General features: G+C 46.8%; 2 pseudogenes; both read left to right on the forward strand.

Moving 5' to 3' along the window:
• The first annotated feature begins 38963 nt into the window (after positions 1-38963).
• LOC138998968 (annexin A2-like) lies at positions 38964-46927 on the forward strand (annotated as a pseudogene).
• A 13047-nt stretch (positions 46928-59974) lies between these two features.
• Positions 59975-61125, forward strand: LOC138998969 (keratin, type I cytoskeletal 19 pseudogene; annotated as a pseudogene).
• The last annotated feature ends 10964 nt before the right edge of the window (positions 61126-72089 follow it).

The following is a 72089-nucleotide window of genomic DNA, read 5'->3' on the forward strand; positions in this document are numbered from 1 at the left end:
TCCCCAGATGAGGCAAATAAGGGGTGAATTAGATGCTCTGCATTGTACCACCTCACTTACACTAGATTAAATAGATTCCAGGGACTATTTCTTAATGACCTAAGTCACTCATGGAGCAGAGGACATGAACAGGGCTGGGTAGTCAGGAGGCCAGGAGACCAAGTTATACACAGATCTCGCTGGAAAGCAGAATCCTGCCTGCAGGAGTGAGGGCTGGCCCACAAACTGTTAAATGACCAAGGCAGTGCTACTGGGAAGATGCAAAAACAAGGAGACAGGGAAGTCAGATTGTTTCATCATCCTAAGGTCAGATGAAGCACTTAGGAAACCTCCAACAGTGTGATATATATATATATACTAGAGGCCTGGTGCACAAAATTTGTGCACTCGGGGGGTTGGGGGGGTCCCTCAGCCCAGCCTGTGCCCTCTCTCAGTCTGGGACCCCTCAGGGGATGTCCACCTGCTGGATTAGGTGCACTCCCCAGGGGATTGGGCCTAAGCTGGCAATCAGACATCCCTCTGGAAGCCCAGGAGCCCTCGGGGGATGTCCACTTGCCAGCAGGGACCAGGCCTAAGCTGCAGTTGGACATCCTTAGCACTGCTGAGGAGGCGGGAGAGGATCCTGCAACCACTGCTGTGCTGGCAGCCATCAGCCTGGCTTGTGGCTGAGCAGAGCTCACCCAGTGGGAGTGCACGAACCACCAGGGGGCAGTTCTTGCATTGAGCATCTGCCCCCTAGTGGTCGGTGTCTGCCATAGTGACCAGTCATTCCCAGTCGTTCTGCTGTTAGGATCAATTTGCATATTACCCTTTTATTATATGCCTGGTGCATGGGTGGGGGCTGGCTGGTTTGCCCTGAAGGGTGTCCCAGATCAGGGTGGGGGTCCCGCTGGGATGCCTGGCCAGACTGGGTCAGTGGCTGATGGCTCTTTGCGGGATGGCCACAGCCCATTCAGGGTGGGGGTCCCTGGTGGGGTGCCTGGCCAGGCTGAGTAAGGGGCTGATGGCTGTTTGCAGGCTGGTCAAGCCCCCCAGCAGGGACCCTCATCCCTTGAGGGTGTAGCCAGCCTGGGTGAGGGGCTGATGGCTGGTTGCAGGCTGACAAGCCCCCTAGCGGGGACCCTCATTCCATGAGGGTGTGGCAAGCCTGGGTGAGGGGCTGATGGCTGTTTGCAGGCTGGCCACAGGTCCTTCAGGGTGGGGGTCCCCACTGGGGTTCCTGGCCAGCCTAGGTGAGAGGCTGATGACTATTTACAGGCTGGCCACAGCCCCTTCAGGGTGGGATTCCTCTTGGGTGCTTGGCCAGCCTGGGTGAGGGGCTGATGGCTGTTTGAAGGCTGGCCACAACCCTCAGCCACCCAAGCTCCCAGTGGAGGCTGGCTGGAAGCAGGTATCTGGGATTTATTTATCTTCTATAATTGAAACTTTGTTGCCTTTAACGGAGGCCACAGCAGGCCAGGGCTGGTGGGAAGCTTGGCTTCCTCCATCACCAGGGCAACCAAGCCTCATTCTTGCTCCAGCTCCGTGGCTACCGGCCACCATCTTGGTTGGGTTAATTTGCATATAGTCGCTCTGACTGGCTGGTGCGCGTGGCTTGGGGTGCAGCGAAGGTATGGTCAATTTTCATGTTTCTCTTTTATTAGATTAGATAATCCAAAATATATTTTTCACTTCTTGTCTTGCCTTTTTATTCTCTTAACTAGAAGCCCATTGCACGAAGATTTGCGCAATAGGCCTTCCTTCACCTGACTGCCGGCACCAGTTTTCTCCAGCACCCAGGACCCAGGCCTTTGGTCTGGCTGCAAAAGAGAAGTCAAGCCTCTTCAGTCTTCACTCTTCACTCTTCAGTCTTCTCTCCAGCCAGAGCCTTCGGTCTTCCCTCTGTGCCTGCGTATGCAAATTAACTGCCATCTTTGTTGTGTTAATTTGCATAGTTGCTCTGATTGGCTGGTGGGCATAGCGGAGTGAAACCAACTTGCATGTGTCTCTTTTATTAGTGTAGATAGTGACTATTGATGAATATATTTTGATTGTCACATATTAAAATTTATCATATATCCTTTATGAACAATACTATTTGTGTGCCATGTTAGAAAACTTAACCTACCATAATGTTGTAACAATAATTTTCTGTTTTCCTCTAAAAGTGTTTTAAATTCTGTTCACACTCAGATCTATAATGTATTGAGAAATAGTCTGTACAATGTGTTTTGAGTTGATTTGTTGTGAAGAAGGGAATCAAGATGCACTTTTTTCCCATAAAGACATTCAATCAAGGCACCACTTTTTATTGAAAATGTTGTCCATTCCATCCACAGAGTAACTTTTTATGGCATAAATCAAGTGACTGTGTATGTGGGTCTGGACTCTCTTTTCTCTTCAATGTTCCATCTGTTTGCTTTTCCATAAAGACCTCACAACCATGCCCTGGCCAGTGCTGCTCAGTGTTTGAGCATCATCCCAGGCACTGAGCATCTCCAGCTCGATTCCAGATTGCCTGAGTGTGAGCTTGATCCCCAGTAGGGTGCATGCAGGAGGCAGCAGCCAACAGATGTTTCTCTCTCTCGTTCTCTCTCTAAAAATCAATAAAAGCATATAAAAATGTCCAACTATTATGATTTCTATAGCTTTATATAATAGGTCTTCCTATCTAGTACTGAAAGTTTACCAGCTTTGTTATTTTTCAAGAGTATCTTTTCTCTGTGGAGTTTTTTCAGTTGCAGTTGACATTAAATATTATATTAGTTTCGGCTGTATACCATGGTGGTTACACATTAATTGAACTTAGGAAGTGATCCCCTGATAAGACTAGTTCATATCCAACTGGCATCATACATATTACTGACTATATTTACTATTCTGTACTTTATAACCCCATGACTGTCCTGCAACTGCCAATGTATACTTCTTAATCCCTTCACCTAAATTGTTTTGTGTTTCCTATTAAATTTTAAAATTAGCATGTCAGTTCACACACACGTATATATACATAGACACACACACACACACACACACACACACACACACTCCTGGGACATCGATTAAGATTTATTGAATCCATAAATTAACTTGGATAAAATCAACACCTTCCTAATACTAAACCTTCCTACTCATGAACATGGCATTCCTCATTATTTGAAAGTTTTATCTAATTCTCTCAAGAAAGTTTTGGAATTTTAAGTACAGATGTTGTACACATTGTTAGATTTACTTGTTCGATTTTTTGTTGCTGTTATAAGTTATATTGCTTTAAAATTACTTTCTATTGTGTGATACTGTTATATGAAAACAGAATAAATTTTTGTATGTAGGTCATGTGTGCAGTGACTTTACTGAATACACTTATTAATTCTAATAATCTGTAATTTTATTCTTTTTTAAAACAGACCATGATTATATTTAATACACGACTTTGGTATACAATAAAGTATAACACCACTGTAAAATAATAACAATAAACATGGTATTTAATTTGCAATGCAAGAGAAATGATTAACATCTTTAGTCATAAACAAGCTCTTAGAAACCAATAACAAAGACACTATAATGCAAGGAAACTGGAAACTATAAAATGAAAAAATACAAATGATGACTAAGCATTAAGCATATATGATGATTGTGCTGAGCAGTGACGAAGAATAATTTCTCTGCAATATCACACTGAACGGAATAAAGACACTGACCCCTAATGTTCTTCACTTGTTGTGTATTTGAAGTCTCATGAAACATTGATGAGTATCAACAATTAGGGGGAAAATTGAATCAAAATATAAATTTGGAATATCCTTAGCCCAAACAATTACAATTCATTGAAATTTTTTCAACATATTAGTTGAACCAATTCAAAAGGAGTGATATAAAAACATGTCTAATGCAGACAAAATATGTAGCCAGTATAAGCTCCCTAAAACACCACTGGCCTTTTATTTTATCAGCACAACCCCAAAGGGTGTGCACAAAATCTACTGGTAGTAGATGATAGCATGTGAGCACAGTCAATAAGACTGTGATAAGTATATATGCAGCCTGGTGTGCACCTGAAATTGAGGGAACACTGAGTTTTGTGAAACTAACACAAAATAATATTGAATGTAAACCAGTAGTAATTGTAAAGTAAAAAGAGACATAACACTGGGAGATGGGCATTAAAATTAAAAGGAAAGCAAACGTATATAAAGTAACAACTATATAATTAACAGATGTCTATGTTGTCTAAAATCTAAGAAATATTATTTTTAATGAGTACATTTTAAATCTGCCCCACGGTAAGTAAAACAGAAATGTATGGGAATCCTGCAGGAAGACCTGGCAATGGCACGTCTGTCCTAGGCTACTTGGTGTTAACTTCTCCAGCACCCCGTCTCCTGGGACTCAGTCCAGCAGCAGCAATGGAAACAGTCAGCATGCTGCTCACAGTCCTCTCCATTCCCCCCTTTAGGTCGCCTTGGAACATGAGCTTCCTCAGTCCTGTGTTCAAATCAGCAGGGAGCGTTCATGGCAATGCACAAAGGAGGCCTGTCCACACCTTCCTGAGGACGGTCCTTGGGTGTGTAACATGGTGGCAGGAGCAGTGGCGTGTGTTCCTGTTCAGCCATCACAATCACACTGCCAAGAGGTGGTAATTTTTTTCAGTATTTTACATGCACAGTCACGTTATTTGCTAATTGTGATGCTATCATTTATTCCTACCCAGTCTTTTCTCTTTGTCTGACTTTATTGCAATGGTATTGTCTTCCAAGTCAATGTTAGGAGAGTGTGAGCAGACGTCCTTGTCTCCTTCTTGACCCCAAGGGGAAAAGCTTTCAAGAATCATCCTTAAATGTGCTGTTTACTGTGGGCTTTTAAAGGTGGTCATCAGAATACGATTTTGTTTCTGTTTTCCACTAACTGGTACTGACTGTTATCAAGTCAGGTTTTTGTATTTGGTCATGTGTTTGCTGAGTATTTTTCATATGCAAATAATCTCTTTAGCATCGTGCTATTGTAAAGGTGACGCATCTAACACTATGCAATGCTATCTGTAAAAATATTAGGAGTATGCCAGTTTTATTGCCCTTTCTAAAATAGATCTAAAACATTCTTAACATGTCAATTCTGCTTAGATACCTGACAAAGCATATATCCCTGCTCATGGAAGTTCTGAGCAGCTGAGTTCCAGAGCCGGGCTTCCAGCTGACATGCATGTCATTACCTTTAGGGAAACAGGCTGAACCTCCTGCCAAACCCCACTGACAAGTGTGACCCTTACGGTGGCTCAGTGACCTCTCCTCCCTGCACGGCCACGGCCGCCTGGATTGTCTTCTATCCTCTCCGACAGCCAGCTCATCTCGGAAATGCCAACAAATGAGGTCATTGGGAGGAACCTAAGAAGAATGTTTTTCTAAGCTTTACCACAGAATATGTTCTAAAGCGTTTGATGCCCTTGAAGGAGGATTGTTAGATTATGTGTTAAACTGTCTTCCTTTCAGTCGGCTGTTTCTGCGAAGTTCTTACAATGCCGCAGTCTGTTTACAGCATGCCGAAGGACTACTTACAAAACCATTTCCGAGGCCAACAGAACCAGTTTTCTAGGTGGGTGATTTCCTCTTATGCTGGAAAGGAAGAGACTCGTGAAGCAGGTATGTACTGAAATATCATTTTTCTACAACTCACAGATTCAATGCTGTGGGAGATAAGTATGATACAATGGAAAGCATAAAGACAAACATTTTTAGAAACACTTTATTAGCTTTTTAGCTCTACACAAGCTATTTAACTTCTCTAAATCTTAGTTACCACAGTCATAAAATAGCCCTTTAAAAAATCTGTTCTTCCCACACGAATAACCCTATTCTGTGGATGAGAAACACTGCGATTCAGTAAGAAAGTGCGTTTTCTAAGACACAGTAATAGAAGGCAAATCCACGTTATGGAACTTGCCTGTGCTCAGAGATCTAAGAGAGAAATGAGTTAGGACCGAGGTGTACGGAGCTTGGAGAGATCGTGTCTGGTTGGTGGGATCGGGGAGCCTCAATGAGAGAACCACATTGGAGCTGAGCCCTGACATGTGATTTGGGTTGTAAATTATGTGTCTGTCTACACTGCAAACACAGATAATTTGTGAATTGAAGAAATTCTTACGTCTTCCCCCCCATTGAGGGGTGGAAACAGAGGTGGGTGGCATCATATCCTGGTCCTATAGCTGGAGCCCATCCTCTGAGTGTGATCCTGTCTGCGCATGTCTGTGCATTTAAGTCACCGCAGGATTCCCGTGAGGGTAGAGTCATTTCAAACTCCCGGTCAATCCTGGGTAAGCAAACTGTGCCTTAGTGTCTTCTTGTTTTACAAAAACGGGGAAAGAATCTTTTCAATCTGTGTTTGTAAGATCGGAAACATTCCCCCTCCTGTGTGGGAGGGAAGACCTCAGCAGTTGTCGGGGAAGGGTCTTATTCCCTCCCCTGACTGGGTGGCACTTCTCTTTCTCCTCCAGGCCTCTCCTCCTCCTCCTCCCCCCTCTTCTTCCCTCTTCCCCTCCTCTTCCTCCCCCCTCCTCCTACTCCCCCTCCTCCTCTTCCTCCTACCCCTCCTCCTCCTCCTCCTCCTCCCCCTCCTCCTCTTCCTCCCCCCTCCTTCTACACCCCCTCCTCCTCTTCCTCCCCCCCTCCTCCTACTCCCCCTCCTCCTCTTCCTCCCCCCTCCTCCTACTCCCCCTCCTCCTCTTCCTCCCCCCTCCTCCTACTCCCCCTCCTCCTCTTCCTCCCCCCTCCTCCTACTCCCCCTCCTCCTCTTCCTCCCCCCTCCTCCTACTCCCCCCTCCTCCTCTTCCTCCTACTCCTCCTCCTCCTCCTCCTCCTCCTCCTCCTCCCCAGCTCTGTCCTTTTCTTCTCTCCTCCTCTTGCTTCTCCACATCTTTGCTCATCCAAGTGGTGGTTATCAGCTCCTGCCCTGCCAAGCGGCCTGGCCGAGCCAGAGGTGAGCCAGGGGTCTTCCTGTTTGTGTCACTGGGGAATTGTCCTAACTGCACATTACCCTATTTCCTGTTATTCATGGGAAACCCCGCAAAATCCAGCCCAGGGAGACCCAGAACAGCCCCCTGGGCATGTCCATGAGATCCCAGACCCCTGCAGTGCCTGCCTGAAAGCAGTTAAGAGCCCTCCTGCTGATGACCTGGGAGTAAAATGAATGGTGGGCCCAGAGACTTCTAGGCCAGTGATGGCGAACCTAGGACACGTGTGTCAGAGGTGACATGCAAACTCATTTTTTTGGTTGGTTTTTCTTTGTTAAATGGCATTTAAATATATAAAATAAATATCAAAAATATAATTCTTTGTTTTACTATGGTTGCAAATATCAAAACATTTCTATGTGACACGGCACCAGAGTTAAGTTAGGGTTTTTCAAAATGCTGACACACCGAGCTCAAAAGGTTCGCCACCACTGTTCTAGGCTGAGACCAAGTTTCAGGTCCAAGCAATTGCGAGTACAGTGGCACCTGCTATAATGAAATCTTTTTCTAAGCACCCAGAAACCTAGCATCGACCTTGGCAGGGACGCAGCGAGGATGTTGGGTGGCACCTGGGAAAGGGGTGGATAGAGGCAACGTGCTGGGGAGAACTGACCATGTACTGTAGCTACTCAAGGCGGTGCCACCCAAAGCTGATCTGTGTGTGAAACACGCTGGCAGCAGTGACCACCTGGTCAGATCCACACGGGGTGGACCTGCAGGCTCGGCAAAGAAGGGAAAGTCCCGCGTGTTAAACAGTCACCGAGGAATCCTGCTTCCACTTAAAGGCCACAGATCTACTCAGACTCCAGTTCAATTGTATTCCCAGTTTGACCTGTAAAATGGGAATAAAAATGGTATCTACTTACATGAGGGTTTTGCAAGGAAAAAATGGCATCGCGTCTTTAAGGTGCTCAGCATTCGCACTTGGCACATTCCGTTAAATCAGTGCTGACTATTGGTTACATTTGTTTAGAAACACAGCCATGGCGCTAGGACTTGAGAATTCCCTACAGAAGTGAAAGTGAACGCAGCTTCCCCAGTGACCTTCGAGGTCGCATCCTGCTGCTTTCTGTTCCTAGTCCCCAGGAGATCTGCCTTTGCCTATTGGGTGTATGTGTGTGTGTGTGTGTGTGTGTGTCCTCCCACACCAGGCCCCATCCCAGACAGAGGAGGTGGGAGGAGGGGAGGAATGATCATGGAGGGAGGGGAGGCTGTGGTTATGAATCCAGTTGGGTCGAGGGAAGGGGGGTCTGTATTATCTGAACCTGTTCCCTCATGTTAGACCCAAGAATTTCTACCAAGAAGAGAGGATGTGGTGTCCCTCCATCACCTAAGGAATATGAAGTTCAGCTCCTGCTGGAGGGTGGGGCCATGTCTGGGCTTAGCCGTGTGTCCAGAGAATTGCATGTCTTTGGAACTGGGTTTTAGTTTGTTGCTGGTTTGTTTGTTTTGGGGAGGGGGGGTGTAGAGAACACAGGGATTCCAGTTCTGTGGGTGCTGCAGTTTTGTCAGCAGCAGCAGGAGCCCTGCATGAGCTCTGGTGCTCTGAGTGACTGAGTCCATGTATTCTCCCAAATTCTCCCGTTCGACTTCGCCAGGGCTGGCTCCTGCCTGAACCCTGGCCGCTGTACTAACTGTTGGGAACTTAGTCCAAGTTCCTCCTCTCTCCTCTGCTCACAGTAACAGGTGTCGGGTCTGAGCCCTCTGCCTGGGGCTGGACCTCCTTGGACCCTGGATCTTAGACGGAAAAGCCATGAGAGGCTGTGGGTGTATAAGGATGAGTCTTTATTGCAGAAGCCAGTGGCCACACAGCCACCAGACAAGACAGTCCTTCTCAGCAAAGTCCACACAGGCAGCAGCCGGACACGGGCTGGTGAACATGTATCTTTTCCATAAAACAGCATCAGTCTCTGTACCCACAGCCATTATCTGAGCAGCCGCACGCTGCCCCCTAGACTCACCGCCTCACATCATAGCGGTATCTGAGCTCTCCGCTCAGCAGCTTCTCCTTCCTCTCCTGCCCAGCTGCTCTCTCCAGCAGACTTCTTCACCCACTCCAGCCTCTCCAGCCAGCCAGCTGGTCAGTAACCTACTTTTACACTATTTAGACAAAGAAGGCTTCCCGCCAGCAGTTACATCGATCATATTGGCTACTGAAGGGCATAGTCTACCGGGTGTCCTTGCACCCGCTCATGGTATCTTGGCCCGGTTAGGATTCCCAGGATGAGTCCTTGGACATCCCGTTTAGGCACATGCCCAGAGCGGCCTTTGGCCATTCTGGTGTATTGATAACAAGGCCTTTGTGATGCCATTGGCCTTGACTATCCAGGTCCCACAAGTTGTTTCTTTGCTTTGGAGAGAACAAATTCTATGGGCTTGGGCTTGGTTAGGGAGCTAATGATGTCTCATTTTAAACAAAAATGATGGAACTAACAAATAACTAGAAAGAGCTCATACAGCCTTTCACTAAAATGCTGATCATTGAGGTTGGCCCTGACTGTCGGCACAGTCATTGCTGGGTGCAGCCCTTCTCTCCCTGCCCCTCTCCTCCCTAAAGCCTTCTAGCCAGACTCCTTGCCCTTTGCTTTGTTCTTTTGGTCTGTGGTGTTGTGAGTTGTCCTATGAATTTCCATCTTGGGTAGCAAGTACCTGTGTGCCTCCAGGTTTGGACAAACCTTCCCCATCTATATGGAAGGTCTGATTTAGAGGTTGCAGTCTGATAGAACTAAACGTATTCCATACCAATTTGGCTAAAAGCTAGCAGTAGTTGGTAGAGCACTTCTGGAAGGTGTGACATCAATATTTGTTAATCCTCACTGGAGGATATTTTTCCATTGATTTTTTAGAGAGACTGAGGGAGAGAGGAGAGGGAGAAGATTGTGAGAAAGAGAGAGAGGGGGAAACATTGATGTGAGAGAGACACATGGATTCATTGGCTCCCACACAGGCCCCCACTGGAGCCAGGGACTGAACCTGCAACCCAGGTACGTGCTCTTGACTGGGAATCGAACCCAATCCTGGAGCCAAGCTCTAACCATGGAGCTATACCTGCCAGGGAAGTTCATATATTTTGATGCCAACCTTAAACATAAAAAACTAAGGTTTAGCATCCAAATGATCCAGAAAAGTATCATCTGAGAGAGATGACATTTGACTAGCAAATGTACATAGCCATAGGAAGAGGGATCGAGTTCTGTACGATATTTATGCATTAAAAATCTCTGTAAAATTTATAGTGAGCCTCTTGTGAACATTTCATGATCGAATAAATGAGTGGAATTTTGCAACCTGGAATAGCACTTAGAAAGCTGGTGTGTAGAGTTGTATGTTTGTTTGTTCCCCTCACATCCCGCTTGGTTCAGGGTTCAGGATTTGGAAGAGGGCCGCACGCAAATGAAAGAGACAAGACAAGAAATAATAATTTGGAAATATTGGGGGGCCAGGCGGGCAAGTCCAACTCAAGGGGAAGGACTTCCACTGGTGCTCAGGCCTCACCAACCTTTTATTGGTTTGGGATCCATCCATAGCCCTTAGGCAGGCAATTTCCAGGAACAAGCAGACTAGCCCATCAGCAAGGATTTACATAATAAATGGGGAAGTTGCTTCAGCTATCATTGTCTGAACTAACAGTGGGTGCACAGCCCTGACCTTTGCCAGGGCTACAAGGGTCACCAGCCTTCCTGGTTCCTTGTCCACACCTCTCTGCTAGTGAAGACAATAGGTGGCTTCCCACAGCTGGTTGAGACAGGTCCAGGTTTAATAGAATAGGACAGTGATTTCTAACCTTGTTCATCTCACACCGCACATAAATTAAGTATGAAAGTTCTGTGGCACAACAAAATATATGTATTTTTTTCAGATCAGACAAAAAAAATAAGTATAATTTTGATTCATTCACACCAGATGGCTATTGAGTTGGCTGCTGTCATTGTATTTATTTGACAATCTAAGGGAAAAGAGGTCAGTGCCCTGGCTAAATAGTCAGGTGCTGGGTGTTTTAGGAATTCTTGGGCACCACCAGGGGTGCCTGCTGTGGACACTGGTTGACAACCTCTGTAATCGGAGGTGTGCTATGGAAGGGAACCCCAGGAAAGGGAACAGCATGTTTGGGGTAACAAAATGGTCTGAAGGTGTGAGGCTGGGGTCCCAGGTGAGTCAGGGGGTGGTTTATGGCTGCGCTTCTCAAGCTTTTCACACCTTGTGGTGATGGAACATGTTTGTTTGGTTTTGTTCTCTGAAATTTCTAATCTGCAGAGAATAGTCCTAATATATATAAAAAGGCAGGGGCCGTCACAACCAAAACAACCGGATGGATGGCCGAACAGCAGACTGTGTGGGGTGACCAGGCCGGCAGGGGGGTCAGTGAGGGACGACCATATGACTGAACAGCAGGCTGCGTGGGGCGACCAGGCCGGCAGGGGCGTCAGTGACGGACGACCATATGACCGAACAGCAGGCTGCATGGGGCGACCAGACCAGCAGGGGGGTCAGTGAGGGACGACCATATGACCGAACAGCAGGCTGCGTGGGGCGACCAGACCAGCAGGGGGGTCAGTGACGGACGACCAAATGACTGAACAGCAGGCTGCGTGGGGCGACCAGGCCAGCAGGGGGGTCAGTGACGGACGACCATATGACCGAACAGCAGGCTGCGTGGGGTGACCAGGCCAGCAGGGGGGTCAGTGGGGGACGACCATATGACTGAACAGCAGGCTGCCTGGGGCGACCAGGCCGGCAGGGGGGTCAGTGGGGGACGACCATATGACTGAACAGCAGGCTGCGTGTGGCGACCAGGCCAGCAGGGGGGTCAGTGAGGGACAACCAAACAACTGAACAGCAGGCTGCATGGGGCGACCAGGCCAGCAAGGGGGTCAGTGAGGGACGACCAAATGACTGAACAGCAGGCTGCGTGGGGCGACCAGGCCAGCAGGGGGGGTCAGTGAGGGACGACCAAAGGACCGAACAGCAGGCTGCGTGGGGCGACCAGACCAGCAGGGGGGTCAGTGGGGGACGACCAAATGACCAAACAGCAGGCTGCGTGGGGCGACCAGGCCAGCAGGGGGGGTCAGTGAGGGATGACCATATGACTGAACAGCAGACTGCGTGGGGCGACCAGGCTGGGGGCGGGGGGGGGGGGGGGCAGCTGGGGTGACCAAGAAGCAGTGGAAAGGGTGAGTTGTGGGCAACAAGGATAGCAGGGGGGCCAGTTGGGTGTGACCAGGCCAGTTTGGGGCCAGTTGGTGACGACCATGCCACCAGGGGGGAAGTTACGGGCAACCAGGCCCGTTGGGGGCGGGGGGGCAGTAAGGGGTGACAAGGCTGGCGACAGACGCTGGGGATAGTTGTGGGTGACCAGACTGTTGGGGTGGGGGCAGTTGGGGGAGACCAGGCCGGCAACATGGGCAGATAGGGGCAATCAGGCAGGCAGGCAGGTGAGCAGTTAGGAGCCAGCGGTCCCAGATTGTGATAGGGATGTCCAACTGCTGGTTTAGGATAAATCCAGGATTGGGCCTAAACGGATTGGGCCTAAACCGGCAGTTGGACAACCCCAGAGGGATTCTGTATTGGAGAGGGTGCATACTGGGCTGAGGGGACCTCCCCACATGCATGAATTTTGTACACTGGGCCTCTAGTCTATACATATGAAAGGCTAATTTGCTAAGTGTCCCTCCTGCCATCCGACCATTCGTTATATGCTCTCTGACCACCAGGAGACAGACACACAATGTAGGAGCTGCCATGATGTGCACTGGTCAGCACCACGGACCCGGCACTGACAAACCAACACTCAGCTTCCCCAAGTGGGACACAGGCCTCACAACCACCCCAGAGCGACACCCCACCAAATCGCAGCCAATGCTGCCAAAACCCCATGGCACAAAATGTGACCCATAGGCAAGCCCAGCCAGGAAACAGTTGCTGTGGGCTCCAGGTAATGACATCACGTAGCAACACCCAGCTTCCTCTCCTAGCGACTACCCTTGTTGGAGTTTCTTTAGCCCAGGAATATGACTTGCTTTATAGCCAGGTGCAAACATTTCACACTTTAACCAAATGCCTGTGAAGCGTTTTCCTGTGCCTCATTTCATTTGATCCTCACAGACATCCTGGAATAGGTAGATAGGAGACTTGGTAGAATCCTATTCTCTTTTCATTAGCCAGAAAATGGAGATTTAGAAAGCTTAGAAACTTGACCCGACTGAAAAATAGTAAGAAATGAAGAACCTGGAAAATGACTTCAGATTTTCTCACTGCACAGAATATAGTCAAACACTGATGCAGTTAAATATTTTAACCCTTGTTCTCCCTGCATGATCTACAATAATAATCAGCTTCCTGTCGATATTTACTGCTGTGTCGCTGACAATTACCTGAAAGAGAAATTGGGGTGCTTCACTGGGCTGGAAAAAGTTTAGCAAAATCAGAAAGCAGGTCTAACTAAACAAGTTTATTCTATATCTATAAAAGGCTAAGTTGACTTGCACATGTGCAATACGTATAGAGCTCTCTGGAGCCAATTAAATGCATGTGTTTCTATCTGTCATTGTCTATCATGAATTTGGTTGAAACTGCTATTATAGATAAAGGGGAAGTAGCAAAGATAAAGGGGAAGTAACAATATTAAAATATTTCTCCTAATTAATTTCCTTTCAATATGCACGAATTCATGCACTAGGCCACTAGTACTTTTATAAAATCCAACAACAATGATTTACTAGAAAAATAATCATGTTATATAACGGTCTATAAGTGCTAATTTTCTATTTCTTTTTTCTTCATAAATTGGATTTATTGGGATGACATTGGTTTGCAAAACCATACAGCATTCATGTGTACAATTCAATGAAACATCACCTGCTCACTGCACCTTGAGTCATCGCCCCAAGCAACCTCTATTTCCATCCTCCAGATTCCTGCAGCCACTGTAGAAAATAGCATGGAGTTTCCTCAAAAAGGTAAAAATTGAACTGGCTTTTGATCCAGCATTTCCACTTCTAGGCATAGATCCTAAGAACCCTGAAACACTAATTCAAAAGAATATGTGCACCCTATGTTCATTGCAGTGTTATTTACAACTAGACGCCCGGTGCACAAAATCGGTAAATGGAGGGACCCCCTCAGCCCAGCCTGCACCCACTCCAATCCAGGACCCCTTGGGGGATGTCTGACTGTGAGTTTAGACCCAATCCCAGGGATCGGGCCTAAACTGGCAGTCGGATATCCCTCTCACAAACTAGGACTGCTGATTCCTAACTGCTTACCTGACTGCCTGCCTGATCACCCCTAAATGCCCCCCTGCCAACCTGATCAGCTCTAACTGCCTCTGCCTGCCAGCCTAATCACCCCTAACTGGCCCCCCACCAGCCAGGAAGCCCCCAACTGCCTCTCCTCTGGCCTGGTCACCCCTTACAGCACACCCCGCCAGCCTGGTTGCCCCTTACTGTACCCCCTGCTAGGCTGATTGCCTTCACCTATAACCCGTCCCCCCCCAACCCCCTGAGAGCCTGGTTGCCCCTCATGGCCACCCCCGCCAGCCTGGTCACCCCACGCAGCCTGCTGTTCAGTCGTTTGGTCTTCCCTCACTAACACCCCTGCCAGCCTGGTCGTCCCATGCAGCCTGCTGATCGGTCATTACTATTACTGTGATGGCGTTCTGGACAATTTGCATATTCCTCTATTGTTAGGATAGATGGCCAAGATCTGGAAGCAGCCCAAGTGCCCATCAATAGAAGAGTGGATAAAGACACTGTAGTGCTGTACATTTACACAATGGAATACTATGTGGCCATTAAAAAGAAAGAAATCTTACTTTTGTGCAGCATGGATGGCCCTGGAGAGTATACACTGCAATAAAGTCAGATAAAGGAAAAAAGACTCGATAGGAATAAATGATAACATCACAATTTGCAAATAACATGACTGTGCATGTAAAATATTGAAAAAAATTACCACCTCCTGGCTGTGTGATTGTGATGACTGAACAGGAACACACGCCACTGCTCCTGCCACCATCTTACAAACCCAAGGACCGTCATCAGAAAGGTGTGGAGAGGCCTCCTTTGTGCGTTGCCACAGACGCTCCCTGCTGATTTGGATACAGGACTGAGGAAGCTCATGTTCCAAGGCGACCTAAAGGGGGGAATGGAGAGGACTGTGAGCAACATGCTGACTGTTTCCATTGCTGCTGCTGGACTGAGTCCCAGGAGACGGGATGTTGGTGACAGTAACACCGAGAAGCCTAGGACGGACGTGCCATTGCCAGGCCTTCCTGCAGGGTCCCCATATATTTCTGATTTTACTTACTGTGGGGTAGATTTAAAATGTACTCATTAAAAATAATCTTTCTTAGATTTTAGACAACATAGACATCTGTTAAGGATATAGTTGTTACTTTATGTCTCTTTATTTTCCTTTTAATTTGAATACTCCCCCCATCCCTCATGTTATGTCTCATTTTATTTTTCAATTAGTTTACATTCAATATCATTTAGTGTTAGTTTCAGGTGTACTGCAAAGTGTTCCCTCCATTTCAGGTGCACACCAGGCACATTTATACTTATCACAGTCTTATTGACTGTGCTCCCCATACTATCATCTACTACCAGTAGATTTTGTTCACACCCTTTGGGGTTGTGCTGATAAAATAAAAGGCCAGTGGTGTTTTAGGGAGCTTATACTGGCTACATATTTTGTCTGCATTAGACATGTTTTTATATCACTCCTTTTGAATTGGTTCAACTAATATGTTGAAAAAATTTCAATGAATTGGAATTGCTTGGGCAAAGGATATTCCAAATTTATATTTTGATTCAAAACCATCTTTCCCCCTAATTGTTGATACTCATCAATTTTATGAGACTTCAAACTACACAACACTGTTCAACTGAAGAACATTAGGGGTCAGTGTCTTTATTCCGTTCAGTTTGAAGCACTGACTCCATCACACCAGAGGGAACAGGGCCCCAGAGGGAAGAATGGGTGAGCGAACCCAGGGAACGCCTTGAGGATGTCTTTTGAAGGCAGCATTCACTATAATAGGGCTCTTGACCACTGACCACTGTTGGTCTGGCTGAAGGACAACTAATTCAATCCAGGAGGGATGAAAATATTTGGGTGTATTCAGCAAAAAATGTTCTTAATATCTCTTACTCCTGCCTTTCAGGAGGAACCTATGTAGAACAGGCCTTTATATAGTGCCTAGTAGGAGTTGGGACACGTATTGCTAATATATGGATCATAGACAAAAATGACAGATAAGCTGTTCTTTAGTGTGCAATGTGTCAATCATCAAGTGTGAAAAGTGAGAGATTGTTCCTTTCTTCTTTTGGAACAGCTGGTTTTTGTAATATTGTAACAACTCATATGCATCCAAATCTGGAAGGACGTTTCTACAAATAGCTTACCAAGGCAACTAACATTCCCGACTCCATCAATAATTGCTTTGTAATCCAAATTTTCCTCTATTCCAACCTGTTAAAGAAGAATGACATTTTAAAAATGGGATAAAATATTCAATTAACTGTTCAGTGAAATGTAAAGATTAGGGATTTCCATTTTAATCATTTAAATGTAATGCCCTCCAAATGGTCACTTATTACATTTTTAAATTTCCCACCAAGAAAAGTACATTTTAATGTCACGATTCACAGTCACTGCTTTGTCATTATGACGCTCGGCAGATGCACTGGGCAGATGGGTGCATGCAGAAGGGCCAGCAAACAAATGCAAGAGTCCCTTCCTGCTTCCCAGCCAAGAGCTTGTTCTCTTTGAAAACGACCACCAGTGACCACTCTACTTGTGAGCTCTTCTATTTGTTCCAAAGCTTGTTTTGATATTTCACATCAATACTTCCTGTGACTAAAGAAGAATTAAGTTGGTGTTTAATCTGTTTGTAATGATTACCTCAAGTGGAATGGGTAAAGCTCTTATCTTCCCTTTTCCTTTAACCGCTTCCTTAAACCTTGAACATTGGTCCACATCAGAGCAGTAGATTTGCATCTATCAATGTAACAATGTTGGTTTTATTACATACAAAGGCTGTGCAAAAGTTGGCAAAGACAATAAAGTAATTTACCAGTTCAATCAATTCTATCTGAAGAAATCTTCAAATTGTACAATTCTATATACTGCACATTTTAAGAATATTTTATCAATTACATGTATACACAACTGCATTTACTATCATTTATCATCCTTCAATGACGAAGGAAACACGTTAGACACACCTAGAACAGAAATGACCACTTTGAGATTACCAGGTGACACTGAAGTCATTATAATTTACTAAAGTAATTATCAAATGTAATAAATGATTAAATGTTCTTTCAACTATTTTGCTGATATTTCAAATATAGTTTCATTCTATTTGACTTGACATGCCTCTCTCTGAGATACTGTTTTTGGACATTGTCTTGAACTCTATTAATAGTGAAACTTTCAAGGACTTTGCTTCTGTCTAAAAGATACCAAGACTTTTCAGTTCCTTATGTTGTCCCGTCTCTAGCTTGTTCATTTCTACTTTGCTCTGTGTATCTTTTGATAACAGCTTTTATTCTCACTTATACTTGGTGCTCCTCACATGGTGCTTGGAAATGAAATGGCTCAGCTAGTTTGGGAGTAACTAGTATAATCAAGGGAAGAGCAGACAGCCTCTGAGAAGACTGTGCAGTCAGGGCTGTGATCCGAGGAACAACGGGTGTGAAGCAGAGGATGGCATCAGTGGCTCCTGCCTTGGGTGAGCAGCAAAGCCTCTCCAAGAAGATGTCTAAGCTGAGCCCCAAAGGATGAGCAGCTTAAAGCTCACAGGTGAAAAGGAGAAGAGCCCAGTGTGTGTTCAAGTCAGAGGTCCGTCTTGGAAAGGCCAATGGGCAAGCAAATATGAGAAATGTAGGCAACGGGAAGGAGTGTGTGTTGTGATTTCAGCTGAGCATATGTGACAGTGAGGAGAGATGCAGCTGGAGAAGCAGGCAGGGACCATACCAGGAAGGACAGGGAGGCAGCCCCTGCCTGCAGTTTGGTCTCCATAGCAATGGCAAGTCTTGATGCATTTCAGCTAAAGGGTATAGAGGGGGGCGGGAGGAGGGAGGAGCGGGTGACATGGAAGAGATGAAGACTAGAGAGGAGGAGACCAGTTCAGAAACATTCAATAAGCCACGTAAGACACAAAGGTGGTTTGAATTTCCCTCTGACCTCCCACACCATCTAGGGACAGCCTGGGAAACATGACTGTGGAAGGCGGAAGGCCAGAAAAAAGGAGCAAGTGGATGAAGGGTGCCCCTCAGGACCCTGCTCCCACAATGGCTTGGAGAGAGTTTACACAGACAGACAACAGACAGACAATGGCACTGAGAGAAGACTGAGGGCCTTTTGAATAAGGAAATATACGAGGTTTAGTGCAGATTCTCTACCATTTATTTAGCTGGTTCAGGGCTTATGTTGTTGTCAGAGTTTTTCTTGATATTCATCTTTGTTCTAAATTACTGATATTGTGAGAGAGCTAAACTCTCAGAAGTGAGAATGTTATGGGCTTAATGAACTGATGTTTATTTCCTTGACAAACAAAACTTGATTAATGTGTTTTCTTTCAGAATACATAGCATATTTAAAAAAGAAATTATAAGTTATAAATATGAATGTGCTCACTCACATTAAAAAAATTTGAGTCCTTTAAGAGGACTCTTTTTATTATCAATCTCTATTTTGGATCATAGAAGAATAGTTTCATTATAGGTGATTTAGAAAATATGGGAATTTTAAAGGGGAAAGTCTCCTGTATGCCATCACAAAGAGAGAAATCACAATGTTTTCTTGATTGCCCTCAATTATTTTTATATTAGTAATAATGCATTCTCTCATTTGATCCTCATACTAACTTCATAAGCAGATGCTAATAATAATATGTCAATTTTACAGGAAAATATAAAAACTTAGGTAGGTTAAATAATTTGTACAATGTCATGTCTTTAACTCACAACTAAATGGCAGTCAGTACTCAAACCAGGTTCATTTGACTCAATTCTGTACTCTCAGCCTCTAATGAGTTTTATAAAGTTGAAATTATGATACCATGTATACTATTTCATACTTTTTAAACCATTCATATCGTTAAAAAAATTAAAAAGCATTAATGTCTAATGTTGGACCATTTTATGTAAATCATTCAAAAACATTATCTTTACAAGATATGTAATATTTCATAATGTATCTAATCATTTCCTTTTGTTTGAACTTAATATTAGTGTAAATGAATCTTTCCACATTTTTTTGAGCATGTCTTTAATTATGTTTTAGACTAAATTGCTACAAATTAAAATGGTGAGAACTGAGAATGAAATATTTAAAGTTCTTGATAAAAACAAGCAAACTGTTTCCCAGAAAGTCTACAACTCAACTCTCTCCAGACATCTTTGAAAGTGTTTATTTCATCCCACACTCATCATTTATTATATTTATTTTGAATAGTTTGAATAGTTTGAAGTTGAAATTTTCTTCATTTTATTTTTTATTTCTTTCATTCGCTAGTATATTGATTAAATTCCTGCCCCCCTTTTACCCTACGGGGATATGGAAAAAATTCATTCATTCATTTTCTCATCAACGTTTCTTGATCATCTGTAGTGTGGCATTCTCAGTTACCAGTAAGTGGAAAATGAAATTTGGGTGCAACTGAGCTTAGTCACGTGAGAAAGGCAGATATTAAAAAGTAAACAAAATATAACTGTATAAATTACAACACATTATAACAAATAGAATAAAATTATGTGCTAAATAAAAGCTCAGTGATTTATAAAATGAAGTCTTAACCATTGACTTATCTTAAAAGGAGTTTTGTCCTTCTAAACAAAGTTCTGTGCCGGGAGCCGGTCCATCCTTGCTGTTTCAAGGGACCTGGCATATATGGCATACTGTTCTTAATATGTTTGCTCCCCTTCTTGGCGCCATGTGTTTTAACCAAGGTCACCTCTCTGAGAAAGGTTGTTTCCCCAGGTGGGGATTTTTTTCTGAGGTTAGGGAGGGGATACAACCCCTTAATTAAGTGCCAGGCGGGTAGTTAAGCTACATAATCTTTACTCCCTGGAATGGAGATAAGAAACTCCCTAACCTTTGTAATAGAAATTGACAGGATTAAAATCGGCTGGTATAAATACGGATGTAACAAGACAATAATCATCAGATCCACATCAGATCCACATCAGACCCCCATCAGATCCTCATCAGATCCCCATCAGATCCACATCAGCTCCTCTTCAGCTCCTCATCAGCTCCTCATCAGCTCATCATCAGATCCTAACTAGAACCTAGCCAGAGAACATGGCAAAAGATCCTGGACAGAACCTGGCTACAGAACTTCACTGGAGAACCTAGACAGAACATGGCAAAAGAACCTGGATAGAACCTGGCTAAAGAACCTGGTGACTGAACCTGGCTGGAGAACCTAGAGATCCTGGCTAGGCTGCTGATCAACTGAACGCTGTCTCCATGTCATTCCTTCTTCGCCGACTCCGTCCACACCTTTGGGGACCCCTGGACCTGCTGGGGTTGGACCCCAGCAGTTCTGATCCATTAGATGATGAAGTTCATTTTCTCTAGGGACAGGTTTTCCTGTTGCTTTGAACTCCATTTCTGAAACTCCTGCACCGAGACGGTAGTCATTAGTTAAATTAATTTCCACTGAAAACCCACGCAGTCAATAAAATTGCATCTAGATTTCTAAAACTCAGAAGTACAGATTTCAACTAAATTTCCTTTTCTTAAAGGTACATTAAGAAAATCATTTATTGGATAAATTTTTAAAAATAAGTTGCCATTTTGGAAGCTGACATTGTGGCTGCACAATATACGTAATGTACCTTCCTGCCACAAATGTGAAGTGACCCGGAGACCTTAGATACTGGGGCCATCACAGCAGAAGACAGCCGGCCAGCACCCCTGCCCTGTCCTCTGGTCCCCCCAGAGTTCTGCTTCCCGAAGGCCTGTGATGCCAGTGAGGGGACAGCGTGGAGGAGAAGGACCCAGTGGAGAGAAGAAAAGCCTCCTCCTGGGAGTGCTCCCACCTCCTCACTCCCAGCTCATCTCTATCAGGTGTCTGCTCCCGCCCCCTCCTCATCCCTCCACCCTTCACCCCAGGCTCCATGAGCTCAGAACCTCTGCCCCAGGCTGCAGCAAGGCAGGCGGAAACCCATTCTGAGGGGCTTTAGCCCTCTCATGTTTGGACCCTGAGAGACAACTTTCAGAATCTTAAATTCTCTTCATTTGAGTTCCAAGGCAGGTTTATCTGTATTTCAAGCGTCATCTGGAGATTAATGATTGCCTTGAGAGCCTAATGCAAGATTTTAATCTCTCTCAATCAGACTTACATGGGTTTTGTTGCACGAGGCAGAAACCACTGTGGGCATTAGAGGCTGAAAACAACATACTGGCCAGACCGCTAGAGGTAGAAACATCCACTAATAATAAAATAATAACAACCTCAACAACACACTAATAATACGGTCAACATTTACCTGTCCCTTACAATGTGGCATGCATTACTCTAAGAGATTTCCATGGTGGAAACATTCGGTCCTCACACAGTCCTGGGAAGGAGACGTCACGACACCTACTGTTCAGATGAGGAGACTGAGTCACAGAGAGTAACCTGCTCGAGGCCGCACTGCACTGCATCAGGCAGCAGTGAGCTCAGAGGGGAGCCTCTGCAGGCCAAGTGCTGACCTCCCTCCACTGAGAACTGCCCGGAGGACATGGCTCGCTGCCTGGTAATAGCCTACAAAGCCAGGACAACAAATGTCAAGATTGGGACAATCTACTTGTATGAATCTAATGAAGACATTATAATGTAATAAATGTCCTAAGTTTTCATTCAATGCATTTTTATTGGGGATTTAATACGTATCAGGCAGTGATGTACAAAAATTCCTACCCTAATGGAATTTAAACCAAAATATTACATTCAAATAATTGTGTTACCCAATATGGAAAATAGAGAAATATTCACTAATAATAAACCACCTCAACATAGCTACTATTATAATTTTGAATATGTTTTCTAATCTTTTCCCCATGAGTATATTTGTTTTTACCTAACTTATTGATATACATATAATATCCTTGAAAATATATTAGAAAAACAAAGCTGTTCATTTTTAAACACTATTTTATTTATCATTTATTAGATTTTTTATGGTATTATATATTGCATGTTTTTTTAAACATAGTCTCAAGGCAAAACACTTGGAGATTGCTTTATAAGGATTCTACATATACAGTAACTTTAAACTTTTATATTCAAGGGCTAGTACTCTCTTTTCTTAAAATTTAATTATAGTCCATTGCTTTTTTTTATATCCAATTACTGAATACAGACAAGATCAAAGTATTATTCAAGAAAAGCAAATCCTGATTGAATAAGTGATTAACAAGTGATGGAATGATTAGATTACATTAACTATGCATGATATATTTATCACATCTTCTAGTGGAGGTATCATTATTGTTATATCATTCCGAACATGACGTTACAACTTTAATCATTTAATTTTTTGTACACATTTTTAAAATGTTGTCTAAACTTCCAATTTTCTATATTCTATTTGCTTGCCTTTGCATCGAGTTTCTGTCCAGTTTATAGTACAAATAAATAACAAATGAAACTAATCAAACAACACTTTATTCCCAACAAACCTATTAAAGTCCCAAACCAAATGCACACACTTTACCTGTTTTCCAACCAGTGTCATGAATGAACGCGTTTTCCAAAGCTGTTTGATTCCAGCTCTGGGATGTAAGTTTCTTCTGATTCACATTTACTTGTGTGAGATCTTCATCAATGTTGATAGGTGATTGTTGGGGATATTACAAGCTGTATATTTCTTTCTCCATTTTTATTTATTTAGTGTTCCCCCAGAAAAGGAAAGAGTAAGGAGTTAGTGTCATAAATTACCTCGAAAAAGCTTATTTTTATATTATAGTTAATCTATTACATTAAAATATTTTCAATATTAGGAAAAATTAAGACATCTTTGAACCAATTTACAGAACAGCTATGGATAGAATTGTGTTCTGGGTTTTACTATGAGACACTATAAAAAGAGGCCTATTGAACTGAAACCAAAATGCAGGTTCAGCCGCCTGCCCCAGTGACAGCCAGACTCCTGAGACAAGTACTGGTGCAAAAGGAAAGAGGTTTATTCAGGTGCCATGAGTTGGGAAAATGGTGCACTTCTGTCTCAAAGACGATCCCCCCTTCCTCCTCAAGGCTGGGGGTCTATAAGGATAGAGAGAGGAGGGCTTTTTTCTATCCAGTTATCTTTCTAGCTTTTGGTGCCCTGGAGCCCTCTCCATTCATCTTTCTAGTCATCCTCCATGTTCAGTGTAAGAATCTCCACCTGCCATTTTGACTGGTGGGGGAGACTCCCTCATGCTCCCTGGCTGTACAGTCACAGAGCAACCATATCAATTGCAGAGGTCAGCACAGCTTTCCTTAGCTATCACACTCATCTAAATCAACAGAAAATCCATCTTAGCCCGCCCAGCTTCCAGATGGCAGGTGTGCAGGTGATAGTGCAGATTCCTACAGATCTTCTCTCCTCCCTGCCATTAAAGGATGTGGTTTCATTTCCAGCTGCTCAGAGTCTTATTCATAAAAACATAATCACCAGCACATCCTTGAACTATCCCTTTCATCCCCCTCACCCCACTTTATATGGTCATAACACCTACCAGGTTTGATTGGTAAGAAAAGTAAAACAAGGCTTTCTATAAAGATTATGGCTTAGAGTGAAGTGAATGCCCGCTCACTTCTTCCACAGAATGAACAGTCCTCTAACCAACACTATCTCTCATAACCTTATGTCACTGGACCTTATGTAGATAGCACCCTGGTATCAAATATTTGGTAATCATATCAGAAAACCACATATGAAATTGATCAAGCGGCAGAAACCATGAAGATGTCCGCCCACCCCCTGACAAGCCACCCCTTCAAAAAAGGAAGAAAAGGCTTTAGGTAACTCTGTGATTCATGTCATGACCTTTAAATTTGTGTGATTCCAAATGAGTCCGCTTGAAGAGTGATTGAACAGTCAGGGTTCAGACTGAAGGCAATGCAGGCTGAGGAACTGCAGGACGTTTCTGTAGTTTCTGCTGGTAAGTAACATCACTGAAAGGCAGGAAACTACCTGTGGAACGACGAGAGAGAAGCAGAGGAGATTTCTTTTACTTAATGGCTGCAGGCTGGCTATCAGCGAGCATATAGCCAATACAGAACAAAAAAGCCCTGGCAGTGACTCCTTGGTCTGAGGACAGGAAACTGTCATAGCAGAGCTCTGAAAGTGCCTTAGAGTCCCTGTGAACGCCCTGTGCTCATCACCTTTCCTCTCCTCCCATAACTGAGCAGCCAAGCTCCCACAGCAAGGAAGCAATGGCACAATAGGTCATGCGGGTTTCTGACAGGAACACCGCCATCGCGCATGCCCCCAGGATTCCTGCCCACACACTTTTCATTGATTTGGGGCCTGACTCTTGGCTCTGTTTCCTACTTCTGATAAAAGGACCAGACATTCAGAGGTGAAGCCTGAGACACAGGTATCACCCATATCTTCCTACTTGTGATGGGACTTGTGATACCATTTCTCCAATATTGTTTCATTGCTTTGGTTAAAGAGCATGCTGCCTATAAGACCAAAGACTCTGGTTTAATGCCTGTACAGAACCGGCAGTTCCTCCTTTCTATACAGACTTGTGACGGGATTGTTTTTTAAATCAGATCTCCTCCGTGCGTGCTACTGCTCACATGCAAGGACTGAGAAAAAGATATGGGCCAGGCCGGTGGCATGGCTCAGTCGATGAACCAGGAGGTAACAGTTCAGTTCTCGGTCAGGGCACATGCCCAGGTTGGGGGCTCAATTCCTGGTGGGGGCGTGCAGGAGGCAACCAATCAATGATTCTCTCTCATCATTGATGTTTCTACTTCTCTCTCCCTCTCCCTTCTTCTATGAAATCAATAAAAAATATATTTAAAAAAGAAAAAGCTCTGGGAAGATACCATAAATCTATTGCTTCAGCTGGGAAGTTTATACTTTGTATTATCTCTGATCCCATCAAAACTTGATTCCAATGGATGCAGCTTTCATTTATTCATTTGTTCATACATGCATCAACCATTTAATGAAGTTCCTAGTGTGAGATAGAAGATAAATCTGTTGCAAAAGATTCAGAGATGAATGAAACATCATCCATCATCAAAGACCTCATGTTCTAGGGAGAAAACAGGAGGTATCAACTGTCAATTATAATACAACCTGATAAGTATGAGGGCAGAGATGTGCACGGAGGATTCCAAGGACATAAAAGAGTTGCACCTAGTCCAGATGGGACAAGAGACAAAGGAGACTTTTCAATGAAAGATGCCTGAGAAAAGTCTTAAATGATGGGCAAGGATTATCAAATTGAAGGTGGGGAAGGAAGTCGGGGCAGAGGTAGCTAGAAGGAGAGAACAGCATGAGCACAGAATGGCTATTTGGAAACACAGCAGGAAGTTCTATGTCAGTGGTTCTCAACCTTGGCTGCACATTACAATCACCTGGGAATCTTTTTAATATTCTGATTTCTGGGCCTCATCCTCAGAAATTCTGTTTCTTTGTTATGGGGTGGGGCCACAACATTAGTAACAAAGAAACAGAATTTCCGGAGGATGAGTCCCAGACCAGGATTTTAAAAAGATTCCCAGGTGATTCTAAATGTGCAGCCAAGGTTGAGAACCACTCTTCTATGTGCTGATACAGAAGATACAAGGCAGGGAGGGCAGAGGAGTGGGTAGGTGAGCAGATTGGCTACTGAAGGGATTTCAGTTGCAGGTAGTTCTCACCTGGGCTCATTTGTCCTCACCCTCAAAGGCCACCTGCCCCAAGCACACAGACCCTGCGGTGTGGCCCTCTGATTTGATGTAGGACCAGCAGGTTAAGTTCCACTTGAAGGGGGCAAAGCCTCTTCCCAGTGGAGCCAAGTCCATGGCTACACACAGTTTGTGGAGGAAGGTGCCCTAATTGGCTGAGATTTGTGATAGAACTGGTTGGTGGCTCTTAGGAATCCCTGGGCAGATGCCCCAACTGCACAGCTAGCGTTTGCCCTGCCCGAGCACAGGCACGTTGCTCTGAGCAGGAGCCTCCACACAGTCCTGGCTCCTCCAAAGTGAGAGGGGAACCTGACCCAGGGGGATGGAGGCAGGTGTTTGACTGAGAGTAGACATTTCTCTGTAGAGATGCCTGGTGCTCTCCCCCATCGCACTACTGTTTGGGTCAGGGGTGCCCAAGGCTCAGTATGAATGGGGCTCCATAAGCCTATCCAGCCTTTGCAGCTGTGCTGTCCCCGTCACTGGATACCTGGGCTGCAAGTGATCTGATGGCAGGCGGTGACACGGTGGCCTCCCATCACAGGTGAGACATCTCCCTGTGAGGGCACCACCTGTGTGCTGGCCAGGTGGGCCCCAGTTGTTCTGATGGGAAGTGGGAGTAAGAGGCCCTCCCATCAGGGGAGGGAGGTTGGGCCCTCCCATCGCATCACCTGCATCCTGCACAGGTGGTTCCTGGGGCTTGGAAAGAAAGTGCTACTACCATGGGTACTTGCATGGATAATGGAGGCCATGCGGCCAGGAAAGCCCCGGGTGGCCTGAGGAAAGGTGGACAGAGACATGTCTCGGACGTACCTTCATTCTCTATGGTCGTGGCTGTTCGAGTACAGGAGGTTCCCTGTCCAGGCGGCCGCAGTGCACTGATGGCCAGTGAACACTAGCGTTCCATCAGGGGACTGGTGCCCTCCCCATCACCACACCGCCTGTGTCATGACAGGTGGGCTCCAAGGGGTGGGATTTCAGGTGGAACCAGCAGCATATCCACGTACTGGGGTGATGCCTGCTCCTCCTCCTCAGCAGCCAGGCTGCGGCCAGGTGGGTCCCTGGTCTTATGGCCAAAGTGAGACGCAGAAGCAGGGCTGTGTGCCTCCCTCAGTCCATCTCTAACGAGGATGCTCTGGATGCTCTGGATGAGTGGGGCCTGGGGTGGACACACTGACCCAAAGCTGGCACCATCCATGGAGCCGCAGGACCCATAACCACAGGTGGGCCTGCCGATGAACTGGCAAACTGAGCTGCTGCTCCCGGTGTCTAGCATCTCCGTGGCAACGCCAACGCCATAGTGTGTAGTTCCGCACTAACAGGAGCACTGGGAGGAGAGGGTCCCTTCTGGGACCTGGAGGAGTCCCTCAGGTGGGCTGAGGGATGGGTGGGGCCAATGGGATGGTCTGAGGAGGGTAGGGTTCCTTCAGTGCTGGTTGGATGGTGGGGGGACTACAGGGTCCCTGTTACCCACACTGGATTGGATTTGGTAAACTGGCAGGAACCTTGGACTGGACTCAGGGTAAGTGCGAGCATAGCAAGGGGGAGTGGTGTCCATGTCACTGTCCTCATCATCCAAGGGCGGCTGAGAGGTGAGACCTCCAGGTGCCCCGGCTGTGATGGGAGCAGCGACCTGGCCAGGCTGAGTGGCCAGGGGCCGGGGGTCTGCCATCGCTGAGCCAGGAGGGGAGGGAGAAGGGGCAGACTGAGTGGCACTGCAGCCAGCCCTGGCCTCTGGGTCAGCGCCCAGGATGCAGTCACCTGCAAGGCAGGGCAGCTTAGGAGGCGGGGGCAGCTCCCCTCGATCCCACCGCAGTGGGGGCAGCGGGAGCTGGAGGGGCAGGGACATGGTTCTCTTGCGGGACTTCCTGGGGGCAGAGGCGGGTGGAGGATGGCTGCTGGATGGCTTTGGAGCCTCCACCTCCTCACACAAAGGTGGTGACACCGGAACACTGGGCTGGGGGTCTCCCCGCAGCACTTCCTCTGCAGGGCTCTGTGGCTGCAGGAAGCCACTGGGGCTTGGGTTTGGCTGCAGAGCAAGCGGGGCACCTCCCGCAGGGCTGCCTGAGCCTGAGACCACCCCGCCTTCGGAGCAGCAGCTCCTGGGAGACAGCAGGGCGCGCCCACTGACGCTGCCCTGTGGGTGCTGGGCATGGAGGCCCAGAGGCCCAGGACCGCTCTTGCCGGCAGGGAGGATGCCTTTGGCGTCCAGGGCCCTAGATGTCAGTGGGGGGTCCCCAGGGCGGTAGGGGCTGTCCTGGTCACACAGTCCCTTGTTCTGTACCTGATGGTCTTGGTTCTCTGCCCTCCCTTTTGGGGACCCTTCTTGGACCTTCACCTCCATGTCCTTCAGAGAAGGAAGTGGGATGGTACGGGCTGGTTTTGGCTTCATAACCTGGACTTCCCGCCCGGGGAGAGCAAGTCTGCCCCTGGGAGAAGGGATGTAGACCGTCCTGGGATTAGGTGAACACAGTCGGGGCTCCTCTGGGGGGTCCTTCCACCCCACCGAGGGGAGGACCCCCAGAGGGAAGCATCCCGTCTGGGGGAGAGGACACGGCCTCCCCCCCGCTGTGTGACAGCCAGATGCTGCTGGTACAGGGCCCCGGGGTAGGAACCCGAACCCAGGGCCCAGGGCAGGGGCAGGACCCCGGGGGCGGACCCGGTGACCAGGGCCCAGGGCAGCTGCAGGACGCCATGGAAGGTACCCGAACCCAGGGCCCAGGGCAGCTGCAGGACTCCGGGGGAGGACCCGGTGCCCAGGGCCCAGGGCAGGGGCAGGGCCCCGGGGGAGGACCCGGTGCCCAGGGCCCAGGGCAGGGGCAGGACTCCGGGAGAGGCGCCTATGCCCAGGGCCCAGGGCAGGGGCAGTACCCCTGGGGAGGACCCGGTGACCAGGGCCCAGGGCAGGTGCAGGAGCCGCTGGGTGGGGGCGGCCAGGCGGGGCATCCCCCCTGCGCACCCCGAAAGCCACCGGACCATGGGCACCAGGCAAGGCCCGGTGGCGGCGGCGGCGGATTAAAGGAAGAAACCTGGAAAGCAAATTGCCCATCGAGAGCAAGTTGTGCGCCAAGCGAGCCGAGGTCAGAGTGGAGACCGGGAGCGCTGCTCCTTCGCTTCCTCCTCCGCTGGGGCTCTCGCACGCACTGAGCCAACGTGGTCCAGGAGCTCTGATGTCTCCATGGAAACGTCAACGGACACTGTGCACGTGCCAGTCCAGCGCAGGAGGAGAGGTCAAAGGGTAGGGGGCGGGGCCTCCGCACTGGCCACGCCCTTCCTGACTCTCCAGCACCTGGGCCTCCAGCTGTGGGGCAGGGGCTGAGCACTGGCTGGCCCTGCACCAGGAGCCTGTTCCAGACCCGGTCCCCGCGCCAGACCTGCCCTGCCTGCCTCGGGCTCTGCGGGCGCTTAGGCGCCTTCCCCAGGGTCCAGGAGGCCCGAGCCTGTCACAGCCAGTGCGGGAGCCCCCAGATCCTGCGGGCATGTGGCCCCTCCTCCGGCCTCCCCAGCTTCTCTGTGCTGCCCGGACTCAGGGCCTCCCTCCATGGCTGCCCTGGCCGCCCGCCTCCCCGGCCAGGGGAGAAGGTTCCTGAGGAGTGGACCCGAGCCCTGACCTGACTGGGGCTGCACCCCCACATCCAGAGCAGAGCCCGCAGCTAGCAGGGATTGCACCCCAATACGCTGCCTTGTGAGTGAGCAAACAGTGAGTCTTTCCCCAGGAGCCTTCTTGGGAGGGAGTCCCTGTCCTTGTGGGGCAACGGAGGGGACGCAGGGAAGCATTTCCCAGGCCTTCCGTGTCCTTTGAAGCCAACACAGCGGTCAGAGCCTTTGAAGTGTCCGGCGGACACCATCACATGCATCTCCCGACTTGTCCTTGCATTTCACCCTTTGCATGGACTGGCTCATGAAAGAAAGAGTTGAGCCCAGAGGTGTGGCTCAGTGGATTAGAGCATCATCCCATGCACCTGAAGTCACTTTGATGTTTCTCTCTCCCTCCTTCTCTCCCTTCGACTCTCTCAGAAAACAATGGGAAGAAATATCCTCAGGAGAGGATAAAAAAAAAAATTGACGTGGCCTTTGCTTTGGGGGCTTATAATCGTCCCAAGCATATGGACTTCTTTGATCTAGTCCTGCAATGAATTTGGGGACATGTATAACATTAATTTATTAATTAATCCGCTTGAATATTAGGGATTGAAACAGCATGTTTTAAAGTGGCATCTGAGAGCATTATTTACTCTTTAGCAACAAAAAATATACTGCAGAAGACAGCAGTGACGAATAATTTCATTTAAGGTCACGTTAAGTTTCCAATTAAATTGCCCCCCTCTAACTGTTTTTGGCTCAGTGGATAGAGTGTTGGTCTGCGGACTGAAGGGTCCCAGGTTCGATTCTGGTCAAGGGTACGTGCCGGGTTGTGGGCTCCATCCCCAGTGTGGGGCGTGCAGGAGGCAGCCGATCAATGATTCTCTCTCATCATTGATATTTCTATTTCTCTCTTGCTCTCCCTTCCTCTCTGAAACCAATAAAAATATATTTTTTAAAAAATTGCTCCAAAGTGAGGACATTTAATTATTTTTCTACCAATGACACTAAGTAGTATTACATCCTGTCTGATAAATACTAGACAATTGATTAAAAAATAAACTGTATTTAACCATCTTCTTTTCTAAAATACAAATGGCTAAATAAAAAAGTAAATAACTATGTTTCTTTTTTATCATGTACTTTTATCAGTTCTATTTTATTAAAACCTTTCCAAACCATTTGCCACTGCATGGTGGGCCTTTTAGTACTAACTAGTCTCCGTCCGTTCTCCCCCTCCCCCGCCCCCCCCCCCCCCCCGCCACCCCACCCCCCGGGGCCGCCTTCCTGCTGCCACACCGAACTCTCTGAGGCCCCTGAAGAGGGCAGACCACATCTCCCAGACTGCACTTACCCCGGCTCCTTCCTGCCCATGGCAGATCCTTCCCCGCTGTCTTCACTCATTGGTCTCCTCATTCTTTAAGACTCAAATAGATCATCGCACCCACTGGAGACCCGCTGTGACTCCACCTCCGTCCTCCCCAATCTGGCTCTGGGCCGGGCACAGGATGGTGCCCTGTGGAGGCTCTGTAGCCGTAGAGTACCAGGTAAATGATGTGCATCTGCAGTCTGTGATGTGCCCAGGTGTGCCTATATTCTGTGCTTCCAAAACTCCTAGCAGTTGGCATAGGATGACAGCTGTCTGGTTACTCACTTGTCTCCACCACCTGACTCTGAGCTCCATGAAGGAAGTAACTAAGTCTCACCTCTTTGCCTCTGTTGCTGAGCTAAAGTGCAGCTCTCATTCGCCAGACATTCACCAAATGACTGAAAGAATCCGTTTCCATATAATGCGCATAGGGCAGGTTCCGCTTAGTGGCTGTCCATGGCCCCATGCAATCTCTGCCCATAGGTCCCTCTGATTTCATGTGGGACATCGTTGTTCCCGCAGCTAAGGGATGACGTCCAAAGTAACCATAACAAGAGCAGTGACAGCTACCATGTCCTGTGTGAGCCCGTGGGGTCAATCACGCATTGGCCTTATTTTCCTCATTTACAGTTCGGAAAGGGATAGTAAGTGGTTTGCCCAAGTTCGCAGACCTATAAAGGGACTGAGCCGGTATTTGAACCCAGGTCTCCTCGACTGATTTTAAAGGCTCCCAAAGCTCTCTCCACGATGCTTTGTATGTATAAGGGAACGTAATTCCCACCTATATAATTTTATAAAAACAGATGACCTTAATGACATGAAACTTTTCAAAAATAGTATTGCCTTTTCCCACAGACGGGAACAACTGAATTCCTGCGTGCGCCAGTGTGAGTGTTGGCATTCAACAAGCACTTGTTACCGTTGCCCCGTGCGTATTCCTGTGATGGGATTTTTCTTTATAGACACACTATCTCCTTTCTACTTTCTTTAAGTGAATTTGAGAATAAGAATTGAGGCTTGCATTTATGTTCAATATTTATTTTTTATTAAATCTAATCTGAAAGCAAGTTATATTAAAGAAAAGAGAAAAGCACACAGAAGAAAATAAAAATCTTCTGTAATGTCACCAACCAGAGATATAACTGCTGGGAGGACCTTTCTCTTAAATTAAAAATATACTATTATTCCTCACAAAAATGAAGCTATACAATATATCTGTTTATTGATTTTGTTTTATAGACGATATGAGTATATTATTGATACATCATTCTCTATGTAGCACTTCATTGTACAGTCATAACAACATATTAAAGCAGCTTCTCAGTTTTGGAAATTTGGGTTACATTTATATATTTTACCATTATAAATATCTAATTTATAAATATATTTATCAATCTATAAATAAATATCGTATTTATTAATCTAATCTATAAATGTCCTCATTTTGACCAAGAGAAAAGTAAAAGTTGGCGTGAAAATTGTCAAAATGCTACTCTTAGTGAATGCAATGTAGAAAAATATATTTTGCAAAACTACATTGCAAATAATTGCAAAAACCATGTAAGGTCTGTATATCCATGTAAACTTTTTGCACTGGGAGCAGGAAGTCAGTAAGAGTTTGGGCGTGAATGCGTTTTACCAGAACTTCCGTCCTCGGTCTTGGCCTTGTTTATGCGGAGCTGCCATTTCCTAGAAGGGCATGACTGTGGGCGCCATGGGATGCGCACTGGCTCTCTAAAACCCACAGAACTTATTGGAACCACTGGGTCCTGAAGGCGTTAGTGAAAGCTGCCTGTCAGGGAAATACGTGTGAACGGCCACACAGACACAGCGTGAAGTTGAACTTTGTCCCCTGCCTTCCAGGCGCAGCGGCCTCCCCTTGCCCTCGCAGCCCACCAGCAAGACTCCCACTGGGGAGCGGGGAATAGCATTAAAGGAGCATCTTTATCCCCTAATGTTGTATTTGAGCTATGAGAACTTTTCCATAATTTCCAGAAAAGTGTCAGGATGAATATATATCAGCAGACTCACCTTCTTGAAGGGCAGTGGCTGTAAATAGCCAGCACTGATGTCGCATAAACATGCACACCATGCTCTAACTACACACAGAAAAGTGACATGAAGATTATTTACTTCACAAAAGATTATATATACAAATCAAGTATTGACAAGGTTGCCAGGTACTGCTCCAGAAGACTGATGGAATTAGTAGAATCAGGCTACTTCCCTCACGTGAGTGATGTGACCATTTAGAGCAGGGGTCCTCAAACTTTTTAAACAGGGGGCCAGTTCACTGTCCCTCAGACCACTGGAGGGCCGGACTATAGTTTAAAAAAACTATGAACAAATTCCTATGCACACTGCACATATCTTATTTTGAAGTAAAAAAACAAAACGGGAACAAATACAATATTTGTATTTGCATGTGGCCCGCGGGCCGTAGTTTGAGGACCCCTGATTTAGAGGTGCCAAGCAGTGACAGATCCTTCCTCATTATTGTTTGTAACAGTTGTGGCCATGTTTGCACTGGTTTTATTAACATCTGCTACCCTCTGTGGGGAAATCACAACCTTGATGTTTATTTTCTTCTGAGTCTGTAAACCTTGTAGCCGCTCTCACAGTGGCTGTCGAAGTGCCGGCCTCCATGGTGTCCAATGGTGCTCAGGCACCTTACACAGAGGTGTGCGGACTGATCGCTGTGCGTTCGTCACACAATCCTTTGTCACGGGTTGTGTTAAGCTGCACCAAACTTCAGGTCAGTGTAAAGTACCTGGGTAAACCCAGTGACATCGCAGGCAATTGTGACATGTTCTCTCCCACTCCCCAAGAGTCACACGTGTCTTTCCATTTTTACTCCTAATCCATGGAGCTAAGAAAGGACCTTCTCCCTCCGGCAGAAGGCCCTTCCTCCAAGGCCGGTGCATGGAGCAGCAGAGCGGAGGGAGACTCGCGAGTCCCCTCCAGCATCTGCCAGAGCTGTCACGGTCTCCTTGTTTGTACTTCGCCTTTTCTTTCCTTTCTCTTTTCCCACTTTTTTTCCGATTCCTCGTAACACCCAGTGCTTTGTTTGTTAATCTTTCACACTTGCTCTCTAAGTCATACCCTCCCTATGTATGAGGTATTCGTCCTTCGTGTAAGTTCATATAAATGATTACAGGATGCCTGGCCGGCGTGGCTCAGTGGTTGAGCATCGATCCATGAACCCAGGAGGTCGCAGTTCGATTCCTGGTCAGGGCACATGCCTGGGTTTCGGGTTCTATCCCCAGTGAGGGGTGTGCAGGAGGCAGCCCATCAATGATTCTCTCTCGTCATTGATGTTTCTATCTGTCTCTCCCTTCTTCTCTCTGAAATCAATAAAATATATTTAAATGCTTAGAAAAAAAGTGACTTTCTGTCAATTAAATGTTTGTGAAAATTTTACAACTCTTAGTGAAAAAAAATGTGGAGTTTTGAAAAGCACAACCTAATTTGGTCTAAGTGGAATACTTTTTTTTCAAGTGTATTTTCATTCCTGTATATATAAATGGAATCTAGGACTTAGAAACTAAACACATCCATTATAGTGTAGAGCTGGCTGGACATAAGGGTTAGCGGCTCTCATAGGAATGAACTTCCTAGAGGCGGGGACCGCATCACCTTCTGTATGTCAAGAGAGCCTGCAACCAGGTGATGAGACCTGAACGTTAAAAAAAGGTTTGTAAGTAAGAACCTGCTCCTCCCCAGCTTCCCGGGGTCAGAGTGTGACACCCCATCCCTCCAGTTGCTCAGGATGAGAGCTGTGTCGGCCTGGGCCTCGCCTTCCCTCACACCTCACACCCCACCTCCTGAGGACAGGCCTCCACTCTTAGGACAGAACTTCATTCCATCCTCGCCCTCCCAGCGCTTCCAGTCACCTAAGGCCTTCCCGCCCCGCCCCCACCCTGCTCCAAGACCAGGCAACCTTGTAAATGCAGGTGCAAGTGTCCTGCTCTCATCGAAGCCTCCCCCAGCCTCCAGTCTGGGAACAAAAGTCAAAGTCATGACATCCTATGAGGGTCACCTGGCCACAGCCTTTCTCATCACCGCTCTGCCCATTGTGCTCACCTCACAGAGCCTCACACCTTTGCACTGGTTGGTCCAGTCCTGTCCCAGTCAGCTGGGCTGCCCTAACAACACCCCACAGCTGGGCAGCTTAAACAGCACACACGCATTCCTCACGGTTCTGGTGTCAGCATGGTGGGCTTGGCGTGCGCCCCAGCCCTGGCTTGCGGGCTGTCACCTCCTTCCTGTGTCCTCCCATGGCAGAGTGTGTGCAGCGCCAATCCTACCCTAACAGGGCTCCACCCATAGGCCTCACTCTACCTTAATTCCTTCTTGAAGTTCCCATCCCCCAGTGCAATCACACAGGGGTTTACGGCTTCAACAAGTGAATTCTGGAGGGACACGATTCAGTCCAGAATGTTCCCCCTTGGGTAACTGCCAGGCGCGCCCCTGCCCACAGACCCGCTCCTGCTGCTCTCTGAATTTCTCAGTGGAGTCGCCTTTTCTAGAACCACCTAGACCGCTTTGGGGAAAACCCATTACCCAGGAAGACACGGCTGCTATCTTCACAGGGATGGGCGGTGGGTGCTGGGAGTAGCCCCACAACAATGGGACACAAGAACCAGACCCCACACGGACATCTGTAACTGGATGCGGGTCGGTTCCCCTCCAGGGCCCACGAGCTGCAGCCCTGAGGAGTCCCAGACTGAGCACAAGTTCACAGAGAGCTCTGGGGGACCATCGAGGAAGGGGCTCAGCATCCTGAGAGACAGACATCTCTGAGACAACCTGGGCCCCAGGCCATGCTGCCCAGGCTGAAGGATCTCCGTAGGCCGCTGGAGTTTGGGGACACCGTGGGCTGGGGGATACTTCTGCCCCTGGGAGCATGGCGGACAGAACAGACAGGCCGGGGTAGCTCTACAGCACTCACAGAGCCACCGAGAGTCGGTGGGTGGCACCGCCTTCCCTCGTCCCCCCACGCGCCCACCCTGGAGGACCGGGAGCACAGCTGGCAGAGAGGGAGCGGGGAGAGCGGGACCAACTGGCTCTGCAGGTCTTTGCTGAGACTTTCTGTACAGTGAGTCGCACCTGTTCCACGTTCTGGCCACGATGTGCACTTGCGTCATCACCAGCGCCGTGGAGATTTGTGCCGTTGCCATCACCCCAAGAGTTCCCTTGTTCCCAAGTCATACGATGACTTGCCCGCCTCCAACATTAGGGTGCTCACTTGTCTGCCAGCGGCTGACAACAGCTGGGAGTGTGCGGGTGGGGCTGCAAGGTCTCCACCCACCTGCCCTGGGAGGCCTTCTGGACTTGTGTGCTCCCTGAGGGGGGTCACACCGGAATTTCTACTCCCCTACAGCCTGACCCCACACTGCTGCTTAAGGTGAAAACATGGACAGACACGGGACAGGCGGGGCAGGGGCCAGAGCAGAGCTGCTGGGAGGGCGGGCTGGCTTGAGCAGGAATATTCCACACGCCTCAGAAGTGACCCTCGGAGAACCCGGAGAGACAGCGTGAGAAAAAACCAAGGCAGAGCCTTGTTTTTAACAGCCAGAAACCCAGACAATGGTGTCTCCACGGTGGAGACGCATGACTTATTCACTCCATTGGCTCAACAGTAAATCATGGGGAGTCTGCGTGGCGCTGGGGGCTGCTGTGAGCACCAGCGACCACAGGGCAAGCTGAGCGTACCTGCCTTCATGAAGCGTGCAGTCCAGCGAGGCTGCTGATGGTATGAAGTCCCGAAGTACCTGAATCTCCACTCGCTCCCCCCAGCTGTGGCGGCTCCCAACCGCAAGCCTCTGATCACGGCACAGCTGGTTCCTGCCTCCTGGCCAGCTTGCTTGGTGTCTGCTCAATCTCTCCTGTGTCTGTGATGAGTCAGAGGGCCGGGTGGCAGCTGGCTGGTGCAGGATTGATGGGGGCAATGAGACATTTCTGGGGGGGCTAGCAATCGGAATCTGTGCAGTAACCTAATGCACATTCCTGTTAGCCTACAATCAAGTCATTGCCCCTTTCTCCACAATCTGGTCTTGCAAGACCAGTTACCTAAATGCTCCCATTTTACAGAGGCATAAACCATAAACTACCCCTGGAGGGGTTATCAGCGCCTTTAGGTGTGGTCTCACGGCCCCCACCCCAACACACAGGGCTTTTTGCAAAGCCCTCAAAAGGTCTGGAAGTCCCATCCCATATTTGGGGGACAAAGAAACCAAAAGGTATAAAGGGAAAGCTTCCTCCATATTGGCTTGCTTAGTATTTGGAGTCCTGTACTAGTACATGCGAAATATCTGAAAATAAATGGGCTTTTCCTGTGTCTCCAAGTACTCCTGTGTGTTCTTCGGTTGCTTGGTAAATTCTGTAACAGGATGACCTCCCTCCAGGACACAAAGAGCCTTAGTTCTTCTCCATGTGACCTCAGTGGCCTGCAGCAGGCTTGGTGGTCTTGGGGGTCCAGTCACAGCAAGAGAGCAAGCCCAAATGTACACACACCTTTCAAACTGCTTCCTGCATTATGTTTTGTGACACCCCATTGACCAAAGCAAATCCCTCAGAAGAGTCCATTGTGTACATCCACCTCTTGTTGGGGCAATTAGCAAAGTCACATTGCAAGGGCATGAATTAAAGGGGGAGAGAGGAAGGGAAAGTACAGGGCATTGTAAGAACGCATCACAGGGGCTCAGGTTCACTCTGGGAATGGGGAAGTCTTCTCTGTGACAGTGCTGTTGGGCTGAGAGCTGCATTAGAAGTAGGGGTTTCTGGGTGCAGGTGAGAGGGGCTTGCAAGGAAGAGCATTCAAAGTAGAGGAACCAGCATGTGCAAAGACCTCGAGGCATTCGGGAAGGTGAAGCCACCCAGGCCTGGGTGACAAGATAGGTCACCAGGGAATGAACCACACGGGGCCTTCAGGGTCAAGCCACAGGCTCTTATCTTAACCTCTGAAGCATCAGCAGCTGGTGAGAAGGAAACTTGGGTTTTCATGATTCCCCAGGTACAGGGCAGAGACAGTTATGCTGAGCAGAGCACAAGCGTGTGTAGGGAGAGCAGTGAGGCTGTCAGGTCGTCCAGGCGGGAGATGATGCTGGGGAGCAGGGCGGTGATGAGAAGAAAAGAACTGCGGTCTGGAGGGGCGGGCTGGCTTGAGAAGGAACATTCCACACGTGGGAGTCAAAGGCAGAGCACCTTTGAGGTGTGTGCAGTCAGAACATTGCTACACGGCCGGGAGGCTGCTGTCCACACCGTGGATGGAAGGCTGGCCCGCCCTGTCTGGGCGGACCTGAGCACCTCGCCTAGGCTTCTCCCTGCGCTGACCTCCGGGCGGTGCCTGGCACTGGGAGGGGTGCGGCATGCCCGCTCTCCGTGAGCCCTTGACTGTGACCACCTGGATCTGGCACTCTGGAGTCACTGTGGCCAACCCTTCTCACCCTTTCCCTCACCCCAGCAGCTACCGGCAACCCCAGGCTGCGGCTGGTGCCCCCGCAGCGCCTACTCCCTGCCTCTGTCTTCGCTCTGCCCACCCCGCTGTGGCGCTGTCAGGTGTGAGCCTGCTGCCAGTGTCTAAATACCCATCATTCTTAGACTAAAAAAAAATTGCTAAAGATTTTCTGCAGCTCCTCCTGTTCATAGAGGGAAGAGTTCCTCATCTCCCCCGGTTGCTATTGGGGGTAGATGTCTTGCAATATCCGGAGAAAAGGAGTTTTCTGAGACTCGCATGGAAGGATGAGATATGGTAGAAAGCTTTATTTTTGTGGAATTACATTTCTGAGTTTCCTAAGTGCCATTCCCTTTTCCTGCCATAAAAGTGTAGCTGGGGCTTCAGAGCCAGTGTCTAGGGTTTCCTTTCCCTATTGGAGCTGGGTCCAGCCAGCACCAGGCTGGCTTAACTGTGTTTCCCTGCTCAGTGCATTAGTCCATTGCATGTGGGGCCATAGGGCCACGTGGCTATGGAAGAAACCTGTGCAGGAGCAAAACAAGAGAGTCCACGAGACACGCGGGACCAAGAGCAGGGAGCAACGAGAGACAGAACTCCTTGGTGTAGGAGACTATGTATTCCCCAGTGTTCACCGGCTTGCAGTGGCCACGGCCATCCTGGCCAATGGTTTCTGCTCCCAGGAATGACTGACAGGTAAGTACCGGCCCCATGTCACCCTAACTTTACTGGGCATGCATCTATGTCCCCTCTGTTTGATCCTTTCCCCCAGTGTTTACAGGGAATAGGCCAGTGTTTCCTTGTGGAGTGCAAAGTTGCAACTTCCTGGTGAAGCTGCCCAAATGACATGGCTTTAGTGTCTGGCTTCCCTCTTTGCTCCTTCCCTGTTGTTAATAACTAGCTGATCACAGTGGGATCGCTCCCATCCTTGGCATTCAACAGGCTTTTGGCTGCTTTGACCAAAAAATGTGGTGGAGAGGACGCTATGAGCTTTCTGATATGGAGCCATAGAAGGACACACAGCTTCTGCCTCCTTTACTAGACACTGGTGGAGTCCTGGGCCCTCAGGGAAGAAGTACACCCTCCCTGAGGTGGCCATGCTAGGAGGAAGCCCCTTCTCCACAGAGAAGCCACATGCAGGGGCTCCAGGCCTGGCTGAGCCCAGCCTTCGAGTCAGCAGTCCAGGCACAGAGAGAGCGAGTAAAGAAGCCTTCTGGTGACACCACTCTGCATCTGAGTTCCCTGAGCTGGGATCTCAGACCTCAAGGAGCAGACAAGCCATCTTCGCGGGGCCCTGCTTACATTCCTGGCTGTAGAATTCAGAGCATAATAAAGTGGGTATTGTTTATACACTGATTTGGGGGTTATTTTGCAGTAATCTATAACTGACTGGGAAAAAAAGATGAGGGAGGTGTTGGGGTGACTCACAGGATAAAAAAGAGGATGTACATTTGCTATCATGTTTCTTGTCAGTTAAAATTGTTTTCATGGAGGAGGTGGGGTGTCAAGAATGAATGTTAAGGACCAGAAGCTCACTCCTGTGCTTTGCAATAGATGGCAGATACTTTCAGCACTCACCAAGGCTGTGAATGGAGTAATGTGGTTGAGTTGGGGGAATGGGAATGGCAGCCATGAGCAGATGTAGGCAGGACATCTAGAGGAACAGGGAGAGGTCTGAGGCCACTGACAGTGCCCACAGAACACGGGGGCGGAAGTCTGTCTGCCTTGGAGAGTGTAATAATGTTGGTTTCTAGATCAGAAAGTGCTATGAGCTCAGGACAGAAAAAACTTCCCTTACAGAAAACTATAGGACTTGATTATTTTTCTGGAATATTTATCCTTCATTTGTCTTTCCGAGTGAGTAAAGATATTCTAAAGAATGTTCACTGGTTTTAATAACTTTGCTCTTCAGGAATTCAGCCCTGAGTTTGTAGGGGAATAAAAGGACATGCCTGAGAGGGCTTTTCTCTGGTTAAAAAGTGTGGTTAGAGGATTACCCAGAATGCTCCGTTTTACATTTTCCCTGTGGCTCTCATTACAGCTGTTCTTCCTCAGCAGGTTCCATAATTACACAAATGTCTTAGTCTTTCAGGTGTTTCATTATTCATGTGTTACTTCCTGGGAGCACCTAAGGCCATTCAGCTGCAGAGACAGCTTGCTCAATGCACTGCTGTGGGTTCAGTTTTGATTTGGGTCTTTTATGTTTCTTAGCAAAGATGACAGGGAAGACAGTATTTTATGTTATGTTCTCCTCACTTGCAGACCTGGCTCCTACTCTGTCCTCTATCTGTGTGAGCCTACAGTTCCATCCTCATTTCCCTAGTACACTCGTTGGCATACTGCAGGCACCATTATTGAATGCAACCTCGCCTACTGGAAACATTTAATTGACTGCCATTGCTTCATGTAGATGACAGTCTCTTTCCAACCCCCTAGGTCTCATTGCTCATGGCATCCGTCTACCTTTCCTACTTAGCCATTCCATGATAAAGGTTCAGCAAAACCATTGCAGAATGTCCATGTCCAACTATTAATGTGTTGTATTCTTTATAATAAAAGCCTAATGTGCAAATTGTCCCCTCAACCGGGAGTCTGACAGGTAGTTTGACCAGGGGGCAGGGCCGGCCAACCAACCTCGGAAAGGGAGGCCAGCTGGCAGCTGTGGCAGGCGGGGGGTGGGGAGGAATAGAGGTCCCATCCGGAGGCCGGCAGGCACTAGGGACCCTACCCGTGCATGAATTTTGTGCACTGGGCCTCTAGTGTGTGTGTGTGTGCATGTGTGTGTGTGTGTGTGTGTGTGTGTGTGTGTAGTTATTTATTTATTTAAAGTTATACAGTAATTATGGCTCTATGTCCTTGGTGATATGTATAAGGGGAAATAAATCAGTGAGGTAGAATGGAGAAAAACAACAAACTCTTGACATACAACAAGCAATAACATCTTTTAAATCATCAGTTAATCATTTGGAGATTTAGCTGTCATTAGAGGAGTTCAGAAATTCAAATCCTCAGAGGTAAGCAAATAGCATAAATGTGGGGCTGGTGTGACAGTAGGAATGAGGTGTAACACAGTATAGTCACACACTTATATTAAATTAACCTTTATTTAGAGAAAATGTACATTCACATGCAGTTGTAAGAGTTAATGCAGTGAGATCCCGAGCTCACTTCACCCCGTTTCTCCCGAGGGTGTCATCTCACAAGATCAGGATGACACGGATGCCATTGTAATAACCGGTTGTTAGTGAACAGGAAAGGAGTAAAGGGGGAGACCAAGGAGTACAGGCATGCCATTTGTTCAGCTTTGCCAAAAAGCTGCATTTAACACTCCAGGTCTGTCCCCACTCATTGATGAGGGAAGAGACTAAACAAAGACAGTTTAGACTCATGCCCACTAAGGTCTGAGTGACATGGAAAATGCTTGCCCATCAATCACACCTGGCCAGGACGGCGTGGCCACTGCAAGCGCATGATATCTAAACAGATAACCTTCTAGACCAGTGGTCCTCAACCTTCCTAATGCCACGACCCTTTCATACAGTTCCTCATGTTGTGGTGACCCCCAACCATAAAAATATTTTCGTTGCTACTTCATAACTATAATTTTGCTACTGTTATGAATCGTAATGTAAATATCTGATATGCAATGTAAATATCTGATATGCAGGGATGTATTTTTATTGTTACAAATTGAACATAATTAAAGCATAGTGATTAATCACAAAAACAATATGTAATTATATATGTGTTTTCTGATGGTCTTAGGCGACCCCTGTGAAAGGGTCGTTCGACCCCCAAAGAGATCGAGACCTACAGGTTGAGAACCACTGTTCTAGACAAAGGAAGTCACCCAGCTTCCTCTCTCTCCTGGCTCCAGGGTGCCTGGCTCCTGGGACTCCTGTTACAGGAGGATGCGCTCCCCTGAACGGTCATGGCCCATGGACATTGGGCTCCACACATGGACTCATGGACGTGAATCTGGCCGAATGCTGACCCACAGCGCTGCAGGGGGAGCACAGCTCACAGAAACATGGGGGGTGAGGGCACCGGAAGGCGCACACCGTCCCCTGCGAGTCCAGCTCAAGGATGCGGGGGTTGGCCAGCGCTGTCCACATTCCTCTCTCCACTTGGGGAGAGTCCTCTGGGGAGCCCTGGCTGCAGCCCCACAGCTGCCCTCTCCAGCCGCACCCACCCTTCTCTCTCTGGGTCCCTGCCACCCAGCCCCACCCTGTTCTCAGGCAGCGCTGGATGGGAAGTGCCGGGGTCCACCCCTGCCCACTGGCCGAAGATGGGGCCTTCACTATCCTATTGCCAGTGTCCATTGCCTATGCATATCTATACTAATAAAAGGACAGTATGCTAATTATATCAGATAGACTGGACATCTTCCGAACATCCTTCCGGACAAAGCTGCAGTGGTGGAGGCTGAGGCAGAGGTGGTTAGGGGCGATCTCTGTAGCACAAGGCGGGTGGGAGGAGGGGCGCCCGTGAGAATCCGCAGGCGTGTTCACCCACTCGCCCCCTTACTTGGGGGACAGGGGGGCGGTTGCTCTGAGGATAGAAACTTCTGCAAACCAAGCCCGCTGTTCTCTTTGACCATCACTTTCCAGAGATGGGGCTTCCGCCCCCTTTTCCTCGCTGGCTCCCCGGGGGCCATTCTGTGTGTTTCTTGAGCTAGCCACCTTCCCCTGCAAGTTCCAAGCATTAGTTTTAAGGCGGCATTTCCAATGGGTTCTTCTCTTTTCCAGAAGCAGCGCCCGCCTAGCCCCTGGATGAGGCTCGCTGCCTGCCCTCTCCCCCGCCCCCCCCCCCCCCCACACACACACGATGAACCCCACATGTCCCCAGCAGGCCCTCCACGGCCCCCTCCACGGCAACTGAGAAATGGCAGGGGTGGCTCCTTCTCCCTCCACGGCCTCCTGTCTTCCTTGCCCATTGCCTCCCAGGAAAGGAAGAAACACGATTACGCCAACCAATGCAGCACAGAGCACGGCTGCAGCCAGATTCAGCTCTGAGACACTGTGCGAGGGACGGAGCTGCAGACGCACACGGAAGGCTGGGCCGCTTTGTGGGCCGCTGTTCCCTGCATCTGACTCTCAAAACAAGGCCAGAGTTTATTGCTTCTTCGGGTGACCCAGTGTTTACTCTAAAAACCACAAGGTGGTGGCACCACCAAAACTGGGTACGGGCTTGGCAAGGAAGCCCACGCTCCCCGGAAGCAATGGATGGAACACGACAAGCCCGTGGTGCGGAGCGCACAGACAGCGTGGCTGGGACTGAGCCGGCGGCCTCCGCTGGGCCCAGGGGACAGGCTGAAGGAGGAGCCAGCGTCCCCGTGGTGACAGGTGCGCGGGGCTGCTGCTGGCCAGGAGGTTGCCTCCGTTTCCATAGTGGTGTAAGCTTCTGTTCATTGTGTGCAAAATGAGGAGCATTATAAGCAGAGTCTCATCACGAAGCTGGTCTGCGCCCGCAAAGCCTCCTGTGAGCGCGTGGGTGTCGGGCTTGCGGTGACCGTCTCGCTCTGGGACACTCGGCGATCACTCCCAGAAACAGGACTCTTACCCGCGTGTTCACTAGTACCAAGGCCTTCTTCACTCTGCAAGGATGTTTTGGAGTAAAATAAGTCACTGCTCAACTAGCAGAAACCATGAAGATGACAGGGGACCATATGGTGGTTACAAGACAGAATTTAAAAATTTAGAGGACAAAACACTCTGATTCATGTACAGCATTTAACCGGAGGACCAGAGCCATCTGCTGTGAGCCTGAGCCCTCAGATGCTTGCACAACCGGAATTGCCCCCTGGCTTTCCTGGGCCCATATTTCAGGCAGAGGAAATACCCCTTCTGTAATGTTCTGGTTGCTTGTTAATGTTCTCGTACTGCTTTTATTTTTGAATAATCCATTGCTGTGTTTCTACACTTGACTTAAAGATGGTGTGGTGGTTGGCGCCGGTGTTTCTGGGTTTTCTTCCTCTCTGTGCTAATTTCTCTATTCTGGCTCCACCTCCCCCACCCTCCCGTCCTTTTTTTGTTTGTCTGTTTTCTGTCGTTCCTTCAATTCCCCTGGAAGGGAGAAGGAGATGGAGGAAGGACTGAATTACATTAGGCACAACTTTCTTGACACACCACACACACAGGCGCAGGTGTGGGGAGGGATGCTGAAAGGTGTATCCTTGTCCAGCGATTCCTGGGCAAGTGGGATGCAGCCGGTCATCTTCTGAGAATGGGTCTCAAATCCTAAGCATTTACCCTCTTTAGCCTCCTTAATGCCATGCTGTTCTCTCAGAGGGGGACTTCCAAGCTAAAAACACAAAGTCAAAACCAAAGGAGTGAGGGAGGGGATGGAGCTACTGCCTACTGCGCCTGCGTCACACAGGACCTCGGCCTCACAGATCATTCAGGTGCGGGAAGGTGCTCATCGCAACTGGACCCAGACCACCGGGAATCCCTGTCCTTTCAGCCAGCAGATTCAAAACGTGTTTTCTAAGGCACCGCCGTCCTGCGGTAGCAGAGAAGAGCACTCTGGTAAACTTACGTCCATTTATGCCTGAAGAAAGGGCTTGAGCGAATTTTCAGGTCAGCCCGCAGCTCTTGCGGAGATGTGGATCTGTCTCCCCGGTTAAGATTAGTTACAGAATTTGTCCATTCCCGCTGACCCATGAATGGTTAAGCTCATTCTCTCTCCTCGAGGAATGGTGGGGTCTGTGGCTGCTTCCCACAACAGCAGAGTCAAACAGCTGTGCTAGATGGCCTGGCCCAAGAAGCCCGCAGCCCCGGCGCGCTAAGCTTTCACAGAACAACGCTACCGCCAAATTCAGTTTCATTTCTTGGCGAGACAACGCAGTGTTGGACAAAAATGTCCAAGAGGAACCCTTCAAGGGGTCACGTGAGAAATTCAAAATGTCATTCCTGAGTGAGAATTCCAAGTCCAAGACTCATTACCTCCCAAAGTATTTTAAATTATGTTCTCCCGCTATATCTAAGTATCAAGGGTTGATATCATTTGAATCGGACAGAACCTTCCAAACCATCCCGGTCCTCACCATTGTGTGCAAATGAGGAAAATAAAGTCTGGAGAGACTTTCATGAGACCCCTCCCCCAAATGATCTTACCTGTTTGTTACGCAGTCCAACTTCAGACCTGCAAGGATCAGTCTTTCCGGTGCTTCCAAAACTTAAGTCCGGGGCAACTTTCCCGGCAGTGAACTTGGACGGGGTGCCAGTGAGAAAGCCCAAACGCCTCCACCGAGTAGGGCTTTGCCCCTGGATGGTTTCTCCACTGCAGTGCATCACGGGTCCTACTCCAGCACGCAAATGACCACGAGACTTTTCAACCTCACAGCTTGGAGGGTGGCCACTCTACACCCCTCAATAGGGACGGGGCAGTCAAAGCCCACACCAACTTTGATGGCAACTGGGGTGCTGTGAACGTTGAAATGGCCATGAAGACCAAAAGTGTGGTTGAGGTCACCACTGTCAACATTCTGACCAACCACAGCCACAACAGAGAAGGACAAAAGAGGAATCTGCTTCAGCACCCAAGTCGGCCTTGTCCGGCCACCTGGAGATGGGGGTTGCAGGCCTATTGAAAACACCTGCTCAGGGCGCTGCTTCCCAGCCGAAGGCCTCCACGGAGGAGCTGGCACTGAGGAGGGCTCTCTCATTGAGGTCATCTGCTCACGGAGCGAGCAGGAGCTGCAGGAAACTAATGGAGTCCACAGGAAATGTAGGAGACTGAGCTGGAGAAGGACCTGATTCCCGACACATCTGGTGACTTCCGCAAGCTGGTGGTTGCCCTGGTGAAAGGCGGAAGAGCAGAGATGGCTCTGTCATGGCTTATGGCCTGACTGACCAAATGCCCCCGGGATCTGTGATGCTGGAGTGAAGGGGAAAGGGACTGGTGTTCCCAAGGGGATCAGCATCGTGACTGATGGGAGCGTGTGTCATGTCCAGAAAGTAATTGGCAGGTACAGCGCTGCCGTCCCTCTGACATGTTACAGAGCATCCAGAAGGAGGTCCAGGAGGCCTGGAAAGGGCTTTCCTGAGCCTGGCCCCTTGTACCCAGACAAGCCCCTGTACTTTGCTGACTGCCTCTACTCGTGAAGGGCAAGGGGACTCGTGATGAGGGCCAGATCAGAATCACTGTCTCCGCAGTGAGGTGGACTTGTTGAAAATTAGGTCTGAAATCAAGATAAAGTGTGGCCTAAGTGAAATAAGCCAGTCAATGAAAGAAAAATACCACATGATCTCACTCATTTATGGATAATAAAGACCATTACAAACTGATGAACAAAAATAGATACAGAGGCAGAGCAGCATCGAACAGACTGTCAAACTACAGCGGGAAGGCCGGGGAGGGTTGGTGGGTGGGAGGGGGGTAAGGGATCAACCGAAGGACTTGTATGCATGCATGTAAGCATAACCAATGGACATAAGACACTGGGGGATAGGGGAGGCCGAGGTAATGTCAAGAGGGGGGGTGGCGGGGAAGGAGACATATGTAATACTCTTTGTAATACTTTAAGCAATAAAACAAAATTATTTTTAAAAAGAGAGAAAGTGTGGCAAGTCCCTGTACTACTACACCCAGCAAGACACCAAGGGGGAACCCAGAAGGCGCTGCTGTCCTGTGTGGCGGGGACACTGAGTGGGGCTCCTCTGCTGCCAGCTAACAACTCTAGAAACTCAGCTTGCGACTCGGAGCCCCCTGGTGCGCAGCCTGTGCGGACAGCATTGGCACTGCCCCGCCCCGTCCTATTTCAGGCCATCAAGCATTGCCTGGCTTTCCCGTCTAGTCTCACCTTTGAGCCAAAGAAAGGAGCATTCCAAGGAGCTGGAAGTGAATCTGTGATGTGAAGCTGAATTTTCACTTTAGAAAAGAAAATCAGTACATGACTAAAGGACTCCCTGTAGTGCAGGCAAGGCCAAGGAAACCGAAACGGGGGGTTGAGATGCCACTTCATAAACGAAGAACCCGACGCTTTGTGAGGAGCCGTGAGGAGCTCAGGGTTATAAACACAGTCAGTGGCCGCACTGTGAGTCCCAGCCCAGGGGTGTCTTATGCGAGACTCCAAATAAAGTAAATTAGTTTGCCTCCAAAAATAGATTTTCTCTGGAACAAAATGCCATGTGTGACTAAGCCTGAGGTCAAAGCCACCTGCAAAGTGAGCACAAGGTTCTCCTCCTTAAAAAACCAGACCAAGTAGATGCAGGGCACAGTTCTCTGCGCTCTCAGAGGCGTTGTGGCCTGAAATAGAGCCTGTCCGGTCCTGGGGGCACTACAGGACACGTGGGGCTTCCCCCCATTTGGCGGATATAATCATGTCTGGACTTTTCTGGTAATAAATTAGAGGGGCCCGGAATGACAGGTAGGGTATCTGCTAATGCGTGCTCTGGGAGAGAGGGCCCACAGGGGCAGGGGGCGTGGGAGAGGGTGGGAGAAGACGTGATCTTGGGTCAGAGCTTGGGCCCTTCCAGAGGTGCTGGAGAGAACCGGCCCCCCCTCGGCTTACCCCCAGCTAAGAACTCAACACCAATATAGTTCACAATCCACGCACCCTGCCGCACCTTCTCTCTGAGATTCTACAGCCTGTTTGATGCTTCTATGTCTCCGGATCTATTTGTTCACTTGTTTATTTTCTTCATTAGATTCCACATATGAGTGAGATCATATGACACTTACCTTTCTCTGACTGGCTTACTTCGCTTAGCATAATACTCTCCAGGTCCATTCATGCTATTGCAAATGGTAAGATTTTTTTCTTTTTTACTGCAGCGAAGTATTCCGTTGTGTAGATGTACTGCAGTTTTTTTATCCACTCATCTCCTGATGGGCACTTGGGCTATTTCCAAACCTTAGCTATTTAAATTGTCCTGCTATGAACATAGGGGTGCATATGTTCTTTCTGATTGGTGTTTCTGATTTCTTAGGATATATTCCTAGAAGTGGGATCACTGGGTCAAATGGAGGTTTCATTTTTAACTTTTGAGGCAACTCCATACTATTTACCACAGTGGCTGCACCAGTCTGCATTCCCACCAGCAGTGGACGAGGGTTCCTTTTTCTCCACATCCTCGCCAGCACTGTCATTTGTTGTTTTACTGATGGTAGCCATTCTGACAGGTGTGAGGTGATATGTCATTTTGTGTTAATTTGCATCTCTCTGATGATCAGTGACTTGAGCATTTTGTCATATGTCTTAGCCTTCTTTATGTCCACTTTGGAGAAGTGCCTATCTCGGTCCTTTGCCCATTTTTTAATTGGAATGTTTGTCTTCCTTTTGTTAAGTTCTATAAGTTCCCTATATGTTTTTTGGAAATTAATCCCTTATCAGATGTATCATTGGCAAATATTTTCTCCCATTCAGTGGGCTCTCTTTTCAGTTTGATGATGGTTTCTTTTGTTGTGCAGAAGCTTTTTATTTTGACATAGTCCCATTTGTTCATTTTCTCCTTAGTTTCTTTTGCCCTAGACAGTGATGGCGAACCTTTTGAGCTCGGCGTGTCAGCATTTTGAAAAACCCTAACTTAACTCTGGTGCCGTGTCACATATAGAAATCTTTTGATATTTGCAACCATAGTAAAACAAACCTTATATTTTAGATATTTATTTTATATATTTAAATGCCATTTAACAAAGAAAAATCAACCAAAAAAATGAATTCGCGTTTCACCTCTGACACGCGTGTCATAGGTTTGCCATCACTGCCCTAGGAGATGTATCAGTAAACATATTGCAATGAAAGATGTCTGAGATTTTTGCTGCCTATGGTTTCTTCTAGGATTTTTATGTTTTCACGACTTACATTTAAGTCTTTTATCAGTTTTGAGTTTATTTTTGTGTATAGTGTAAGTTGGTGGCCTACTTTCATGTTTTTGCATGTATCTGACCAAATTTCCCAACACCATTTATTGAAAAGCCTTGGCTCCATTGTATGCTCTTGTCTCTTTTGTCAAATATTAATTGAGCATAATGGCTTGGGTCGATTTCTGGGTTCTCTGTTCTGTTCCATTGATGTTTCCTAGTATGTCTGCTCTGGTGCCAGTACCAGGCTGTTTTTATTACAGAGGCCTTGTAGTATAACTTGATACCTGGTATTGCGATCCCTCCAACTTTGTTCTTCTTTCTCAAGATTGCTGTGGCTATTTGGGGTCTCCTTTGGTTCCATATAAATATTTGGAATGTTTGTTCTAGGTCTGTGAAATATGCTGTTGGTATTTTAATAGGGATTGCATTGAATCTATATATTGGTTTGGGTAGTATGGACATTTTAATGATGTTGATTCTACCAATCGATGAACACAGTATATTCTTCCACTTGCTTATATCTTCCTCTATCTCTTTTCCTAACGTCCTGTAGTTTTCCAAGTACAGGTCTTTTACCTCCTTGGTTAAGTTTATTCCTAAGTATCTTAATTTTTTTGTGCCAATGGTAAATGCAATTGTTTTCTTTGTTTTCTTTCTGAGAGTTCATTATTTATGTATAAAAATGCCATAGATATCTGGGTGTTAACTTTGTATCCTGCTACATTGCCAAATTCATTTATTATATCTGGTAGTTGTTTTTTTTTTTTGCGGAGTCTTTAGGGTTTTCAATGTACAATATCATGTCATCAGCAAATGATGACAGTTTTACTTCCTCCTTTCCAATTTGTATGCCTTTTATTTTTTCTTCTTGTCTGATCACTATGGCTAGGACTTCCAGTACTACGTTGAATAAGAGTGGTGAAACTGGGATATGGTTTTAGTTTTTGCCCATTGAGTATGATGTTGGCTGTAGGTTTATCATATAAGGCTTTTATTATGTTGAGGTATGATCTCTCTATTCCCATTTTACTGAGGGTTTTTATCAAAAAAGGGTGTTGGATTTTGTCAAATGCTTTTTCTGCAACAATTGATGTAATCATGTGAGTTTTGTCTTGCAATCTGTTTATGTGATGTATCACATTTATTGATTTGCAAATATTGTACTAGCCTTGAATCCCTGGAATAAATCTCACTTAGTCATAGTGTATGATCTTTTTAACATATTTCTGGAACCAATTTGCTAATATTTTGTTGAGTATTTTAGCATCTTTGTTCATCAGGGATATTGACCTATAATTCTCTTTTTTTGTAGCATCTTTATTTGGTTTTGGAATTAGGGTAATTCTGGCCTCATAGAACAATCTTGGAAGTGTCCCTTCCTCTTGAATTTTTTGGAATAGTTTGAGGAGTCTAGATGTTAATTCTTATTTGAATGTTTGGTAAAACTCCCCTGTGAAGCCACCCGGACCGGGGCTTTTTTTGTTTACTGGAAGTTGTTTGTTTGTTTGTTTTTACTGCTTTCATTTCATCAGTAGTTATCAGCCTATTTTCTAATTCTTCCTGATTGAATTTTGGAACATTGTATTTTTCTAGGAATATATCCATTTCATCCAGGTTGTCCGGTTTGTTGGAATATAGTCGTTCATAGTATTTTTTCTTTACAATCCTTTCTATTTCTGTGATGTCAGTTGTTACTGCACCACTTTTGTTTCTGATTTTATTTATTTGGATCTTCTCTCTCTGTTTCTTGATGAGTCTGGCTAAAGGTTCATCAGTCTTGTTTATCTTTTCAAAGAACAAGCTCTTGGTTTTACTGATCTTTTATATTTTTTTTGTCTCTATGTCATTTATTTCTGCTCTGATCTTTATTATTTCCTTTCTTCTACTCATGCTGGGCTTTCTTTTTTGTTCTCTTTCTAATTCTTTAAGTTGTAAGGTTAGATAAATTATTTTAAAATTTTCTTGTTTTTTTGCGATAGGCCTGTAGTGCTATGAACTTCCATCTCAGGATTGCTTTCACTGTGTCCCATACATTTGAAGTTATTGTGTGTTCGTTCTCATATGTTTTCAGGATGGTTTTTATTTCTTCTTCCATCTCATTGGTAACCCATTCATTGTTTTTTTGTTGTTGTTTTTTTAAATATATTTTATTGATTTTTTTTTTACAGAGGGAAGGGAGAGGGATAGAGAGTTAGAAACATTGATGAGAGAGAAACATCAATCAGCTGCCTCCTGCACACCCCCTACTGGGGATGTGCCCGCAACCAAGGTACATGCCCTTGACCGGAATCAAACCTGGGACCCCTGAGTCCGCAGGCTGACTCTCTATCCACTGAGCCAAACCGATTAGGGCGGTAACCCATTCATTGTTGAATAACATGCTATTTAGCCTCCCTGTGTTTGAATGTTTTTGAGTGTTTTTATTGTAGTTGATTTCTAATTTTATTCCATTGTCATCTGAGAAGATGCTTGATATGATTTCAATCTTCTTGAACTTGTAGAGACTTAGTTTGTGTCCTAACATGTGGTGTTTCTTTTTTTTGTTTCTATGTATTAGATCAGACTGCTATGCCGCCCAGATTTTGTGGGGTGGTCTTATGTAGCAGGAGTTTTGTGGGACCCAGTGATGCAGTCGCTTAGATCTCCAGGGCTGGGTGCTCTAGGAAAGCCCCTGACTTGAGTTATTTGGTTTCTCTTGTTGTAGTTGGGTCTTGAATATTATTGTCTCGTTTGTCGATGGACTCTCCTCTCAGGCTGGCTGACTATGAGGAGAAAGCAAAATACAACAAATAAAAAACACATAAACAAAATACAATAAGAAAAGGGGGGACAGAATATATAGATACAGAGTTGAAATAAAGAAAATAAGAATAAAGAATTAGAGGAAGAGGGGAAGGAAAATGGTTTAAAATAAAGAAGAAAGAAAAGGAATGAAAAGATGGGGGAGGGGATTGAAAAGGAAAATAGAGGAGAAAGCAGGTAGACCTAAAATAATAAAAAGAAAAAAGATGAGAAAGCAGGAGGAAAGAAAAGGGGGGGAGGGAGGAATGAGTAGTGAAAAAAAGAAACAAGAAAAAAAATTGAGTAGGGCCGAGGCTGGTTTGGCTCAGTGGATAGAGGTCCCAGGTTCGATTCCAGTCAGGGGCATGTGCCTGGGTTGCGAGCACATCCCCAGTGGGAGATGTGCAGGAGGCAGCTGATCGATGCTTCTAGCTCTCTGTCTCTCTCCCTTCCTCTCTGTGGAAAATCAATGGAATATATATATATATATTTTTTAAATTGAGTAGGAAAAGGGAAGAGGAAAATTAGATATATGACTGAAACAACAGAGACTAGAATAATAACAAATTAATAAAGCAGATAGATAAAGAAGATAAATTTAAAAAGGGATAAAAAGAAAGGAAAGAGAAAACATAAAAAAGAAAAGAGAAGAAAAGGGGGAGGGGGAAAAGTGAGAAGAAAAAAAAGGGAGAAAAATAAAGTGAAGTGGCGTTTGTTTCAGTGGAGTTTAGTGCCCTCTGTCTGCCAATCCTGGGCTTCCTGTTAGGTGCATAGTGCTAACCACTGTCAGGTACTGTCCTTTGGCTTTCAGCACCTGCCTGAAGGTCCAGGCGATCCACTGATCCACCGCTTGTGTCTGTCCCCCGCAGGCCTTGGCTGCCAGCAGGAGGGCCAGTCTGCCCTCTAGAGGAGGTTTGGGAGCCACGGGCCCAGGGCTTGCTCAGCACATTTCTTCTGGTTCCCTGGGCTCCGCTGCCGCCCGCCTCTGCCTGTCAGCCAGCTGTCAATCTCATCACTCACTGTCTGTTTCTGAAAGGGCTTTCGGTGGGGAGGGGAGGTGCTGTTCAGCTTTCAGGGAACGTGGTGGGCGGGTTTCCCTGTCCCAGAGCTGCTCCTCCACGAGTGGCCCAAAGTATTACTCTGCCCCCGGGGGGACAGAGGCCCTTGTGTGGAGACCAGCGGGGCCGGCTGGAAACCTGCAGTTTTTATCGTCCTTCCATGTGGGGAAAGTACCGGTCTGGTTCCCGAAATAGTGGGACAGACGGCGCCTCCCCCAATCCAGTCCCTGGGGGCTCCTTGAGACAGTTCAAACCCATGAGCTTGGCCTCCGCTTTTGTTTCCTCTGAAAAGCTCACAATGCCGGTGTGGCGTGCGGGCTCCTGCTGGTGGGCGGCTGTGTCACCCAGGGCAGGGGGTTTTCTTTACCTGCCCTGTGGCTTCTGGGAGCCGCTAGCTCCTCCCAGGAAAGATGGCCATTGTGTGGGCCTCGGCTCTCCGCTTGGGTTCTCGGGGGTCTGGTGCCCAGGGTTCCGGCCTCTGTCTTCTGAAGTAACAGGCCCTCCCGCAGCCCAGCGCTCCCTCCTCTCTCGGCCTGCGGCCTGCGGCCTCTCGGAGCTGGGTCAGCTCCTCTCACAGCCTCGCCTCCCTCCCGGTCTCCCGGGGTTCTCTGTCCTTCCTTGATATGTCCCCTCCTCAGCTGAACCTCAGTTCATTCCAGGTGAATGTTCTCCAATTTAGCTGCATTTCCAATCTGGCCCTGGGACAACGTGCCTGCCAGGGCTGCCTATTCGGCTGCCACCATTTTTCTCTCTTCACTTTCATTCTTGGGCTGGTGGGTGTCCTGGGACATTTGCCGAGTGGGGCACCACGTGGGATGATGCGGTGGGGCACAGGATCCGTAGGCCTGGGACCCGTGGCGGCACCGTGCTGAGCCTATCCCTCCTCTGTTTCGGGGAAAATGCTTCTTTCCCTCTTCCTGTTTCCACCAGGGACTCCCCCCCCTCCCCCCAGCCTTCTGATTCTCCCTAATAAGGAAAGAGCTTTTTATGACCTATTAAATCCAGCCCCCTTTCCTGGATGATGGCAAAGGCTTTCTTTTCTAATCTTCCCGGGAGTGAGAGTAAGTATTTACATCCCATTTCTCTCAAGCAACAAAACCAATGGGTTTCCAAGTCAGGAGTCCAGATGCCACATTCAGCTGCACCTCGGAGACTCCGAATTCTAGAAACATGTTCCAAAGGGATGGGGGGCTCAGGAATGCTGAGATCGACAAACATTCCCACTCTCACTAAACTGCTGCTACAAGTGATGCAGAGAAGAGGCAACAGCTGCGCGGACTACAACTGCTCCAGCTGCAGAGGAGAGAGAGGGCAGCTCAGCCGCAGGGCCGCCCTGTGGAGGCCGCCTGTGTGCCCTGACGGTGAGGATAAACCCAGAGGCACAGACGTGCAGGGGGACACAGTGCGGCCTCAGAGAGAAGGAAGGCCTGCGGGTGTGCGGCGTGGAGGAGCCGGGAGCAGATCGCTTCGTGAAGCCAGCCCCTCGCAGGATGACCAACACCTCGGGAGCCACATACTGAGGCCCCGAGAGCCGTCACCTTCACAGAAGCAGAAAGCCCAATGGTGAGTGCCGAGGGCTGGGAGGGCCAACGGGAGCTGCTGTCCAGTGGACATGAAGTGTCAGTTGTGCAGGAGGAGTAAGTGCTAGAGACTGTGCCTGTAGGCGATGGCACTGTACTTAACATTGGTTCTCATGTTAGGTGTGCTTATCACAATGAAGTTAAAGTTTAAACATAAATAAAATTGATTGAATAAATAATAAAAATGATGAAGGAAAGCAAGAGCTCGTCATGACGATCATCCCAAGAGACAGGAGGACCAGCTGACAGGCCCTGCAAGGCTCCCTCAGGCACGCTGGCGCTTGAGAAGGCCTCGTTATTGCTGGGCTGTTTTCAGAAGAACGGTTTATGTCTGGCCAGACCCTTTCTCCTCCTTCCGGGAGTAGAGGACCCCCCTCTGCTCTCGGGCACCGGCCCATGTGGCATGGACCCGGCTCCTGGCCCAGGCCCAGGCCGGGCTGTGCTGAAGCCCATGCACAACCACCGCCCTGGCCACCAGGAGGCCCAGGAGGGCATGTGCCGGCCCCGCAGGGCCCTGAGGATGCTCACTTCTCTGGGACCGGGAGGAGCTGCTTCCGACAGCAGAGCAGGGAGGGACCAGCCCCAGGAGGAAGCTCTCCAGACCGGAGTCCGAATCGCGGGCGCCACCTACCGCCGAACCAGCGCCTTGTCAGCGGCTGGAGCCAATGCACTCGCCCTGGGAGTGAGGTTTCTGTCGCTTGTGCCCAGATTTCTGACACACTTTACTAAAAATAGCATTTTAATTAAGACAGAACATTTATCATATTTGCCAATAAATTACTAAATGTAATTTAAAAATCAGCCATTATATGAGATGTAACCATAATAGTCCCTTGTTCAGTCAGTATCTTTTCCATCAGGTGGCTTGTGACCAGCCTGTCATGATGAATTAAGTTCTGTCCGCAGTGTGTTCCGGTCACTTAGGGTACAATGTATGCGCTACGTGTAAGGGACGTTATTTATGAAGCTTCACAACCCATGTAAAGTGCCCCAGGATCCTCAGAAGGAAAAGAAGAAGAAATAAATAAAACCCTTTGAGTCTGCTGATGGGAGACTTTTTTTTGCTTTTTCTTTTTTGTATCAAAATGATCTCCATGTATTTATTACAACCCAGGAGTTAATTTTTTTAGTATGTGTTAGGAGGGGATTCATATGCCTTTATACATAAAGATGTAGCATTCTTCTTATTCTTCTTTTCCTGCATGTACATTATTTCAAAGTAATGCTCAGACTGGTATAAGAAAAAAGAAAATTATGAAAAGTTAAATCTAGAATTTTTAATTGCATTCATTTAAAAATACTCAAAAAGGTTAATATTATAGTTTCTTAGGAGTCTTAAAAACCACTTAAAAATACTGCAGTGAGCCCTGGCCAGTGTGCTCAGTGGTTAGAGCAGCAACCCACACACCAAAGGGTCCCGGGTTCAATTCCTGGTCAAGGGCACATTACCTCAGTTGCAGGTTGGTTCAATCCCCGGCCCCAGTTGGGGTGTGTGTGGGAGGCAACCAATCAATGTGTCTCTCTCATATCAATGTTTCTTTCTCTCTCTCTCTCTCTCTCCTTCCTCCCCCCACCTTCCCATTCTCTCTAAAAATTAATGGAAAAAATACCTTCAGGTGAAGATTAACAAAAAAAATGCTGCAATGAAAAAAAAAATCATCAAAAGCAAATGTATAATTTATTTTTGGAAAAAAATAGTTAAAACTAAGGTTTTCCAATAAAGGGGAGAGATAACAATAGATCATACCACCGTTACATGTTAATTACCATGTTCTGTAAATGTGGATGTGCTTATTAACATGTATTCATTAACAATATGAACCTTTTGAGATTTAAAAACTCGAACCCTTGTCGATGTTGTAAATTCATAAATGTTGAAATAAATACCTAGAAATAAGTAAATTTTAAAAACTGAAGCCTTTGACAGTGTTTATAGATCAACCCAAATGTTAGGCAGAAATAGTACATTGACATTACTACTAGTTTCCACTTAATTTCTCCATAGTATGCCTGTCTGGTGTTGAACCATGCTTTGATTATGAAATGACCAGAATGTTCCAGAAGACACAGCAAAGTAATTTTGCTTCATAATGACACACCATCACACACTTCAAAACCAGTTAAAGACACGTTAAAAGATCTTGCCTGGGAAGTATTAACCCACCAGCCGTATTCACCAGACCTTGCTCCTTCAGATTACCAGTTGTTACGATCGATGGCACATGCACTTTCTAAGCAGAACTTCAAAACATACAAAGAAATGGAAAATTGGGTCTCTGAATGGTTTGCCTCAAAACAAGAAAAGTTCTATTGGGATGGTATCCACAAATTACCTGAAAGATCGGGAAATGTGTAGCTAGCAATGGACATTACTTTGAATAAAGCACTTTTGATGTTTCTCTGTAAATTATCATGTTTTCTTTGATTACAAAATCCGCATTATTAACTGATACACCTGGTAAAATACCAATGGCATATTTCATAGATCTACAACAAATACTCCAAAAATTTATATGGAACAAACAAAGACCCCAAATAGCTGCAGCAATCCTGAGAAAGAAGAACAAACTTGGAAGGATCACAATACCAGATTTCAAGTTATACTACAAAGCCATTGTAATCAAAACAGCCTGGTACTAGTACAAGAACAGGCATATAGATCAATGGAACAGAACAGAGAACCCAGAAATTGATCCAAGCCATTATGCTCAATTAATATTTGACAAAGGAGGCTAGAGCATACAATGGAGTCAAGACAGTCACTTCAATAAATGGTGCTGGAAAAATTGGACAGATATATGCAAAGAATGAAACTAGACCACCATCTTACACCATACACAAGAATAAACTCAAAATGGATAAAAGACTTAAATGTAAAGATGTGAAACCATAAAAATCCTAGAAGAAATCATAGGAAACAAAATCTCAGATATCTCTCATAGCAATGTTTATGGATACATCTCCTAGAGCAAAAATAAACAAATGGGACTACATCAAGATAAAAGCTTCTGCACAGCAAAAGAAACCATCAACAAAATGAAAAGGGAGACCACTGCATGGGAGAACATATTTGCCAATGATACATCTGATAAAGGGTTAATATCCAAAATATGTAAGAAACTCATACAACTTAACAAAAGGAAGACAAGCAATCCAATTAAAAAATGGGCAAAGGACCTAAATAGACACTTCTCCAAAGTGAACATACAAATGGCCAAGAGACAGATGAAAAAAGTGCTCAAAGTCACTGATCATCAGAGAAATGAAAATCAAAATGACAATGAGATACCATCTCACACCTGTCAGAATGGCTATTATCAACAAGTCAACAAATGACAGGTGCTGGTCAGGATGTGGAGAAAAGAGAACGCTCCTGCACTGCTGGTGGGGATGCAGACGGTGCAGCCACTATGGAGAACAGTGTGGAGGTTCCTCAAAAAATTAAAAATGCAACTGCCATTTGACCCAGTGATCCCACTTCTAGGATTGTATCCCAAGAAACCTGAAATACCAATCAGAAAGTATGTATGCACCCCTATGTTCATAGCAACACAATTTACAATAGGTAAGACTTGAAAATAGCCCAAGTGCCCATCAGCAGATGGGTAGATAAAAAAGCTGTGGTACATTTGCACCATGGAATACTATGCAGCAATAAAAAGAAAGAAATTCTCTTTCTTTCTTTCTTTCTTTCTTTCTTTCTTTCTTTCTTTCTTTCTCCCTTTCTTCCCATTCTTTCTTCCTTTCTCAAAGGAAAAGAAAGAAACTCTTCTCCTTTGAGACAGCATGGAGGGACCTGGAGAGTATTATGCTAAGAGAAATAAGCCAGTCAGAGACAGACAAGTATCACATGATCTCACTAATATGTAGAATCTAATTAACAAAATAAACTGAAGAACAAAATAGATCCAGAGTCATAGAAGCATAGAACAGACTGGGGAATCTCAGAGGGAAGGCGAGGGAGGGTGGGTGGATGGGAATTAATCAATCAAAGAAGTTGTATGGATAATCCATGGACACAGACAATAAGGTGCTGAAGGCCTGGGGTGGGGATGGGGGGGTCACTAGAAGGGATCAATGGGGAGGAAAGAAGAAATATGTAATACTTTAAACAATAAATATTTAATTAATATACGTGTGTATACACTGAGTGGCCAGATTATTATGACCACCTGACGTTTATAGGCAAATTAGCTATAATTTCGCACTGAAGTTGCTAGAGGGCCAGACCATTATAAATAGAGAAGCCGGTTGTTTACCACAACAGTAGAAGTGATTTTTTTCCTGGAGATATGGGTAAACAACACAATTTAACAGCCTTTGAATGTGGGATATATTTGAACGTGAGTGGCCAGATTATTATGACCACCTGACATTTGTAGGCAAATTAGCCATACACTGCATCTTATGGGATATGGAACCCAAAGGCCTGTTCAAACACCTTTGCTGTCTGCAGTTACCAAGATAAAATGTCTCCAATTCGCACAGGAACACAAGAATTGGGCAGTCGAGCATTGGAAAAAAAGTCATGTGGTCCGATGAGTCACGTTTCCAGTTGCATCATGCAGATGGCAGAGTGAGAATTTGGCGGAAACAGCATGAAAGCATGCACCCCACATGCATGAGTACAACCCTTCAAGCTGGTGGGGGCAGTGTTATGGTTTGGGGCATGTTTTCCTGGCATGATTTGGGCCCTTTAATTCATGTGGAACAACATCTGAATAGCACAACATACCTAAGTATCATTGCTGATCAAGTTCATCCTATCATGTTGATGGCGTATCCCAATGGAGATGGCTTCTTCCAACAAGACAATGCACCATGCCACAGTGCTTGTATTGTGCAGGAGTGATTTCAAGAACATGAGGGAGACTTTACCTTGCTTAGGTGGCCCCCACAATCACCAGATCTCAATCCAATTGAGCATTTGTGGGACGAAGTTAAAAGAGCCATCAGGCAGCTGGTTCCACAACCATCAAATCTCACAGAACTGGACAGTGCTATTCATCAGGCATGATGTCAGATTCCTCGCATCACCTTTCAACATCTCGTGGAGTCAATGCCAAGAAGAAACGCTGCAGTATTGAAGGCAAAAGGTGGCCCAACGAAATACTGATGGGTGGTCATAATAATCTGGCCACTCACATTCAAATATATCCCACGTTCAAAGGCTGTTAAATTGTGTTGTTTACCCATATCTTCAGAAAAAAATCACTTCTACTGTCATGGTAAACAACCTGCTTCCCTATTTATAATGGTCTGGCCCTCTAGCAACTTCAGTGCGAAATTATAGCTAATTTACCTATAAACGTCAGGTGGTCATAATAATCTGGCCACTCAGTGTATATATACAAAGTAATAAAAACCTTAATAGATAAAAAAATATATATCTTATAATTAAAATTTTAAAAACTTCTCCTGCAGACCACAGCTCCTCCTCCGACTAGTATCCCGCGACCTCTTTCACTATGACTTCCCACAGCTATTGCCTGCCAGTCCTCAGCCTCCTCGTGCAGGGGCGTGGGCGGTGTCATGTGCACTTCGGAGCAGGAGGCGCCTACCACGCACCCAGCATCCACAGAGGCACTGCGGCCCTGGCATGTCGGCGCCTCCACCCGCTGTGTGTCCTCGTCCTCTGGGGGCTATGGCGGTGGCTCCGTGGGCTCCCTGGCCCGGTCCCATGGGCTTCCAGTGGGCAATGAGAAGGTGACCAAGCAGAACCTCAATGACTGTCTGGCCTCCTACCTGGAGAAGGTGTGCACCCCTGGAGGGGCCAACAGAGACCTGGAGGTGAAGATCCATGAGTAACACCAGAAGATGGGCCCACGCCCGCCCGCCCGCCCGCGCCTGCAGCCACTCTTACCGGACCCGGAGGAGCTGTGGGACAAGATTCTTGGTGCCATTACGGAGAACTCCAAGATTGTCCTGCAGATGGGCAATGCCCATCTGGCTGCGCATGACTTCCGAACCAAGTTCGAGAAGGAGCAGGCCCCGCACATGAGCATGGAGGTGGACATGAGCGGCCTGTGCGAGGTGCTGGACCAGCTGAGCCTGGCCAGAGCCCATTGGGAGATGCAGGCAGCGGCCTGGGGAAGAGCTGGCTGACCTGAAGAAGAACCATGCGGAGGACATCAGTGGTCTGAGGGGCCAGGTGGCCTGGACCTAGCCGAGATCCTAAGTGACGTGAGCAGCCAATATGAGGTCTTGGCCGAGAAGAACTGGGAGGATGCTAAAGCCTGGTCAGCAGCCAGACTGAGGAGCTGAACCGGGAAGTCACTGGCCCCACAGAGCAACCGCAGCTTAGCAAGACCTGTGCCGCACCCTCCAGGGCCTGGACATCAAGCTGCAACCTCAGCTCAGCGTGAAAGCCAGGCTGGCAGACATGGAGGTTGGCTTCAGAGCCCAGCTGACACAGACCCCGGCGCTGATTAGCAGAATCGAAGCCCAGCCCAGTGACGTCTATGCTGACACTGAGCGGCAGAACCTGGAGTAGCAGCCGCTCATGGACATCAAGATGGTCTGGAGCAGGAAGGAGATCGCCACCTAACCAGCCTGCAAGGGCCAGGATGCCCATTACAACAACCCGCCCACAGCCTCCCGGGCTTCCTGCTCTAGCTGAGGGATGGAGGCTCCTGGGTAAGGGCAGGGCACGGGAGAGGAGGGACCCTTACCCCTGGCTCTTCCTCTGATCTGTCAATAAAAGTTTATGGCCCAGCCTGGCCGAGTGGCTCAGGGGTTGAGCATCAAACTATGAACCAGGAGGTCGTGGTTCAATTCCTGGTCAGGGCACATTCCCAGGTTGCGGGGCTTGATCTCCAGTGGGGGCGGGGGGTGTGCAGGAGGCAGCCAATCAATGATTCTCTCTCATCATTTATGTTTCTATCTCTCTCTCCCTCTCCCTTCCTCTCTGAAATCAATAAAAATATTTTTTATTTTTAAAAAATGTTATGGCCCAAAAGAGGAAAAACATTTTTTAGGTAGTAAAGATTTTACTTACTATCGATGGCCCCAATAATGCCCTCTATGTGGTCCTTTTTTCCCCTGGTCTGTGATCACATCCAGGATTCCACATGCATGCAGTTCATGTCCCTTAGGTCCCCGTTAATCTGGAGCAGTTCCCCAACATTAGCATTTCATGACCTTGTGATTTTTAAATTACAATTATTTTTAATTGCAATTATTTTGTGGAATGCCCCTCAATTTGGGTTTACCTGATGTTTTTTCATGATTGGGTTTTAGAAGGGATACTATCATAGAGATGGTTTGCCTTTCTCAGGAGGCACGTGGTATCGGTCTGTCCCAATTCTAGCCATGTTAACTTTGATCCCTCGGTGAAGGTGGTTTCTACCAGATTTCTGTCCTTAGTAATTAGTAGCTCATCGAATGTTCACTCCCTTGTTTGAGTGCCATTGATAATGTCTTCACTCCATTATTCCTCCCATAGCATTCCTTAGTAGGCATTCCCCCATGTCAATAACTTGTAACCCATTCTTGTTATTAGTTATTCTGATGTTCAATCATTCCACAACTGGTGTTGGTCCCCTTTGACATGTCTCATCGTTCTTTAAAAACAGAAATATTTATGAGAGCAGTAGAATGCTGGCTTTGACTTACTCTGAAATGGGTGCAAAAACGTACAATAAAACTGTATGTATACTCACAAATACACACAAGAGGTGGAGATGAGAGAGAGAGAGAGAGAAAGTTTACAAACCAAGTGGCATAAAATGACAGAGATCTATTCTCTCGGAGTTTTGGAGGCCAGAAGTCTGAAACTCGGTATCAGAAGAGCCCACTCCCTCCAAAGGTGCCGGGAAGGGCCCTTCCTTGTGTCTTCCAGCTCCCGGCAGCTCCGGCCTTCCTTGGCTAATGCCTGCATCACTCCAACCTCTGCCTCCCTCTTGGCATGGCTTCCCCCTGTGTGCACGTGTCTCTGTGTCCTCTCCTCTTCTTATAAGGACACTGGCCATTGGGTTAGGGCCTGACCTAAATCCTGGATGATTTCATCTTAAGATCCTTAACTAACTACACCTGCGAGGATCCTATTGCCAAATGAGATCACATTCTGAGATTCTAAGTGGACATGAATTTGGGGGTCACCATAGGCCTCCACAGATGAGAGAGTGGAACCACACATTTAGCTCCTGGCAGCCAAAGAGAAAAGGGAAATACAGTTGCATAGTTCCTATTGTTAACAAGGGGAGAGCTAGCAGGCCTAAGAGGGCAGCAAAGCTGTTCCTGACTCTAAAGTCTGAAACATCTTACGTGAGAGCCCCTGGCCAACAGGATCAGGGTCACCCGGGAACTCCTTAGACAGGCAACTTCGCCACACACCTACCGAATCTGAAGTCCTTGGAGCGGAGCCCATGAAACCTTTAACAACCCCTCCAAAGTGATTCTATGGCTCTCTCAAGCTCAAGAAGCCCTGTAGCAGACAATGTACTTGGAGATAATGCAAAAGTAACTGGGGTTTCTTATAGCACCTTTTGTGTGTTACATCCTTAAATAGAAGCAACATTATGACAGCAACACACACAACCCTCCTGGTTGGGGGCAGGGGAGCAAAATTCAAACAGTTCCGTTATGCTCCGGGGTTGGTGCAGCTCAGCTCCCATTGGCATCCGGGACAGCTGCTCCGTGAAGCCAGAGACACATCCCCCACAGCTCGGCGGCTCAGTCCCAAGGCACACGGCCAGCAGCAGCTGTGTCACCATTTCTAACGCAGCCTCGTCGACCACGGAGGTCACTCCTACAGCATCGCAAAGTCCTCAGGTCCCAGGGGAAAGAACAGACACACAGCCTCTTGGTGGACAAGGCTCAGAAGAGCCCATGGGACTAGAATTCCATTGAGGCCAGTGTGAGGCAGCAGGATCTGTCATGAGACATGAAGGAAATCCACAGACAAGCCTGAGCATCAACTCTCCCCGCTCGGACTGCGTTGTTCTCAGTTGGTTTTTTACAGAGAGGAAGGGAGAGGGATAGAGAGTTAGAAACATGGATCAGCTGCCTTCTGCACACTCCCTACTGGGGATGTGCCTGCAACCAAGGTACATGCCCTTGACCGGAATCAAACCTGGGACCTTTCAGTCCACAGGCCGATGCTCTATCCACTGAGCCAAACCGGTTACGGCAAACCTCTTTCTTGAAGAGACACACTGAGACCTGGGCTTATCCGCTTTTTGTTCAGTGTTAGACACACATCTTGCCCTCAGTAAAGCACGACAAAGAGGTAGCAGACAGACCATCTCTAAGGTCAGTAAAGATCAGTAAGGCCCAGTAAACATTTACTTGGAGGCTATCAGGTCAGGAAATTGCTTCGAGCCACCGCTATCTCAACACGAACAATTGGTGCCTGGCGTCAGCCCTGCCAATGCTTAAGGTCCATCGGCCACCCGCGTTCCTTGGTGCGCGCTCATGCCAGTATTGGCAAGTGGTGATGACAGTATTGGCAAGTGGTGGTGACAGTATTGGCAAGTGGTGATGCCAGTATTGGCAAGTGGTGGCTTCCTGCACATTGTACCGGTGGGGAAAGAAAAACTCTCCCCAGGTCCTCGTGTAGGAGAGGAAAACTTTCGGTTCGCGGACCGGGGTCATGCAAATTAACCAAAGACAGATCAACAAGAGAAGCAGTTTACTAACCCACGCAGCACACACACACACCAGACAATGATGCGTTACTCAAAGAGGTGGTTACAGCTTGAGGCTTATATAACATCTTCTCAGAACCACAGGTTTGCAGAGACGTGACAAGACACTGAGGGGGTGGGGCTTGTGCAGGGTGCCCACTGTTTATCTCCTTCTCAGCCATGAACCTGGCCCAGGAGAGAGCACCTGAGGCAGCTCGTTTCTTGCAAGTGTCTGCTTTCCGTCCGGTAAGAGCTCTGGAAAGACATCTTCACACTCCTCTTGTCCCTGTAGACTTGGAAGCTGCCTTTATTATAGCACCTGCCAAAACTATTCATTGATTTTATAACAACCTTCATGGAGATATAATTCACATATCAGACACTTTCACTCATTTAAAGTGTACAAATCAGTGGTGTGTGTTACTTATTCAGAAGCTTGTCTTAGTTTGTCGCTGGTTGTTACTTACACCATGCTGAGTAACCCTGAACTTTGTCCAAACACAAGGCATCGAGGCCAGCCCTGAGGAGCTTGTTTTCCAGTGCAGGGTCGGAGATTATTAGATTAGACACAGCAGTCTCAGGTGGGCCGCCGCATGGGCCACACACCTGCCGAAGGAGCACTTTAACCAGCTACTGGTGCCTTACCTACAGCCCTACTCTGAGGAGAATCATGGCCTTTGACTTATTTCTCTCTGAAAAAATATTATTTTCTTTAAGTGACTAATGAAGATGAGGTTTAAAGTAGTTATTCTATTTCTTTGAATGGTTTCTAAAGCTGCTTAAGAGTTTGCCCGTGGTGAACATGCTTGGAGTAAGTGCAAACGTCGTCATTGTTCAAGGGGCCTGGCTCTCGGGCAGCAGAGAGAGCTCTGAAGCCTGGCACGCCAGGGAGTTTCAGGGGCTGCCAGCAACTGTGTGAATCACAAGGGGGGAAACCTTTCTCCTCTTCCCTTCTCGGTTCTGTGGCTGGTCTACTAACTAAACTGACATAAGACAGATTAACAGGAGCCCTGACTGGGTAGCTCAGTTGGTTAGAGAATCGTCCCAACATGCCAAGGTTGTGGGTTCAATCCTGGGTCAGGGCACATTCAAGAAGCAGCCAATGGGTGAGTAAAGAAGTGGAATGACAGGTTGATGTTTCTTTCTCTCTCTCTCTCTCTCTCTCTTCCTCTCTCTCTCTCTCTAAAAAAATCAATCAATGAAAAAAATTTGAAAAGAAAGCCATATTTCGGTTTTTATGACTATAGCAAATGTGCTAGCTAATATAACTTACTTTTTCATCCAGGTGCTTCAACCTTTATTTGACTAAGGAGATTGACCTTTGGCCACTCAGCTGTGATGCACTCTCAAGTTACAACGGTCCGTTCTGTCCCTCTGAGACTGTCACTTCAAATCCAATATCTCTAAAACAAAGGCTTTAATCTTCAAAAAAGAATTTTTAAGACATATTAACAGGAGAAAACCAATGTAATTTTGTGCTTATGGGAGCCCTATTAAAAATATGAAACGCAAAGAAGTGACCGCAGCAGGCAGCTTTTGTTCCTTTCAGACAAGAAAAGAATAAATGTGTGAAGAATTGAGAGGACAGAGAAGGGGGTGTAGGGTAGTAAATTAGTGAGGACGCAACCAGGTCTGTGGATACAGCCTTCTCAGCCCTAAATTCCCTGCCTCTGCTGAAAGGAGAAGAGTTATTTCCTGCTTTCGGGGGACAAAGGCGGGTCAGGGTGCCCTTCTTGCACCGGCTATGCCTCAAGGAACTTTAATGGAAAATAATCAGTATTCTAAGGTGCGTAGCTTGGGGTGACATATTCTGAGCCCCTACAGCAAATATAGGTTTCTCAAACATAACATATCGAGAGGAGCAGCCCTGACTATGGCCCCATCCTTGCCTCGTGCCCTTTCTTTCGTCTCAGTAAGTGACCATGCTATGCACCTGCTCGTCAGACCGAAACCTTTCTCTCCTTGCCTCAAGCTTATGCCCATCCCATCCACACTCAAACGTGTAACACAATTCAACATAGTAAATGTGTGCATTTGCAGCCAGACCTTCACCAGACTTTCCCGCTCCGCCTTGGCTCTCCGTGTCCTTGGATGTCCGTGTCTGCTGTGCTGTGCGCTGGGAGTCACCGCAACCATCAGTGAGCAGAAGCGAAGGGGAAGGACGGGTGTAATGGGCACCTGGCAGCAAACACGGGGAGAGTGAGCAATGCAGATGGGCAGGCAGAGGGAAATCCCAGCCCATTTCTGCAGCACTGCATGCAGGCAGGAGAGCACTGATGGAGGACATAGCAGGGGAAACCGCAGGTGGACTAGGAGGTACAGTGCGGGGGGGCGGGGGGGGGAGCGGGCCGCGGGGTGCAAGGGCGAGCCTTGGACAGCTTGTGTGCAGACCCAGAGGGAAGGCTGTCTCATGTTGGAATGCAGTTGTGGGGGGCAGAGCCCCAAGTTAGCCTCAGCCACTTCTCTGCCCACTCCTGCTGAGAGCAGTCCAGTCCCAGAGTTTCCGTGAGCCTGTGTAGGCTCGCCAGAGATGAGAGAGAACTTGTGCAGTGAAAAAATGCAACCAGGACTCTGAAGACAGAAACTTGCCTCAGAGGAAACAACAGTAGTGGGCCACATGTACAAAAATAAGTTTTCTAGGCTGTAGTTGTTGTTTTTTTAACTACCTGTAAAACTTGGAGTGTACTAGTGTTTGATGTTTGACAATGCCCTGCTCTACCACCAGGGGGTGTCAGTCTCCACTATTTCATGTCTTTAAGGCCTGACTTTATTGCCAAAATTATAAACTCCTTAGATGTAGGGAAGAAAATGCATCCTGCAGAGAGTAAATGAGATAATTGACGAATTGCATGTAAATAACTTGAACAGGATGCTGCCAAGCCAAAGAATGTTTAGGAAACTCGGGAAAGAAGTGTATCCATTTATTCTCTGACACAAATCGGGCTGGATGTGGTCTGAGAGCTGGGAGCACACAACTTCCATCCTGGGGGAAGGCCCACAAGCTGTGAGCGGCCACGAAAGGAATGTGAAGTAGACAGAGCTGCAGGTTTCCTGGGGGTTCGTGACCCAGCCCAAGTGGCAGGAAGAGCTGCCTTGATAAAGTGATGGGAACATGGTGTAGTGATTTCATGTGATTTAAATCCACTTTATGACTTCAGTGAAGTTGTTTCAATCCACTTGTTTATGACAAAGACACAAAAAGTTGCTTTTATTTTATTTTATATTTTTATTGATTTTTAGAAAAAGAGGAAGGAAGAGAACATCAATCCAATTCCTCCTGTATACCCCCTACCATGGATAGAGCCCACAATCTGGGCATGTACCCTGACCAGGAATCCAAGTGGTATCTTTCGATACATGGAATGGGGCCCAAACAACTTTTTTGCCACACCAGCCAGAGCAAAAAGCTTTTTCTGTGGTGTTTTTTTTATTTAGGTTTTTTTTATCTTTATTGTTGAAAGTATTACATAGGCCCTCCTTTCGCCCCCATTAACCTCCTGTCCCCACCCCCAGACCCGCACCACCCCCTTGTCTGTGTCCATGGGTTATGCAAATTTGCATACAAGTTCATTGGTTGATCTCTTCCCACCCACCCTCCCCCACCTTCCCTCTAAGGTTCAATAGTCTGTTAATGCTTCTTTGTCTCTGGGTCTATTTTTGATAATCAGTTTATTTGGTTCATTAGATTCCACATATGAGTGAGATCATGTGATACTTATCTTTCTCTGACTGGCTTATTTTGCTTAGCAAAATACTCTCCAGGACTATCCATGCTGTTGGAAATTGTAAGAGTTCTTTCTTTTTCATTGCCGTGTAGTATTCCATTGTGTAAATGTACAACAGCTTTTTTATCCACTCATCTGCTGATGGGCACTTGGGCTGCTTCCAGATCTTAGCTATGGTAAATTGCACTGCTATGAACAGAGGGGTGCATATATCCCTTCTGATTGGTGTTTCAGGTGTCTTAGGATATATTCGTAGAAGTGGGATCACTGGGTCAATTGTGTTGTAGTAAAATATAGAAATGTTTAAAAATGTTTTAAAATGCCAAAAAATGTTAAAAAGGTTTAAAAGGTTTGAGTTAACTTTCCTGAAACATAAAGTGTGATATTAAGGACACATTCCCCACTGCCCTGAAGTGTGTGCATTCCATTGATAAGGACTTGAACTTAGCCTGCTGACTTGGAGTGACTCGCCCCGATAACCACATGTCTGATGACTATCCGCCTCCCCTCCCCAGAGTGAGACCAGTGCTTACAGGTTTGTTCACTGATAAGCCCACTGGAACTAATGTTAAACTTAAGATCTTGTTCTGCATTTTGTTGACCAGAATCCCTCTACTCCCCCTGGCCTGCCCTGGGTACTACAGGCTATTTAAAGGTCCCCGAACACCATTCGAGTTGATCATGGCTTGATCGCTGGATGCCTGGTCATCGCTGATCGCTTTGATCCCCGTGCTGCAGTGGTGGCTCTGATGGCTGGAAGTTACCTTCGTTGATCGCCTTCATTTGGGCGCAGTCCCATCCCCACTTCACTCAGCTCCACTCCGTGCAGAAGACAGAGGAACGGTGTGGCCTCAGATGGATCCGCGCTGTGCATGTGCAGGCATCTCTGAAGGCAGCGCTGCCCTGAAACTGAAACTTGGTTCCTGACCTGCCCAGCCAGCCAGAGAAGGCACTGCTGCTGCCCCCAGAGGAAGCCAGCTTTGGGAGCTCCCTGTAAGCCTGTCCCATGGCACCAGGAATTTGTGAGTAACAGTGCGCTGTGTGTTGATAAGCTTTGTGCCCACTGCAATGATACAAGGAGAATAAATTGCTGTGTGAATTGCAACTGTAACTATTTGTGTGGCCTAATTCCTCCGGCAGTCATAATTACACTAATATAAGGTCAGATGAAATTGCCTACCCCGGTCCTGCCTGCATAAAGTAGTCTTTTTGCTGGCAACTACTTTGAATGTTCGAACACCTGCACAGTTGAAGTTTATCTCAAAGGACGCCTCAGATAAACGCCCCTCCTTTCTCGGACAAACTGGCAGTTCCATATTTAAGTTTTTGAGGGAACTCCATACTGTTCTCCACAGTGGCTATGCCAGTCTGCATGCCCACCAGCAATGAAGGCGGGTTCCCCTTTCTCTACAACCTCACCAGCACTGTCATTTGTTGATGGTAGCCATTCTGACAGGTGTGAGGTGATATCTCATTTCAGATGATCAGTGACTTTGAGCATGTTTTCATCTGTCTCTTGGCCATCTGTATGTCCTCTTTCGAAAAGTGTCTATTTAGGTCGTTTGTGCAGTTTTTAATTGGATTGTTTGTCTTCCTATTGTTAAGTTGTATGAGTTCCCTGTATATTTTAGAGAATAACCCCTAATCGGATGTATCCTTGGCAAATATGTCCTCCCATACAGTGGGCTCTCTATTCACTTTGATGATGGTTTCTTTTGCTGTGCAGAAGCTTTTTATTTTGATGTCGTCCCATCTTTTATTTTCTCCTTAGTTTCCATTGCCCTAGGCCAGTGGTCGGCAAACTCATTAGTCAACAGAGCCAAATAGCAACAGTACAATGATTGAAATTTCTTTTGAGAGCCAAATTTTTTAAACTTAAACTATATAGGTAGGTACATTGTTATTAACTTAATTAGGGTGCTCCTAAGGCTTAGGAAGAGCCACACTCAAGGGGCCAAAGAGCCGCATGTGGCTCCCGAGCCTCAGTTTGCCAACCACAGCCCTAGGAGATGTATCTGTAAACATATTGTTATGAGAGATGTCTGAGATTTTGCTGCCTGTGGTTTCTTTTAGGGCTTTTATGGTTTCACATCTTACATTTAGTTCCTTTATCTATTTTGAGTTTATTTTTGTGTATGGTATAAGTTGGTGGTCTAGTTTCATTTTTTGCATGTACCTGTCCAATTTTCCCAATACCATTTATTGAAGAGACTGTATTGACTCCATTGTATGCTCTTGCCTCCTTTGTCAAATGTTAATTGAGAATAGTGGCTTGGATCAATTTCTAGATTTTCCGTTCTGTTTCATTGAAATATGCCTGTTATGGTGTCAATACCAGGCTGTTTTGAGCACAGAGGCTTTATAGTCTAACTTGATATCTGGTATTGTGATTCCTCCAAGTTTGTTCTTCTTTCTCAAGTTTGTTGTGGCTATTCAGTCTTTTTTGGTTCCATATACATTTTTGGAATGTTTGTTCTAGGTCTGTGAAATATGCCCTTGGTATTTTAATAGGGATTGCATTGAATCTGTAGATTGCTTTTGGTAATATGGACATTTTAATGATGTTGATTCTACCAATCCATGAACATGGTATATGCTTCCACTTGTTTATGTCTTCTTCTATCTCTTTTTCAACATCCTATAGTTTTCCGAATACAGGTCTTTTACCTCCTTGGTTAAGTTTATTCCTAAGTATCTTAATTTTTCTATTGCAATGGTAAGTGGGATTGTTTTTTGAATTTCTCTTTCTAAGAGTTCACTATTCTATATAACAAAAGCCTAATATGCTAAGTGTCTGGTCATCCATTCAACCAATCAAAGTGTAATATGCTAATGATATACTAAGACCGCTCAACTGCTCGCTATGATGTGCACTGACCACCAGGGGGCAGACAGTTGACCAGTCACTATGATGTTCACTGACCACCAGGGGGCAAACGCTCCAACTGGTAGTTTAGCTTGCTGCTGGGATCTGGCTGATTGGAACTGAGCAAGAGAAACCAGACATGCCCTAGAGCCCTCCCGCAGTCCCTCCCCAGCTGGCCAACCACCCATGTCCCTCCGCAGCCCTGATCATGTACTGGTGGGGTCCCTCGGCCTGGCCTGTGCCCTCTCGCAATCCGAGACCCCTCGGGGGATGTCAGAGAGCCAGTTTGGGCCTGATCCCACAGGCCAGGCCAAGGGACCCCACTGGTGCATGAATTCGTGCACCAGGCCTCTAGTTGGGGTATAAAAATGCTAAGGATTTGGGGGTGTTAATTTTCTATCCTGCTACATTTCTGAATACATTTATTAAATCTAATAGATTTTGATAGAGTCTTTAGGGTTTTCTATGTACAGTATCATATTATCTGCAAACAATGAGAGTTTTACGTCCTCCTTTCCAATTTGGATGCCTATCATTTTTTCTTGTCTGATTGCTGTGGCCAGTACTTATCAAAAAAAAAAAGGTGTTGGATTTTGTTGAATGTTTTTTCCGCATCAATTGATATGATCATGTGATTTTTGTCTTACAATCTGTTTATGTGCTATATTACATTTATTGATTTGTGAATATTGTACCAGCCTTGCATCCCCGGAATAAATTCCTTTATTACCTTCTTCCTCCTACTTATGCTGGGCTTTTCTTGTTGTTCTCTTTCTAATTATTTAACTTGCAGGGTTAGATAACTTATCACCAGTTTTTCTTGGATTTTTTTTTTTTGAGGTAGGCCTGTATTGCTATGAACTTCCCTTTCAGGACTGCTTTCACTGGGTCCCATAGATTTTGGATAACAATCTATGAGAGAGATGTCTGTGTTCATTTTCATTTGTTTCCAGGATGTTTTCCATTTATTCTTTGATCTCTTTGGTAACCCATTCATTGTTTAATACCATGCTATTTAGCCTCCATGTATTTGATTATTTTTGAGTGTTTCTATTGTAGTTGATTTATAATTTCATGTCATTGTGATCTTAGAAGATGCTAAATATGATTTCAATCTTCTTGAATTTGTAGAGAAGTAAAATAAATAAAATATAAAATATAAAAATGAAGTGAAGTGTTGTTCGCTTCAGCCACATGTAGCCTGTGTCCTTACATGTGGTCTACCTTTGAAAATGTCCCATGTGCACTTGAGAAGAATGTTCTGAAGATGTGAATTAGTTCCACCTGTTCTAGAGTATCATTTAGGATTGCTATTTCCTTGTTGATTTTTTGTCTAGGAGATTTATGCAATGATGTCGGTGGGGTA

The sequence above is a fragment of the Myotis yumanensis genome, unplaced genomic scaffold, assembly GCF_028538775.1.
Source record: "Myotis yumanensis isolate MYYU_CA2020_CCGP unplaced genomic scaffold, mMyoYum1.0.hap1 SCAF_21, whole genome shotgun sequence".
NCBI lineage: Eukaryota > Metazoa > Chordata > Mammalia > Chiroptera > Vespertilionidae > Myotis > Myotis yumanensis.